Source organism: Cynocephalus volans, chromosome 16 (assembly GCF_027409185.1).
Source record: "Cynocephalus volans isolate mCynVol1 chromosome 16, mCynVol1.pri, whole genome shotgun sequence".
NCBI classification, from domain to species: domain Eukaryota; kingdom Metazoa; phylum Chordata; class Mammalia; order Dermoptera; family Cynocephalidae; genus Cynocephalus; species Cynocephalus volans.
Window position 1 is genome coordinate 14,012,154 of NC_084475.1, and position 69,305 is coordinate 14,081,458.

Genomic DNA, 69,305 nt, shown 5'->3' on the forward strand with positions numbered 1-69,305 from the left:
TCAGGTCACCATAAGGCTGTGTCCAGCAGACACACGGTCACCCTTGCGGTTTGATTCGACCGCCTCGTCTACCTCTAAGAAAACACCGCGCAGGGCCAGCGCCGCGCGCCGTCCACCCAACCCCTCGGCCCTGCTGCTGACGCCCGGAACAAACATGGCGCCCTGGGAGGCCGAAGCGCTTCCGCCCCCACCCAAGATGGTGGCGGGAGGGGCGGGGCTGGCGGGCGGAAGTGGCCGGCGCGCGGCTGACCGGTGCGCGATGGCGGCCGCGTCCACCTCCCCCGCGCTCAAGCGCCTAGATCTGCGCGACCCCGCGGCGCTTTTCGAGACGCACGGGACGGAGGAGATCCGCGAGCTGGAGCGCCAGGTCCGGGCCGAGATCGAGCAGAAGAAAGAGGAGCTGCGGCAGATGGTCGGCGAGCGGTACCGCGACCTGATCGAGGCGGCCGACACCATCGGCCAGATGCGCCGCTGCGCCGAGGGGCTGCTGGACGCCGTGAGGGCCACCGACCAGTACTGCGCCCGCCTCCGCCAGACCGGCTCGGCCGCGTCCCGGCCACCGCGTGCCCCGCAGGTCAGTCCCCGGCCCCGACCCCGCGATCCTCACCTTCCGTAGGGAGGAGCCTGCCCCTCACCCTCTGGGCTCCCCTCCTCAGGGGACAGCGCCGGCCGGCCTTGCACCGGCTGCTGATCCTTCTCGAAAAGTCATCCAGCTGTTTCTTCAGGAGTCTTCCTCGACTTCCGGGCCGTGATTCTCTCCCCTCACTCTTGGGTTCACCGAACGCTCCCTTCCAATTTTAACTGAAAACGGCAGGGGTCTCTCTCTCTCTCTAGACCGTTCACCTCTTCTCTGTATAACATTTCTTGACATTGTTTTCATTAGAACGGATTTTCCCCTTATGTTGACACTGTCCCTCCAGGTCATTCATTCCTCATCCCACCCTTCACCCCACCCCACCCCCCAAGAACACCTTCCACAGTCCTAAATAGCTGTCCCACCCTTGGGAGTTGTTGGAGAGTAGTAGCAGCTGTCAGGCCCTTACCTTTTAATAGCTGAACATTTTCATTTTAGGGCACTGATGCTCTTCTTATTCAGTTATCCTGTGTTCTTGCCCAAATACTAATGCTTAGACCCCTTGTGGAAGGAGGGGGGCTGCACACACATCCTGATATTGGAGCAGCATGTTGCCCTTCCTAAACATTGTTGACCTAGAGGTGGACGAAATGAAAGGGCATGGAGGTGAGAAAGGTAAACAGAGAATTTGTTCTTTGTAACCTGGGAGATGGAAGTTTGCATCTCCATGGGACTGAGCAAATGCGCACACGTGTGTAGGAAAAACCAGTGGGATTTTACAGCACTCTTGACTCCAGTATCTCTACTGCACCAGACTTCCATGACTTGCTGGGTGGCACCGAGTCTGGCTTAATGAAAGCTTCGTATCCAGAAATACCCTCAATTTCTTCCCAAGCTTGCAGAACACTGACCTTGCTTTTGTTTGCTCTTCTGATTTAGTTTTGTGCCCTTCCCTGCAGCCACAGCAGCCATCCCTGGAGAAGTTCTACAGCATGGCTGCCCAGATCAAGCTGCTATTAGAAATTCCTGAGAAGATCTGGAGCTCTATGGAAGCCTCTCAGTATCTCCATGCCACACAGCTCTACCTGCTTTGCTGCCACCTTCACAGCCTGCTCCAGCTGGATGCTTCTAGTTCCAGATACAGCCCTGTCCTCTCCCGATTTCCTATACTGATCCGGCAGGTGGCAGCAGCCAGCCACTTCCGGTAAGTGGATCTGGCATAAAACTTCACCGCTACAATTTTATAGTCTTCTTTCCTGATATGCCAAGGCTCTTTACCCGAGATGTTAAAAATTCCCTGCTGGCCTTTGTCATCATTCCTCTAGGTCGACTATTCTGCATGAAAGCAAGAAGTTGCTCAAATGCCAAGCTGTGTCTGACCAAGCTGTAGCCGAGGCCCTGTGCTCTATAATGCTCCTAGAAGAGAGTTCTCCTCGCCAAGCCCTCACAGACTTCCTGATGGCCAGAAAGGCAACTATTCAGAAACTTCTCAACCAGCCGCACCATGGTGGGTGTGGCTTCTCACCAAAATTTGGTCCTTAGACATGGGATGGAGAAGGGTGGGCTGAGGGAAACTGAAGCATCTAGAGTATTCTCTGTTTATAACTTTACTAAAGGAAATGACTTAAAAGAGGATGGTTTCTCGTAGGTGCTGGTGTCAAGGCTCAGATTTGCTCATTAGTGGAGTTGCTGGCCACCACTTTGAACCAAGCTCACGCCCTTTTCTACACTTTACCAGAAGGTCTGCTGCCAGATCCATCCCTGCCATGTGGCTTGCTCTTCTCTACTCTGGAGACCATCACAGGCCAGCATCCGACCGGTGAGCTCTTAGCTAAACTTTTTTTGCTGGTTCATTCAACTGACACTCAGACTTTACCATGTGCCAGCTACTGTTCTAGACTCTGGGGATAGAGCAGTGATTTGACAACTATGGATCCTTTCTTCGTACAGGTCCCATCTAGTGGTAGTGCAGATATTGAACTGACAAACTTACATATTTCTGTTTATTGTCAATATTGGTCATTACTATGAAGGCAAAATACAAGTTGCCTTGGAAACATTGGATGGAGGAAACTCACCAGGGTCAGAGAAGGCTTGCCTGGGGAAGTGACACTTAAACTGCAAGCTGAAGGTTGAGTAGGGGTTAGTCAAGGGGAAGAAGGCAAAGAAGGGAGTTCCAGGCAAAGAGAAGAGGGTTGCAAAGGTCCTGAGGCAGGGAGAATGTGGGTGTATTTGAGGAACTGAAGAAAGCCAGTGAGATTGAGGATATTGGCTAGGAGGTGAGTAGCATGAGAAGACTGGAGTCATGGCCAAGGCCAGCTAATGTCAAGTCTTGTGGGCCTTTGGACTTTATCCAAACAGCAGTGGATAGCCTTCTGGAACCTCCGATGCGTAGTGTGATCCCCCTGTTATATGTTCCCATGCATCCTGCTCTTTTATTTGCTAGCCTTTATCCCAAACTGGAAATAAATAGATGCAATTGACTTTTAGGTGGCCTTGGATCCCCGTGGGGCTAGAGTGGATGCTGAGAGCTCACTTAGGAGGCTGTCACCGTGATCCAGGGATCAAACGCTAGGGGCTTTGGTTAGGAGGGAGCAGTAGAGATGGAGCTAATAGGATAGCTTGGACAACTGTTTAGACAATTTGATGATGGATTGGCTGTACGGAGCGTGGGAAGAGAGATGTCCAAATTAACTAGAAAAGGAGCTGGTTTGAAGGGGCTGACAGTGGATTCACTTTTGAAAATATTGCATTGGAGACAATTGAGACCTTTCAATGGGACTATGGAGTGGGCAGGTGACTGGACCCTGAACACAGCAGTGAGAGGTCTGGTTGGAGACACACACCTGTGGTACATCTTTATATGGCTGTCATTTGAAGCTATGGGAATGGATGACATCATCAGTATGAAAAGAAGAGGACAGAGAACGGTTCCTTACCAGAACTGCAGAGCTCTGAAGTCAGATGGAGGTGTCACCAAAATGGTCCGAGCAGATACAGTTAAAAATAGAAAGGAAACAAGTAGAATCTGGTTTTAGCCAAGTGATCATTTCCAGAGAGAGGTATATCACACAGTCTCACCTTTGGCTTGCTTTATCTTTCAGCACAGGCGCCTCTCTGCCTTACCTTTGTTTTCCCTCTAGGTACTTTAATAGTGTGCCCCTTCCTCGGAAGGTGAGCACTGGCTAATCTGTCATGGCACTGCAAACTGAAGTACGAGGCACCTGGGAAGGGCCCCATGTTTCAAATTCCAGAGGGTGCCTTGTGCACAGAGTATGACGAACGGTGCCTCCCAGGGTTGCACCGCCGAGGCCTGTGCCCTTCTTGACAGGTGACTTTGAAGAGCAAGGAGTGACTCAGTAGACAGGCAGAGTGGTCATCGATTCTTTCCTTAGACCTTCAAGGGAGGTCGGAGGATGGTGAGGAAATGGAAACAGTAACTTCTACTTTTATGACAACTTAGTTCTACTTTTCAAATGTCAAGAATTGCACAGCATTCACTTCGTCTTTCTGCTCTTTACCCCATTCCTTCCCCCAACCTCTGCTGTTCTTTTCAAGCAGTAGGATGGCCAGAGTTGTAGGGTAGCTGCCAGATGAGGGGGGACCCATTTAACCTGCCCAAAGAAACACTAGATAGCTTTTGGAAATTCCTTCTAGGTCGGTGTTTTAATATGTTATTCAAGGGATGGCCTAGGTTGTGTCTCACTTGGCCTTCTCTGTAGAAAAGGGTATCAGTGTCCTGCAAGGAGACATGAAGCTCTGCAGCTGGTTCAAACACCTGCCGGCCTCCATCGTCGAGTTCCAGCCAGTGCTTCGAACCCTCGCACATCCCATCAGCCCGGAATACCTGAAAGACACGCTGCAGAAATGGATCCACATGTAGGTGGCTAGAAAGAGCCTCCCTGCGGCTGGTGGGAACCACCCAAGCAGCCTGTATGTGGGCACATGAGAGTCGGTGAGGCCTGATCCCCAGGGTAACATGCCACTTGCCAGCCACTCAGTGCCCGTCACTGCCTGCATGGACACTGAGCACCCCCTGTGGGAGAACCACAAAGGAATTTGTCTTTCGGGATATTGCACAGAGGATTTTAAATTTTCTTTATGTGAGAGTTCTCCAACTTCTAAGCTTTTATCTAATGCATTGATTTTTTAAGCCATTCCAAAATGGCTTCAAAATGGGGTTCCAGACTTCTGTATACCCTCAGGGAAGCAAGGGTGGGTCTGGGGAAAGGGCTACAGACTGCATGCCCCAGTCCAGCCAGAAATAGTGTTGGTCTGTATCTGTAAATACTCTGAGACCTATATATGGGGACCCAGGTAAGAGGTTTCCAAATGGGGTCCAACTGTTTTCTTAATGGAGGTATAAAAACCACAAATCTAATGGAGCCCAAAGAAAATGATTTTGTTGCAGGTGTAATGAAGACATCAAAAATGGAATCACCAACCTGCTTATGTACGTGAAGAGCATGAAGGGTCTCGCAGGGATCCGAGATGCCATGTGGGAGTTACTTAACAACGAGTCCACCAGTCACAGCTGGGATGTGGTATGTCAGCGGCTCCTGGAGAAGCCACTCTTGTTCTGGGAGGACATGATGCAGCAGCTGTTCCTTGACCGATTACAGGTGAGGTTTAAGATCACATGGTCTCCCTATTTCACAGCCAGTCCTAGTATGGTGCTTTGCCCGTCTTGGGAAACTCCTGTCAGTTTCTAAGTGTATTTTTTCCCTGCTTATCAGCAGAGATCTAGATTCTAAAACTGAAAAAGGCACCAGGCCTTTGTCAGTTGGTTGGGAACATGCCTATGTCCATCAGTAACGGCGTCTTTGTTCTCTACAACACCATGTCACGTTTCTGAACGTGGTGAAAAGCGTTCTGAATGCTAGGATAAATTGCCAGTAGGTACTGTTTTGAAATTTCTTTAAAAGGAATTGTAATTAGAACTCTTCTCTCATTCTCTTTTAGACTCTGACAAAAGAAGGCTTTGACTCCATCTCCACTAGCTCCAAAGAGCTCCTGGTTTCAGCTTTGCAGGAACTTGAAAGCAGCACCAGCAACTCCACTTCTAATAAGCACATCCACTTTGAGCAGAACATGTCTCTTTTCCTCTGGTCTGAGAGTCCTAATGACCTGCCTTCTGATGCTGCCTGGGTCAACGTGGCAAACCGGGATCAGTTTGCCAGTAGTGGCCTCTCCATGAAAGCTCTAGCTGTTAGCCCTTGTGTGCAGAATTTCTGTTCTGCCCTGGATTCTAAACTGAAAGTTAAACTGGATGACCTCCTGGCTTACCTTCCCACTGGTGACTCGTCACGGCCCAAGGACCTTTCCCCCATGCAGGCCAAGAACTCTGCCTTTGACCGGTACGCAGATGCTGGAACAGTGCAGGAAATGCTGCAGACTCAGTCCGTGGCGTGCATCAGGCACATTGTGGACTGCATACAGGCGGAGCTGCACAGCATCGAAGCAGTGGTGCAAGGACAACAGGATGTTCTTAGCAGTGTCAAGATGCACTCGGTCCTTTTCATGGCCAGGCTCTGCCAGTCCCTGGGAGAACTGTGCCCCCATCTGAAGCAGTGTATCATGGGCAAAGCAGGAAGCTCTGAGAAACCAGCCAGGGATTCTAAGGTTCTGAAAAAACAGGAAAAGGGGAAAACACAAGACATCATTCCTACACAGGCCAAGTGGCAGGAAGTAAAGGAAGTGCTCCTGCAGCAAAGTGTGATGGGCTACCAGGTTTGGAGCGCGGCAGTTGTGAAAGTGAGTGACATAACTTATTGTCCCCATTTTGTATCACGTTTATCGTACTCCAGTTTTTCCAACCTCAGAAAGGACCTTCAGTAGTCAGGGAATAACAGATCTTATTTCATACAGTTATTTTCACTTTGTCTCTGCCAGACAGCTCAAACATAAAAACTTTTCCATTCATTTTTTAACCTAGATGTTATAGACAGAAAACCTGCATTTTTTCTTTCCATCAGATGAGAATGAAAGACTCTCTGCCTGGACAAGGGCCTCCATTTCCTGCTTTTCAGCCTAAATACTATATTCCCTGTAGTCTCCACTGGTCTCTAAAGAGATGGTATTTGACATTTGTAGAGTAGTTAGCAACAAAATTCCCATTGCTGATATCGATAAGTAGCTAAAACAGGGTGATGTTGCCGCTCACCACCCCACACACGACCTAAGCAGTTTTAGCTGTTCTCAAGATTATGCTGGTAGTTTTAAACTCTACAAAGGATATGAATGACTTATGCAGATATTTGCTTTTTATTATCAGGTTTTGATTCATGGATTCACCCAGTCATTACTTTTAGATGATGCTGGCTCAGTCCTGGCCACGGCCACCAACTGGGATGAACTAGAAATTCAGGAGGAGACAGAGTCTGGCAGCAGCATCACATCCAAGATCCAACTCCCTGTACAGGTAAACAAGTCCCATTGTTACAGGGACCATGGCCTGAAAAAGGGAAAAAACTGCTCCATGGAAAGGAAAAAGATTTTAGAAAATCATTCTACATACAACCTCTGAGGAATAGCTGAGATTATTATCTGTAGCTTTCTATTGTTGGGGCATAGTGATATAGGGCCAGATAAATAGCAAGCTGTGTGAGAAGTCAGGGATTATTTCCTTTTGTAGCATGGGTGCTGTGCTAATTAGAGAACCACTTACCCTAAAGTGAAAACAGCAGCTTAAAACAGTGCCACCTGCCAGGTCAACCTTAGACCACAAGGGGATGGCAGCACATTGCATTGTAACAGGGGGCTTTGTTTCTGTTCAGTGGTCTTCCTGGAAGAGGGCTTGATTGGAGAAGTCAAGGTTCTGGTATAGGCCTTGTAAGGATGAACGGAGTTCCTTTTACTGTGTGTCATTTAATTGGTGCAAGCGGGTAATGCGACATTCCTCTGTTCTTTTAGCCATCCTGGTATGTACAGTCCTTCCTGTTTAGCTTATGCCAGGAAATTAACCGGGTTGGAGGCCATGCCTTACCAAAGGTGACACTGCAGGAGATGCTGAAAAGCTGTGTGGTTCAAGTAGTAGCTGCCTATGAGAAGCTTGCAGAAGAAAAACAGAATAAGGTAGGTGTTTGAATGTTTCCCCATTAAAAACAGACCAGTAAAATCCTTAGCTTTAAGGGACTGGGCAGTTAGCTCAGTTGGTTAGAGTGCAGTGTTGTAACACCAAGATCAAGGGTTTGTATCCCCTTACCAGCCAGCTGCCAAGAAAAAAAAAAATCCTTAGCTTTAAAACAAACAAAAAAATTGGGCTTGGCAGTTCACATCAAGGATTCAATGTCAAGGATCACCCAGCCCAGTCATCAGTTTCTATAAAAATGCTCTTTCTAGAAGTGGCTTCCAGCTCTGCAAGTTTGATTACCGTTCTTAAGGGCCAAACAGGTCTTCATTTAGAAGGCAGTTCAGTGCAGGTGGAAAGGAAAAAACTTGAGAATAAAAATGCCTGGCCTCTTACCTCGCCACTGCCACTTGCTCACTGCAGGCTTTGGGCAAGTCGTTAGCCTTTTGGTTTCCTCAGGATCAAACGTGATCCCATAGATATGATCCCGCAGCTGGTTTCTCACCTGTGCAGTGGAGACCCCTTCCCCCCACACACACACCTCCAGGGGGATCGGGAGGAAGGTGGACCCCTTGTAGAGCAGAGTGTGGCACTCAGAGGTGCTCATTTAAGGGATGCTCGTCTCACGGCCCTCCACTGCCCCTCACTTCTGTGAAGTACTCTGCCCTTGGCATATGTTCCCATTTCATCAGTAACTTTTAAGATGGGACCAGTCCTGATTGTGGAAGGAATTCAGTTGTCTTCAGTTCTGAGCTTCCTCAGAATACCTCTCCTTCATGTAGGAAGCTTTTTTTCCTTTAAAATGATCACCTACAGCACCTGAGGCCTTTTTTTTTTTTGGTAAGGACTGGGATTCTTCCCTACTGTTGTATTTTTGGTTTTGTTTAAGACCAAGTTTCTAAAGTAACCTGTTTTTTTCATTGTGAGATTAAACAGGCCATGAGTATAAAAAGCACCTGCTTCTGAGATACCAAGCTGTAGCTCAACCGAAACATGAAGCTGTTTGTCATGCTTGTGTAAGAAAGTCATCTTTCTTAACGGGTGGGGACTGGGGATTCATTTGCAGAAAGAAGGTGCATTTCCAATAACCCAGAATCGGGCACTACAGCTACTTTATGATCTGCGTTATCTCAACATTGTTCTGACCACCAAGGGGGAAGAGACGAAGAGTAGCCGAAGCAAACCCAACTCCAGGTGTCGTATCTCTGTCCAGCTCTCCCAAGGCAGTCTCTTCCAAATGCAAATAGCCCCTTTGCTGGGAAGCCACTGCAGAGAAGAGTCAGCCTTACTATACATTCATTGTGTTTCAACAGTAAGTGCTCGTATTACCAGCAAGTTAGATAATGGCCACCTGGTGGATAAATCCCATGGTCAAGTGAAATAGGTGGGATCTCGTTCCTCTTTCTTCTGAGCCTCCCCAGCAACTGTTGGGTAGAATTTGAGCCCTTGCTGCCCTCCCTAAAAACAGAACATGGGGAAGGAATGGACTCCACTTAGACATCATGTCAGGTTGAAATTCCTTGAGGATTACTTAGGCACCATCACCAGTGACAAGTGTACTAAACCGTTAAAGAGAATAAAATCCAGTTCCAGGATTTCTATAGCATTAACATATACGATTTTTATCCTTAAAATATATGGACAATGATTCTAATCTTCTCAGAATCGAGAAAGTGACAGACCACCTGGAAGCACTCATTGATCCATTTGACCTGGACGTTTTCACGCCACACCTCAACAGCAACCTAAACCGTCTGGTGCAGCGGACTTCTGTAAGTCAGGTCTCAAGCATACTCAGTGTGATAAGTGCCACAGGCTCAAATTACAAAATAAACCTGCTCCAGCACTCAATACCCCAGGATGCAGCATTGGGAGGGGGGTAAGACACAAATAGCTAAGTGTAGTTGTAAGGACTGAAAGAGGATTTGATGGAAATTTCACATGCTGAGGCAACCATGATCTGAACCACTTTGTTGTAGATAAGGATTATTAATGTTTTCGCCAGTCCTAAAAGAACTATGTGACTGAGATTCTGACTCATGTTGATAAAAAGTAATTTGGAAGCCTTAACACACTCAAAAGAACATTCCCCAAAATGATGGTTAGAAATAGTGATCGATTACTAACAGAGCAGTGACTTTCACCTGAATGATAAAACACCAGCATTTTATTGTGCACCATTTCTTGTCTGCCAGGTTCTGTTTGGACTGGTGACTGGTACAGATAATCAGTCCACCCCCCGAAGCAGTACATTCAACTCCCAAGAACCCCATAACATACTGCCACTGGCATCAAGTCAGATAAGGTAAATGATTCCAAGGCTTCCAGCTGGGCTCCGAAGTTGCCTGTTCATGCTACTGAAATTCTCTCCTCTTGTCTTGGAGGTTTGGACTTCTTCCACTGAGCATGACAAGCACTCGAAAGGCTAAACCAACGAGCAGAAACATCGAAACAAAAGTCCAGGTCAGTGCCAACATCAAGAGGTTCATCCCTTTTGATTCTGTCCCCGTCTCCCACCAAGCCACCCAGTCAGCTCCCTTTTAAGTAACCGATAAAGAACTGAATGACAGAGTGCACTAATGCTGCTTTTAATGGCGACGCGATAGAGAAGTACAAGGGTTCACTAGCTTGAGCTAACGTAGGTTTTAAAAGATGTCCACTGGGACGGCCCCCTGGCGCACTCGGGAGAGTGCAGCGCTTGGGAGTGCACCGGCGCTCCCGCCGCGGGTTCGGATCCTATATAGGAATGGCCGGTGCGCTCACTGGCTGAGCGCGGTGCGGGCAACACCAAGCCAAGGGTTGCGATCCCCTTACTGGTCACAAAAAGACAAAAAGACAAAAAAAAAGATGTCCACTGACCCTACCAAGTAGCCTTATAACAGAAATGCATCTCAGGCTGCCAGAGCTATAGAGAATATGCAGGACAGGATGGAGATTATTTCTTGTAATATAGTAGGGTAAAGAGTTAACTGCCAGCCCAGCACTATGATTGTTCTTATTTGGAGAAAAATTTGTTTTGGTGGTGGTTTCATCTTCCATCATCTTTTAGTTGGGTGGGAAAGAAATAAAAGAAAATTTTCTTCTTCAAGTTTTACATTTTCTTGTTAATACATGTTTTGTTTCAGTAGGATGCCATCCATTAAGCCTGCAGGAGTCCTCCTGGGTATTTCCAAATTGTGTCATGTGTGTTTGAGACTCATACAGCTTGTCTTCTTACAGTATTTGGTTGTTTGCTTTATTGTTAGATAAAATATCAGCAATGTATCCTTTCTATATTTCCTGCCACCAAACCCATTAAGATCCAAAATCCTTGTCAAACATCTGGTTTTAAAATTTGGGAGAGATGACAGTAGGAAAAAAAAAAAGCTTCGGCAAAAACCACATGCTCTGTAAGCATGGGCCTGTGCTGTAACTTTCTCCCATAACACTACATTTCCATTTCAAGTAACTGGCCTTTAAATTCTATCCATATAGAGGAATAGACCATGGAAAAGAAGTACATATGTTTATCCTTTTCCTAGAACAGTCCTCATTTTCAAATTTTAGTTCTGTCACATAATAAAATCTTATGCTGTTCCCTATGTCCTTTTCAAATCTTGACAAACAGCAAAGTCCTCTTACTAGAGTTCTCCGTGCTTCTCAGATCTGCTTGTGTGTGCTGTGCGGACTCGGAGTGGAGTGGAGTGGAGGGTGAGCAGGCAGGAGGATTTGGGTAGACTCTAAGGCACTTTCCTCTACATCCCTGGCAGGTTGTCAACCCAGCATTCTCCAGAACAGGTGACCCGATGCATCCTGGCTCCTTGTTCAGACACCTCGTCAGTGAGGAAGACGACACATCTGTGCCTTCATTATTCAAACTTGGCTGGCTCTCTAGTATGACTAAATAACATGGGAACGTATCCATCTTTCTCTAAATAAATACTACCACATTATTTCTTCTAAGGTGCCTCTGCTCATTTGTTTCTAAGCCACACCAGTCTTTCCAGTTTTAGTGATGGAATATGGTCCTCTAGTTACTGTTGGGGTTACTTTAAGCATGAAGTTTAAGCTACTTTGTCCAATAGTTTCACGATACTTGTTACTTTAGACATCAGCATTCATTACACCTTAATTATTGACACTATAAGGTGGAATTATCAATGAGTTCATGTAAGACAAAGTCATTACATACTTTTTGGACTTTTGGAACTGTGCAGTTTTCTCTACTAAAGTCTGGGGTGCAGACTCTGGAGGAATATTGATACAGAAGTTATCTGGGTATGCAAGAGTCTGAAAGACAGTCTCCCTGGAAATACAAATATATAACAAAGAAAGAGACTGTTGTTAGGGAGGGTGCTTCACTTGCACAGTCTAAACTGGATCTGATCGCTCTCCTACAAAGGGGAGAGGACCTTTTAAGAACATCTACATACTAAGAGGTAGTATGGCAGTTAACTTCAGTGCAAGACTGAATCAAGCTTTATATATTATGGAAAAAAACTTATGTTTTTCATGGAAACTAGATACTCTTTTCTAGTTTATTGAATTTAAAAAATTGAAGATCCCGCATTTTTAAAAGGCCCTTTTACATAAAGTAAAATTTCTTATTGACAGATTTGGAAATCAGTCTGAATTGGACATACTATGGATTCAACACACAGATGAGATTTCCTCACACCACTACCTTAACATGGATTGGATACCCTCCCTCAAAAGAATCCTATAAAAAATTGCTTCAAAGCCCCTTTGAAATTGCAATAGTGCAGCAAAACCACAAGTAAACAATCGCCTGTTAACCTGTTATTTCAAATATAGACTGAGAAGCCAACAGGCATTTTTTTTGTGCAATTCTTTAAAACAAACAGTAAGTTGAAATATCAAATCTGCACAGCACTGTCCCTTCATAGAAGGCAAGAAACTGCCGGCGCATCATGTGGGAGGCCGTCCTCGGTGCTGTAGGCTATGGAAATGGGCCTCCTTCAGGGTCTGGTTGATGTGGAAGTAAGGGCCTTGGCACAGTGCAGACTGCTCGGGCATGGGCTGAGGGGTGTTAGGGCTGGATCCAGCAATGATGTGGCTTAAGCAGCTTTCCGGCCCACTGGCCCTGTCTGGGCTGTTGATGCTGCTGCTGCTGCTGCTCCCTCCACTGTCACTGCTTGAAGACTAAGGAAAAAGAAAGAAACAGTCACGATCAGGCTGTTTTGTTTCTTGAGCACTTTACTATGGTTTAATATACAATACCCTATTAAGAGTATTTTTCCTACTCAGCTTGAGGAGGAAAATATATACTGACTGGCCTTTACAGTTTACAAGGTGCATTCACCTAAAACATTTGATTCTATCTTCACAACTATCCTGTCAGGATGAGTAGGGTTTATCAACCCCATTATACAGCCCTAAGTAGGAGGTGCTTGGGTCTGGATTCAAGCACAGGCCTTCCAACTCCAAATCCCTTCAACTGCATCTTAATTCCTTTATATACCTTCTCTACCTGCTTTTAACATTCATTCCAATAATTTCCAATAATCAAAGAACGAAGTTCTTAGCCTCCGAGGAAAAGTAGTAATCACTGGTGCAGGGTATGAAAAAGGTGTCCCCATAACAAATAAGATGGCTTCTGGGCACAAGTTAAGGTAAAAACTAAAAACCTATGCCAATTTTGTGGTCATCACGTCATCACGGACATGAAATGATATTCTGTAACTGCAGGACACATACCCTGAAAGGACTTTAATATACTTCTTATGAAGTTATCTTTTGTTGGCATTCTTGCAGTTCAATATGCATATGTGTGCAGGTGTATACACGAGCATGCCTAATTTTATCTTTAACTAATATGACTTGTTGTTTTAATCGTCTTGAAAAAGCTAGTCTCTGGTAAGACTCACTCAGAAATTCCTGCCTTCTGACACTAGGATTCTCAAAAGGGAAGGTAATGCTAAGGATCCATTTCAGAATTATTAAAATTAATACAGCATTTCTATCCACTTTTTTCTTTTAGGTTTCTAAAAAACATATTGCATTTCTAATAAATGACAACCCAATAACTTGATTAACAGTACTTTTCTCTATTCACAACTCAACACAATATTATAGTGGAAGGAGTCAATGCATAAGAAAGTTAAAACTCTAGTAATTAATGATCTGGTGTATAATTTTTCTAACTTGGTCCTTTGATCCATCCAAATTTATGTTCCCTTAGACAAAGACATTGGTTTTGAAATGTCTGCTTACAACTACATGAAGTCTACACATAAAAAAAAAAAGACTGGAAAGAAACAAACCATGGTAGTTATGTTAGAATGGAAGGATTGTGGTTGTTATAACTTTTTTGCAATGTGGTTATTATGTATTTTCATTATAAAAATAAATATATAAATAAAATGTTGTTTCCAGATACATACCTTTAAAGTGCTTTTTAAAAATCCTAGTTCTAAATAAATAAATAAATAAATAAAAATAAATAAAAATCCTAGTTCTATCCATATCTTGACCAAAAATTACATCTAACAATATGCATATTGATAACTTTTCTGAAACAATGAAAAAAGCAATGTTCATGAAGCATCCATCACTAATAAGACTGAAACCAAGACTCGTCATGGTCCATAGGTCATTTGGAGCTACTTAACGTAGATGGTAGGAGACAACCTATCTATCTTTCTACAATTAAAAAAAATTCATCAAAGGATTATAATGGACCGAATCAAGTCAGATGATAGGTTTAACAGCAGCAGCAATTAAACTTATTTAAAGATTAAGAAGTCAAAGCCAATTCAAAACCAAAAATTTTATTCTACAAAGGCCTCTCCTAACCTAGTATAAAAACCTAGAATGGCCAGGTACATCTTGTGAGGTCATGAATATTTAACAAGTCAGTCACTACACTGGATAAGAAACCCACCGCGCAGAACGCTTTGTTTCCTCTTAGTCTGTTTTCTTTACTGTTTTTCGTTACAGGTACTGTCTGAAAATTAAGGCAAGAACTAGGATCAGTTTCTAGTAAGTCAAGTTTTCATCTCAAATTACATCTATTTCACACTATAATAGCAAGCGTGACATCACTCTGAGAAAAGATAAAAGTTCTTTAAAATAAACAGGTTAGAAAAGATTTTTGTAAAGTAATTGTTAAAAAAAGGATATGTATACTTGCAATTTCTAGTTCATTTTTAAAATCTTGTAACTCATCTTTATAGAGACATATGAGAATGTTTAGTGTAGCCTTGTTTATAATGGCTATAAACTGGAAAAAAACCTAAACATCTAACAATAGGGAATTGGTTAAATTATAACACACCCATTGTGTACATACATACGATGAAATTCTATTCAGCCATTAACAGTGATGATAGAGATGTACACATACTAAAATAGAAAGAAGTCTTTAACATCCTTTTCCCACCATTTTTTAGATTATACTGAGCGGTATACTAAAATAGAAGTCTTTAACATCCTTTTCCCACCATTTTTTAGATTATACTGAGCGGTATGTATAGTATGTCAGCAGCTTTTATAAACATGTTTCTTTAATGTACACATATATGTACACCAAATATAGTCTGGAAGGATATATATAACAAAACATTTAGAATCTGGGTCTTTTATTTTTAATATTTTTATTTCCTAAAGCTTCTACAAAAACCTATTTTTTTGAGAAGAAAACTGGACATGAGGAAGTGAACTAAAGAACAAAACAGAGTAAGGTCTTCAGCTGCTTCTTACTTCAAGACTGAGACTTTTTTAAAAAGTACTGATACATCAAGATTTTATGAAGGCTGTTTTACCTCCCTGTATTTAAGAACTTCCATTTATTCACTTGCATTGAGCAGGCCAATAATACTTTGAAACTAATATGAGAGCCTACATAGAATCCAGGTGTATACGTTGTTATTTTAATACATATAAAACATTACACATGTCTTGTCATCAAAGGTAAGAACAACACACCTCTTTCAAAGACGCTTTGGTTCCTATTTTCTGCCGATTCAGACCAGTCTTCTCACTATCAGGGAGGCTTAGGGAGTATCTCACAATCTACAGATGGACCAGGATTTTACAAATTGAGAGTGAAACGCATTGGTGGGGGCAACCAGCATAAAAAAATAAAGGAGTACAACGTGGTAAGGATAATTACTCTATGCAGCTTTTTTCCAACTATTCACAAATACATTTGGTATGTACTGGGTCACAAAATAATATATATTTCTCTGAGACAGAGTCAAAAAAAAGTTTTAAAGTTAACTAATTGATCTTAACATTGTCAGCCATCAAAGTGGTCTGCTTTATGGGATAAAGAAAAGACCATTATTTACTTCTAACCCTAAAGGTATAAAACTGAATTTTAACTATCAGTGCCTTAAGATACATACAGAGGTAAAATCATTTCTGTCTTCTAAAACCAAAAACTTGAAATAGGAAAAAAAAAATCGTACTTCCTACACTTAGTGAAGTTTTTAATATCAGATTGCATGGGAGAAAAAGCCACTACTTGATGGTGCATGGTTTTGAAAATTAAATCTGTTATCCTAGTATGAAAGTATTTACCTTGTTACATCTGTTCTTGAAAAGACAGAATTCTTTTACCAAAAGAGAAACAAGGGTTCAAAAACTTTGGGACTGAGAAAGACCCATCAAAGAAGAACCCTATTCCCATGATCCTGATTCCTCACTCCTCATTAGACAACTTATCCAAATCGACAGTTACATTTCTTTTCTCTCAATTTTCTATATTGGCTTAGTGCTCACATCTGATCAGGGTATTTTCATGCCAAATTTGTTATTACCAATCCAAAAAGAATAAGGCCATGATCTGTGAATTAAAAACCCTTTGCAAATCCATGAACACAAGTAAAATAAAGTTAAATTTATGAAGACTCTGGCCAACAACCTATCTCAACAAAATACAAAGGCATCTAAGAGTCCTGTTTGAAGATGTGTGTGAAAAGGGAGGACTCCACATTAGTTTAGGTAACAATAAAATCTACCATAACATCCTTCTAACTGCAGACACCTGGGTAGGACCCAGAACTATCATGATACAGTCGATTCTGGAATCACCTGTGGGTTTTATAAAAGTGTACATGCCGGAGCCCCATCTCAGGACCACGTTTGGCAAACAGCAGGGCACAGGCTGTTCCCATGTCCACCCACATGGACATGACAAATATTTATGTGCCAAACATGTACAAGGAGGCATTTCACTAGGGCTGCTTAATCATTCAATAAATATTTACTGAGCTTAATCAAGAAGCAAGTGGTGGCAATACACCCATGGATGAGGGTAATACCCAGCTACTACAACAACAGGAATCCAGCAGTGGATGCTCAGAACTAGGAGAGGCTACTTAACATAAATGGTGTCTCAGCTGGGCCTAGAATGATGAGGAAAACTTTTAATAGATAGGGTAGGACAGACTAGGAGGACAACAAGAGCAAACTCAGAAAATAAAGGAGTGTTTTGGGGAAAAAAAAGCTAATAGTGTGGCATTGCTGGGCCCGTAGCAGGAGGAGCTAGTGAGAGACCAAACATACATGAGAGGCTGTGGCTAGATTACCAAGAGCAGTGAAGTCTGCAGGAACAGGTTCAGAGCATGTAAGACATGCTCAGGTCTACACTTAGGGATCTGTGTGAGATGAATGAGGTCGGGGACACTATGAGCAAAGCCCCATGGGGAGGCTTCCCAACATATGAAGCAGGAAGGCAGGCCTGGGAGGACTGTGGAAATGTGAAGGAGGGGGACATGTGCCACATCCTAGAGGGAGATGGAAGGACTCGGAAAGGAGATGGAGCTGACTAGGGGCACCCAGGACTGAGCCTGGCAAAGAGCAGGTGCTCAGTAAATGTTTGCTGAATGGAAAGACCATTGGTGAGCCTTGCAAAAAGTTTCAGCACAGTAAAGGAGGAAGTCACGATCCAGAGAGGAAAGCACGGCAGGTCGATGAGAAAGTACCTGTGGTGGCTACAGACAGTAAAGAGGTCTGGTGGTGGAAGGGAGAAAGGGAAGGCATACAGCAAGCTGAGGGAGAAATAAGACAAACAAATATGAGTTAGGAAGGGAAAAGAGCACATGAGCAGGCTAGTGAAAGAACACGGGGGTGAGAAAAATCTGAAGAGATGAACAGAAGGGAGAAATACTAGAAAAAGCTTTCAGGAGCCATGAGAGAATGTACAGCAGAAAGGTAGAGGGACACTCCATTCTCTTTGGCAGAAGAAAAATACGTATAAATTGTGGAACAGAGGACAGGGAAGTGGCAGGAGTTCGTTTCCTTAGCTCACATGGCTAAAATTATACACCAGACGTAAAGGACTCTGGTCCCTCAGCTAAGCCTACCCTTAATTTTCCAGGGTGTGAAGTCAGTTTAAGAGATAACCCATTTATACCCATGGCAGAAACTAAACAACTCTAAAGACTATTTTCTGCTAATAACCTTTAGAAACCCCCCAGGCAGGAATATTAATTACCGAGTCTCTCTGCTTAATTAAAAACAGAACCAGAATATATGTGTATATTTATTACCTAGAACTGTATGCTTTCTCCTCTTAATTAGAAAAGCAGATCAACATAGTATTTTATTTTCTTTCAAGCCCCAGCTTTCTCTCACCTCCATCTCCCCCATTCATTGGTGCTTTGAATTTACGTGAACCTCAAAAGAAAAAATATATATAACCAGTGTACACTCCATCCCTGGAGTCATAGTGAAGTTCACTTTCATTCTAAGGCTGCTGCAGAATCTGGATTAAATGCAAACGGTGATCCTAGCCAAGACTATCAGAGCATGACATAAAGTCTGTGCTTCCAAAGTGCCCAATAATTTAAGAGACCTTTAGGTCTGCTAATACTGGTGAGACTATAAATTCCAAATGAACTGAGTGGGTTAATTAAAACCACTTATAAGACAGGAAAGAAAATGCAGGTGGTAACTTTTCTGTGTCCATCAGGAACATATCCTTTCTGTACTTCCATTTCCCTTATCAAACAAAATTGAACACACAATGTGTTTTAAGTTCCTCCCTACTGAAACAGTCTCTTATCATTTCACTTTGTATAAATTTCAACAGGACAAAAAACAATTCCCACCTGTAGAAAAAGATAGGCACGTCTGTGTCTTCAGACTTTAACATTCAGTTGGGGTAGCTTGGTATGCCAGGAGTTCATACAATATACTACAAACATCACAAGGACTTAAACTTTGCAAGCAAAGTTTCTTGAAACATTCATTTTTGAAAGGACTCTTCCTTCATCTGAATAGACCTTTCAAGAAGTGAATTTCAGAGTTAATTCGCTACAGGGTTTTAAACACACAGTCCTAACAGTCTCACCCCAAACAGAGTCTGCCAAAACAGTTCTGTTTCTTAGGATGTACCTACTATTCTAAAACAGATTAAAGATGAAAATGGGCAAAAACTAAGAGCCTTAAGATACAGTTTTTAAAAAAATCTTGCTAAATCTTCCTAATGTCATCTAAACTCACAGTATTAAAAAAAAAAAAACAAAAAAAAACCTAGCACTCAGCTAATTCTTATCAGTTAAAGTAAATGGATTTACAGAATTTTCATTTTAAAAATACATGGATTCCCTGGTTCTATTATTTTTGTATTTATCATGCCTCTGTACTCCCACTAAGAATATCCTTGGGATTCTGGTATTGACATAAAAAAATCTCCCCTTCTAGCAGAGACAAGAGTCTTTATATTTTAAAAGGTATTATTTTTACCTACTCAGGGAGAAGCCCTTTTTAGAGGGCGTATACCTAGGTACCAGAAGTCAGACTTACACGGAAATTTATAGTGTAATTTGTGGATAAAAACATTAAAACTGAAAGCAAAGAGGATTACTCCTACTATACATAAAAATACAATTCAAACTAAAAAGGCCAGCTCCTAAAGAGAAAAAATATAACTATGTTAAATTTAGCTAGTGTTTGCCTGTCTAAATAACTGCCCAAGATAAAGAATGTCATTACTTTTATTAAGGACCCAAGAGGAAGACACAAACTGATAAATAATTTCATGTCTTGCTCACCAAAGAGAAAACCGATCCTGACCTAGATATTAACTAACATGATTAGTCTAGAATGGCTTTACAAAAAAAATTTTAATCCTATACTAGTAAATTACAGCTCACTTAAAAAATAGTATCTTAAGACTCACAAATTAAATACAAGTCATTGGAGTTAAAATTCAAAGTCTTCAATTCGAGCATCAATTAGAATATTGGGGGAAAAAACCAAACAAACCACTAGACCCCAATTTCTTCTTTGCTTTTTTCATACTAGAAATCTAAAATTGCTTTCTAGCTAATACCATATCATAGAATTTACTTGGAAAATATTTCTCAGCTAAAAGAGAGGAGTATGAAAATTCTTCTCTATTCCTATGATTCAAGAGAAGCCTTAAACCTAGCTGCTCCTGAGCATATTTAGCAAAGTGTCTCAGTACTTCTGTTCTACCTTCTGTGAGACAACACACACCACGGTCAGGAGCAAGCAGCCCAACGGTAAGGCTCTGGGGCTCAATTCTTCTGCCTCTTACTAGCTGTGTATCTTTGGGCAAGTGACTACTTTTCTGGGCCCCAATTTTTCCAACTAAAAAGTGGAGATAATACGTACTAAGATGGGGGGAAGAAAATGCACACAAATTAAAGCTTCTCTTTACATAACTAATCTGACAAATCAGTTCACATTCTTTAGCTTCATAGTATCTAGGAAAAAAGAGGCATTTACTATACTATCTCGATTTTACAGATAATTTTGATTTACTTGTGGCACAGTTTCATGGTTTAACATACATCAAATAGCTCACATCTTATTTCTCATATTTGCCAATATTATTACATTTAGGAGAGAAAGGCAACCTTTGGAAATTAATTATAAGTAACAATTTTAAATCTCTCTAGGAATTTAAATAAATTCCTTACAAATGAAAATTGAAGTTACAAGAAAAAGAATACTAAAATTAAGCATTTCAAGAGACACAGGAAATGGTTTCTCCTATCTGAGTTAGTCTCTGGGAAACTTACCTCATTGGCTCTACCTTAGAATTAAAAGATAAAACATTTTCATCAATAATGTTAATAAAATAATTATATAAATTATTAATAAAATTAGTAATTCATTAATAATGAATCATTTTATTTTCTCTTTTATACACGATTGTTAAAAAGCAGCCAAATGCCCCTAAATTTAGTTTTTTGTGCTACAAACATAATAACCTATTCCAGAAATGAAAATTCAATTATTCAGGGCTGGGCCAGCCAGTTAGCTCAGTTGTTTAGAGCATGGTACTGGTAACACCAAGGTCCAGGGTTCAATCCCTGTAGTGGCCAGCTACCCAAAAAAATGGAAAGAAAAAAGAAATTATTCAGGGCTTAACTTTCCATTTTAAAAGAGCTTCCCCTGTCTTTTGCTTCCCCAGCTTTCCCTTTGTTCATTCGTCCTCTTACTTGCTAATGCCACACTGGGGAAGCTCAACATAGCACGGCCCAGCACAGGAGGCTACTCTGGCAAATGTTCGGCATGCAAGGGTGAACCTAATGGTTACAACACCTCACTAGGCGATCCACCGGTGAGTTCAGATAAAATTACCTGTATGACTTAAATTATATGAAGACAATCTAGTCCATCCTTCAGTCTAAAGATTACAGAGTGGTTCAACAGCTGGATTTCTTTGGACTAGTAAGAACAAGATACATGATCCAAGAGGTTGAATAACAAGACACTGTTTTCTTCTGTGATACTAATGCGTAGATTTTAGAAAAAGAGTGGTCATTTTCTACAAAAACAATTAAAACAAAACCCTAACACTAATATGCCTGTCTTGCTTAAAATAAGAGATCAGAAATGCTTAATTTTAAAAAAAATAACAATTTCTATTCCTGTTCTCAGGTATCAAAACTGAAGATACGGGGGGGGGGTAAAGGCTAACACAAAGACTTAGATCTACTACCTCTGAATTAATGTGAACATCATATAGCAGGATTTACATACAGACAGAAGTAGAGAAATACTGATGCTGATACCATGAAAGTAATCTCTGCACACTCTTATAACTCAAAAGGATGATGGTAACTCAATTACCGTTACACCATTTTATCATCAGATGTTCACAGTAGCCTCTAATCTTTGGTTTTCTTTCATCCCTGAAATTCCCCAATTATGACATTAAATAAAAGCTCAATTACTTTTCTGTTACTCATAAAAAAAAAAAAAAAAAGCACAGAAAGGGGGATGTTAAAAGGGGGTAAAAAAGCTACAGAAATTCAAGTCTCCACATAGGATTCTAATCTGTACATGTTCATTAATTGTAACTGAATAAGTGTTACTACCTACATGGGAGTTACTGATTTCCACCCCCTTGGGGGAGTTGCTTTGGATTGCTGGTAAAGAAAGACTGGATATAGGTCAAATCATATTATTGGGAACTAATTAAAATACAAATTATTTTGATGTATAAGAATTCTGCTAGGGCTTAAGAATCTTTGTCACTAAGCCATTTCTCTGTTAATGTGACATCTGTTAAGAGTCAGAATCTTTATGTGCACAATTTTTTTTTTCTGGCAGCGGGCCAGTTCAGGGATCTGAACCCATGACCTTGGTGTTACCAGCACCACGCTCCCCAAGTGAGTTAACCAGCCAGCTTCAGATAAATAATTTAATAGTAGCACTACCTTAATGTTGACTTCCTTTCCGCACCACAGAACAGACTTCCAATTGCACAGAAAATTTCTCCCCAGTATACATACTGAAGCACTCTTTCAAAAAACCAAACTGCAGAAAACGCTAAGAGTTCTCCTGCTACCCAACTCCCTTCCTGTCCCCACTCCCACCCCACACATCACAGGAGCTCTTAGAACAACATGATGAAAAGTAAAAACACTCAAAAATGGGATTTGCATACACATACCTTATATATTCAGCATGCTTAAAAGTTTCTCTTAAAAGACGTGAATTAAAGCAACAAAACATGTTTATCTTAAGGACAATTAATGGTCTATAAACTTTCAAAAAATAAGGTGGTTTCTGAAATACAAAATAGGGACTTCCAATGGTCCATGAAACTTGTAACAAATACAAATTTGGGTTTGTGGGTGTGTAGGAGTATGTGCAGACATGTACTGTTTTGCTGAGGAGAGGGTACACAGCTTCCTCAAAGGGGCCATGACAAAAAAAAGGGGGGGGAGGAGGGGGTGTGAAACTACTACAGTCAAGTAAGATCATTTTTATTTTTTGAATAAATAAATTGTATTTAATTACAAGGCAGAGACTATGTGACTGTACTCCTACCTCTGTGTCCCAGGAATCCTGAAAGACAGGGTTTCTACTACTCCTTTTGGTCTGTGGGGGAAGATGGTATTCTTCTTCATTGCCGTTTCTTCTCCTTTTCCTGAAAGCACAAGGAGAAAAAAAAATTCAACAACTGATCTTTTCACTTAAACTGTAAACCATGACAACATATAAATTTGCCCTCTCACTTGAGAAAATGTAATTCACCAGACAGGTTAAAATTTTTAACCCCAATAGGTTAAAACTTGGAAGTACACCATCCCTGGGCACATAGAGCAAATATATGACAGTAGCAGTAAGGTCACGCCTTCATTAGTAAGACTAATTTCTAAAAAGAAGCTTGACAATTTTAAATGTCTGTTGGGAATAAAATAAGAACAGTAAGAGGTTAATGACTAAGCTTTCAAATTCTACCTAATTAAGGCTTTCTTCTTTCTACATTTCCTGAAATTACAATTCCAAGTTACCTAATTTTACTCCCTTCCATGACAACACTCAAGATAGGAGGGGCTGCCTTTGCCTATTTGTCCTGAAAATCCTTATAAAAATGGTGCCACACAGGAAGATCACAGGCTTGTGGTAGCCTTTAATCTTTAGTTTTCTTCATCCCTGATTTCCCCCCAACTACCACAATGAACAAAAGCTCTAGGCCCTACATAGTATTAAATTACTTTTCTGGACAGACACTGCAAAGCTGGCTCTTGGTCACATTAACTCAATTATTCTGGCTACACTACCTAGTATTATGATGTAATAGTTACATCACTAGATTGTTAGTTGGAGATTATAGCACAAACTACTTACAATTTCCAGGTTTAAAGAAAAATCACAGTAGTGCTAGACAACTATAATAAATAATTTATTGTATGTTCTCAAATGGCTAGAGATGACATCAAATGTTCTCATCACAAAGAAATGACAAAGTTCCCTGATGATGAATATGCTAATTACCCTGATATGACTGACCATCACACAATGTATGCATGTATTGAAATATAACTCTGTACCCCCAAAATATGTACAGTGTTTTAATTAAAAAATAAATCCCTTTTTTTTTTTTTTTTGTCTTTTTGTGACCGGTAAGGCGGCCATTCCTATATAGGATCCGAACCCGTGGTGGGAGCGCCGCTGCGCTCCCAAGCGCTGCACTCTCCCGAGTGCGCCACGTCGCTGGCCCAATAAATCCCTTTTTAAAATTTTTCTTAAGAAAGGAAAAAATCACTTTCTCAGGCAAGTTTTCTCAGATGTGCAAAAGACAAAATTTGTATGTACTCTATGCAAGAATTAAATGTTGTCAGAAGGATTTATACACCCCAATTAGAAAACAGAAATAAATTAAAGGAGGTATAATTTTAAGTCAAATTGCCTGGAACTGTATTGTCCAACATGGTAGCCACTAGCCACATGTGGTTATTTAAAATAACTAATATGACTAAAATTACAAATCCAATTCCGAGGTCACACTAGCCCCATTTCCAGTGCTCAATGGCCACACATAGCTATTGCAATGAACAGCACAGATAGTGGATGTTCCCATCATTGCAGAAAGTTCTACTGGGCAGCACTAGCTAGAGGTCCACAAGTATAAAGCAGCAGCATCTATCAAAATGAAAACTCTTAAAGGTTCAAATTTCTATAGTTAAGGGACAAAAGGCTAGTGGCACTGACAAACAGCTTTTTGGAAAGTAAATCTGAAGCATATATTATCTTCTATATACTTTCTATACGAGTAGGATAGCTTACTGTAGCAGACCCTTAATCCTAAGGTTTTGAGTTCAGGTCTGGATATTGGAGAAACTAAATTATCACCCTGAGCTCAATTCTGCACACTCTGCAACACTCTTAATACGTCTGACTTTATTAATGAGTATAGATCCCAGTTTAGGCTTGGAATGATAGTGAGTGTGAGGTTCTGATAAAGCTTTAAGCAACCCGCAGTGGGCTACACCATTTACCTCATCCTAAGACTCAGCTGCTTGTAAAATAAGATCATCATTTCTGTTCCCTATTTTTCATCCCAGGAGATTAGATCTTACCTGAACATTAGCTCATAACTGAACATTATTTGGAGGTTAAAAACTAGATGAATACCAAGTTTTAATAATCATTAAATGGATGTGCTATTATTATAAATTTGAACCGAGACTCTGCTACTTTCATCCTAACAGGATCAGAGCATTTGTGTGGGAGTGTGCTGCAGTAGCAAAGCAACCTCTGATGGGAGGCCAGCTGACACCCAAAGAGAAACTCATCAAATAGTATGTTGGTTCCCAAACTCTCATTTTATCAGTGTGCCAACAACTGACTGTGCTTTGGGCTGCTGAGTCACTCTGACCAAATTTATGAGCCTGACCAAAATTAGCCATTTTCTCGTTTGCAATGGTGGATATATCTTTCCAATGACAAAAATAAGAATGGCAAGGCGGATGCACGGAAGAAAGGGTGTAAGAACAAAGAAGACGGGCTGGTTTTGTGGATTTCAACTAAACTTACAGGGAAAGTCACAATACTAGCTGATTTCTCAAGATCCCAGAATTATCTCTTTGGCCTGCTGATGACCCTCTCTTTTGGACAGTACTGGATTAAGAATGAGCCCTACCTGTTCTTCATTCTTTTTCTAGGCTCTTAGCAGATTCCATCTTTGAAACATTCTTCTTTCAACAACATTGTTAATAATTGGCAAGATTACAGCTTCATGCTCAACCCTATCAGTACAATCAGTCAGATTATAGCTTTTGGCACTAATGCCATACACAAGGCTATAATTTTAGCAGACACCCAATAATTGATTATATTCTCCCCTAGCCATCTAGGTACAGATTATTCATTAGCATCTGGCACTTCTAAGGATGGCTGACTTCCATCATTTCATTTCTCTCCAACCTTCCTGTCATTTCTGTGCTTCCTGAGCATAGAAATAATCTTGAGTATGGAGACAAATGGTTTTCAAACTTTTTTAAAAAACAGTAATGGAACTTTTTCTTCTTATGGGGGAAAAAAACATATACAAGAGATAAAGGATCAGTTATAGTTAAAGTAGGCACTCCTTGCCAAATACCCACCTCTCTATGACCATCCTAGTCTACTGCGGAACAATCTGAAAAACCACCATCTTAGACCAACTCTTCCTTTTAAAATTGAGGATTAAATCCAGAGAAGTGAACTGACTTAGAGATAGTAAGATAGCTGGAACTAGCAGAGCTGATGCCTCATACTCCATGAAACACAGAGTAAAGAGAAAAGCAGGTAAGGAAAGCCTGTCCAAATCAAATAAGTTCTTTTAGAGCAAAAAAGTTACCATTAGAAACATGTTGAGATTATTTGTGTACCAGATAAAAGGAATCTGCTACCAGTATAAAAACATTCAGATTATATATTAAGATTAAATATATATTCAGATTAAAAACATTCAGTACCGGATAAAAGCAATCTCTTTATTTGTAAAAAATAGTTGGACTTTTTCAGATATGTGAGACACGCCAAGAGAATATCAGCAGTACAAACGGGTTGGCAAGGAAAAAAATGGCCGTCAGATCAGGCTTAACATACCTAAAGGTCTTGTTCCTAATTCCAATGACATCTGTAATTGGGCCCTAATTTCAAAGTTAGTCCACTCTTGTTTTCTATACAAGGAGAGGGTTTATGCCCCACTTGCTACATGACCCAAACCAGTAATCCAATGCAGTAGTCTGAGGAACCCTAGGTATTTACTACGGGACCAAATAACCTCAAGACGCTTTTCAAGAACCTCAACCCCATGAAATATGTTTCTGAGAAGGAACTTTGTGAAAAGACTCTCATTCAGAGCCAATGAAAACATGAAATTAGAAAAGATCCAGCATAACCTACCAAGGAAATCCTCTGATCGAGCTTATTCACTTAAGCCTGAAAGTGTTACGGAATAAAGGAAAGATCACTGAATCTGGAAAGGGCAAGGTTAATCAACCTATTTCTCTAAATCTGATTCATCAGAAAAATGAGAGTTGGACTTGGTGATCTATAGACTTTCACTCCAAGCTCTATGATGAGAGATTTTTCTAACTTGAAATAAAGCTGATTCTGTTCATTCCCATCCCAAATTTCTCCTCCCCACCTTCTTGCAGAGAAAAATAAGAGGAGAAAAATAAAACAGGAAACGCATTCCAGCTAGGTACAGACCCTACTCAGTACATGTCAAACCTAAAACTCCTAGGTTAAGAGCCGGGTCCTAAGGCTGGGCTGGGTGGGAAGGCACTGAGTGCAAATCCTTCCTCCCGCCTTCGCAGTCAAACGGCTCCACATCCAGTTTAGAATCCTGCCTGTTCTTAAAGCTGCGGTCGAGAGAAGATCCACAACCCACCTTGGTCATCTGCCCTTCTGTGCTCACAATCGTCCAGACCAGAAGTTCCTCGGTCTAACCTAACCTTTCCTGCTGCAGCGTTAAGCCCAACCCTTCCTTCTGACCTTGGGGAGCCGGCAGCTCCCCGCCTCGTGCCCTCACAGCCGCCTTAGGGGGTTCCCTCTCCAAGATCAGACATCCCTCCCCATCCCCCACCCTCAATTTAGGACAAGGAAGGTGTAGGGCCACCGTTCCTATTCCGGGACCGAGCAGCAGAAATTATTCCAAATAGGAAAAGACGGGGGCGGGTAAGGGAAGGGAGAGGGAGGTGGGGAAGACCTGGACCCTGGAGAGTCACCCCTCCAGCTACCCACAGGGACCAGGTATCCGATCAGTCGCGCATCCCTCTCTCCCGGACCGCAGAGCACCCCAGACGGAGCCCGGCAGGGTCCATACTTGCCCGGACCCCCTCTTCGCGCGCCCCCTCGGCTCCATCCCCCAGATCCTCAGGCGAGGGGCTGGAGAGGAAGGGGGTCTCTTCTCTCTCACCTGGGGCGGAGGCGCTCGCTCATGGCAGCTGGTGGAGGGGAGCGACGCGGCGCCGCTCCACGGGAAGAGGGAACGGAGGGGGCTGTGTTTCGGTGGCCGCCACGCCCACCCCCTCGGGCCTTAGCTCTCGCCGCCGCTCGGGTAGAGGCAGCCGGCGGTGAGTACCCCTCGGTGGGACCCGTACCACGGCTACTTCCGGCGTGCCCTCCGCGCCCCCCCATGAAGCAGCCGCTGTGGTACCTCCCTCCTGCGGCTGCGCAATGGCGCGATCCCTGCCGCGCCGACCGGTAACCCCGCCCACGGAAGAGGCGGGCTCGGGGTGAGGGGGAGGAGCGATTAGGAGCTTCGGCGAAGAGAGGACCTCCTTGGAGGTGTCCCGAGCTTTCGCCTGCTCACAGCCAGGAGGTGGGGGACATAGTATAAAAGTCAAGCCAGGCTTAAAAAAAAATTAAGCTATGTCATAATATGCATAAGTACTTAGGTTGAATCCCTGTGAGGTAAAAATTTTTAAAAAAAAATAGGCGAAACCCCTCAGGCAGTGGTGCAGACGGCCTGCGGCGGGCGCCGGCACCGGGGGTTGGGGAGGCGCTCGAGGGCTGCCCCGGGGGGCTCGTCGCTGGGGCTCCTGGACTTTCCCATCTTCTGAGGTGAGGACGCCGCTCTGCGGGGAGTCTCGGAGGGCGGGGCTGTTTCCCGTGGCTGACGTTCCGGGTCTGGGGCCGAGCGTCCTGAAGCGAGGGGGGAGAGGATCGGGTGCCGGGGCCCCTCGTCAGGCGCTCCAAGGCAGCTGCCCAGCGGTCCCCACCAGAAGCAGCAGGACGGGCTTCGGGAAAAGGAAGGGTGCGGGGAGGAGGGCAGGCCCGGCCAGGTGGCGCGGCCGGAGGAGGACGAGCGTGCTGACGGGCGAAGGGGAGCGTCCCCGGGGAGATCCGCCCTGCTTCCGGGAGGCTGGTGAAGTCTTAACTCTCTGCTTTCCGCAACCGCCGAGGGGAGCCGGCGAGCGGGTAACTCAGTTACCTGCGTGGGGGTCAGCCCCGTGCCACGTTCATTCACTGTGTGTGCTGCCGAGTGACCGCTCTGATGGTGTCTTACACAGGCTGACATTAAAGCTTCCGTCTGCCAGACTCGGAAACGGTGGTCGGGAAGCATGGGGATCCGGGAGAGACCACCGCAGGATTAGTGTCCTCGGACAGGAGCTCTGGTAAGGAAACAGGTGGGCACCCGCGCTAAGACGTTTCCGTGTAAATGCACAGAGATCTTTCCAGCAGGGTGAAGTGTGAGGTGCAGTACTGCACAGGCAGGATGTCTAACAGAGGTCTCGAGCCCTTCCTAAAGTGAGTAGCCTTAGCTCAGGGACTGGCTTCAGTTGTGTGTATTTTTGTAAAGAAAAGACCATAGCTTTCATCGTATTGGTAATGTGTACCTCTGAACAAAGTAAGCGTAATTACCGTAGTCCGTTGGGAGAAAACCGTTTTGTTTTGCATGACTTCATGTAGGGATAAGGTGTTTGTTTGGTAACTGGATTCGCCAAGATTATATGTATTTGCGTTGTTAATGGTTTCAGAGTCTCCCTTTTTGATCTATGTAGTCGTCAGAAGATATGCGCAGTCACAGTACTGTATAATGACAATATTTGCATGTTTATGTCTAGAGAGAAAATTCACCCAACACATATTATATGCCAGCCTCAGTGCTAGGTTTCGAGAATACAGCTGTGCACAGGATAGTTATGTTTCCTGCCCTCCGGAACTTTATAGGAAGAATAAGAAATGTAAAACAAGAAATAACTTTCAGCTGAGCTTCGGAATTGAACATTTTTTTCCCTGACTCTAGAAAGTAACAAGAGGTATACATGGTACATCATGTAAATTTTTTTTAAAAAGTGTTTACGTGGTATATATTTAATGATGATGTCAAACTAAACAAATTTGCAAATAATTCATTGCTACAAACCATAAAAAATTTGAGACAATGTCCCCTCCGTGTATATATTTATTTGTTCATTATACATAAATTTTATATATGTGTGTGTGTATATATATACATATTACTAATATGTTAAATGTTAGTAGAGCTTCATTTCTCATGCTTAGATAATGGGAAACCTGATATTTTCTTCCTGTACCCCCATGAATCTTCACTTTATCACTTTGGAAACCTCTGCTGTAATTAATAATCTTTGACTCCTAGCCTGCGTTTTTTATTTTCCCCATTTGGTCTTTGAAAGATGTGTTTAAGGGTTTTTAAACAATTTCTTTATACTCAGGTGGTATGCAGTTGACTTGCTGTAATCTTAAATAGGAAACATTTTATTCTGACTGGTATTTTGAACATCTTTTCCATTGACTAACCATGAATTTATTAGACATAAGTCTTTTGGCCTGGTTCACCTCTTTGTGAGAGATATAGAAGAATCTCTCTGATTGTCTTTTGTAATGACTGATTCCTAAAAGACTTTATTTTTTGGTGGCTGGCCAGTACAGCATCTGAACCTCTTGACATGGGTCTTATAACACCATGCTCTAACCAATTGAACTAACTGGCCAGTCCCCTACAAGACTTTAAGAAATGTAAAATACTAAGCATAAGTAGAACTAGGAACATTTATCTTAAAATCAAACTTTGTCTTCTGTTTTCTATTAAGAAAAAGAATGGATTAAAATAAATTTTTTAAAGTTTCTTTTAACTTAATTGTTCTGCATGAATTTAAGAAGTATGACCCATGAATAAAATATTGGTTTTTGTTCTATAAACTGTGTGCTCCTCATAATCTCAAATTTACCTTTTTCAGGAAGAGAATGAGTGATATTCCACCCAGAATGGAAGTGTGTCCTTATTGTAAGAAGCCATTTAAACGATTAAAATCCCACTTGCCCTACTGTAAGATGATAGGACCAACCATACCTGCTGATCAAAAAGTATATCGGTCCAAGCCAGCTACACTCCCACGTGCTAAAAAAATGAAGGAGCCAATGAAAGATGTAATTAAAGCTAAAGGGAGAGAGTTAGAGACAGAGAGTGATGAAAGAAATACTAAGTTGATAAGGGACAAACCAGAACAGACAAATAAATCCTTTCCACTACTGGCTGTTGGTTTAGAAACATCAAGTACTAAAAAGGCAGATAAAGACATCAAGAATCAAATTCAGCTCTCCTTCAAAATGTCAAAAATAATAGAACCAAAGATTACTTTCCATGGAGAAACTAAGTCTCAGTGTCATGCATCAGAGAACATTTCTCCTAAAAGAGAACTTGCCAAAAATTTGCCTAAATCAGAGGAAAGTAGATGTACTCCTTCAGAAACTGAAGCATCTTTACTGGTTGGCTCAATGGAACCTTCTTTGTCAAATCAAGATAGAAAAAATTCCTCAGCCATACTGAGTGATGTACAAACCACTTCTGTTAATCTGAAATTGGACAAAACTGATCCCCAAAGACAGGAACCTCTAGGAAAATTACTAGATTCACCTACTGGTGATTTCCATAGTTCTTCAAAGAACCTCAGGGATGAGGTTAAAAGAGTAAGCACACCAATGTCCAGCAATGAGAGCGGTTCCAAAGTTAGGGATCATCTCTCCGAAGTCCCTACTGATCTTAGAGTCACTGAGACTAAGGAAAAGAGCACAGAACAATTCATCTTAGGCCTTAAAATTAGCCCGTTAGGTAAAATCCAAGTCAAGGAGAACCAAGAAGAAGGACTTAGTCTTAGATTAGAGGCATGTGGGAGCAGCAGAAATGCACAGAAAATCGAGTCTGCAACAGAAATGCAAGAATGGACTTTCATGCATCATGTGCCCAAGAACTTGAGTACTGATGAGGCAACCACAGAGAAGAAATCTCAGGGTGAAGGTGCACATTTCAACTTGTTCACTCCAAGGGAGACAGCTTACAATAAATTTCTTCCTGTGTCGCAGTCAAGTAATCAAAGTCTTGCCTCTTTGGGTATAAAATTTCTCCAAGAAGAGAAAGCACAAGTTTGCAGTCATAATCCTATTCCTGATAAAAAAGCATTTATGGAGAGTAAGAGACAAGCTTCTGTGGAACCCAAATCTGGCTGTGAGTCCCAAGCATTGCATGCTGGGTGCCAGCGATCTTCACATTCAGCCCAGCATCACATATCTAAAAACCCCTTCGTCAGTCATGTTGCTGTTGCTGACAGGAAGATCCTTCCAAGCTCCATGGGGCTGGAGTGGTTTCCAGAGCTCTATCCTGGTTATCTTGCACTAGGGGTGTTGCCAGGGAAGCCTCTGTATTGGAACGCAGAGGCCCAGAAGCCTCAGCTCATCGGTTCCCAGGGGGGAAGACAAGGTAAACAAGCTCATTTTCAAGGGCCATCCAGCCCATCCACAGTCCTCTATGCCTTTTGAATTAATAAGGGTCAGAATACTAATATTTTCACTCAGTATATTACTTGTTGCTCAAGAGGTCACTAGTGGTTTATCACTCTCCCTTTCCCTCCACAAAGTGTTGGAGGTTGGACTTGGGAAGGCTGGTAATATTAACAGCAGTTCAATTTCTGTATTGGGAAGAGGCATGGCTGGTAGAAATTGCACGGGTATTCAAGCTGAATAGTCTCAAGAAAACCATAAAGACTTTAAAATTCACCTAAATAGAACAGGCTTTATTCAGAATTCAGTCGGGACCAGGTTGTACAGGAAACAGTTTCCAGGTTTATGACCAAATGCAACATTTAGGAACTTAGAGTAGCAACAAATGTATTTTTGTAGTTGAGGGTAGGATGGGGTTAAACTGGCCAGGTAAGAGTGGCAGATAGGTGGGGGTGGAGCTTAGGAGGTGATCCAGTGAAGATCAAGGACCAGGAACAGAGGAGGTTGCAAAAAAAACCGTGTAAAAGTCCATGTAATGGAAAAACCAGGCCAGAGAGATTAGGACTCGAGTAGACCCAGAGCTTGCGCCTTGAGACATGAGAGATTGGGTAAGAAGGTCTTGGGCAAAGAGACTGGATGTTGAAACTGATCCTGATTATCAATCAGTCTCTTCAGAAGCTTCCTAGATGCTCCTTGCTGGTGGCTAGAATAGGTTAACATAGGTAGACTGAGGCCCAAGTAGGAGCCAGGAAGTTCCTGACAGTCATTTCAGGTAGCCTTGCTCTTTTCTGCTGAATCCCTTCATTAGTTGTTGGACTACCCCTCAGTACATAGTTTCTTCATTTTTCTCACCAGAAAGCCTTGGTTTTTTTTTTTTTTTTAAAGATTTTCTAGGAGCATAATTAAAGTAGCATCCATCTGACTTGTGTTATGGTCCTTGGTACTTTCAACTTTATTTTGACAGGAGACCTATAACAACTCAGAATAGGTTTGCACCTGAAAAACTGATACTATCTTTCCCTAAAGTGAGAAACTCCCCCCTCCCATTTTTTTCCTCCTATTACATTTTGCACACAATCATATATTCACTAAAACCTTATTTGTCTGGTCTCAAAACATTTTCTTTTGTATTATAATTATCCTCTAATGGGTTTCATAATGGACATGTATTAAGTAAAGAGCATCTCTAGCTAATGCTACATTTCCTTCAACTACCTCAGTAAAAACAGGTTTTTCTACAAACAGGCCTAACTAACATCTAGACCTTTTTGTACCAAGTTGGAAACAAGCCCGTTCTCCATATTAAACACAGACTTAATGATGTTAACATTTGTGTTGCGTTGTGGTTTTCAGAGTGCCTCCATCTGTATTTTCTCGTTTTGACCACACAGCTGTAATTTTATCTCTATCTTGCAGATGATAAAACAGGCACAGAGAGGATAAGTAATTTGTCCAAGGTCATGCTGCCAGTAAATGGTGGAGTTGCAAGTAGAACCTATTCTCCTGAGGCTTAGTTTGATCCTTTCCCCTAAAACATGCCATAGAAAATGAGTGCACTGTAACTAGAAACAGGTGTTCGCGATAGCTCTGTATTTGCGTTTTCAGTCGCATGTGCATACCTTCACCCCATGGTAAATCTCTCTAGCAAGTGGAAGGACTTTTTTTCCTGAACTGTCTTTTACAGTGCTAAAGACTGTCCTTAATACATCCACTTTTCATTTTAGAGGAAAAAGGAAGGGAAGTAATGTTTATCAGTGGTGACTGTGTCATGCTAGGAACTTACGTATTATCTCATTTAATCCTAACAGTTCTGAGATGATATCACTGCCCCACCCTCTTATGTGAAGGTTTTTTTGGTTTTTTTTCGGTGGCTGGCCAGTATGGGAATCCAAATCCTTAACCTTGGTGTTATAACACTGCACTGTAACCAACTGAGCTAACTGGCCAGCCCTATGTGAGAAATCTGAGCCTCAAACATCTTAAGTGCTTACCCGTGTCTGTGTACCATGTGACAGAGTCCAGATTCAAATCCAGGTCCTTCTGACTCTCCTGTCTGTAGTCTTTAAACTCTACCTGAGGCCTATTGTTTGGGATAGTTAGTGGTCTTGCTTGATATGTTATTAGTTGATACATTTCACTTTAATGGGTCCCAAGAATGCAGTAATAATGAGAGATACAGTAACATTAAATCATCAGGCTTATGGGGTAGAATATTGGGAGGAGGAATATTTTTTCTTCAATCATAAATTCCTTCCGAATAGTGGTTAGAAACTACTTTGTTCTTTTCTTGCTTACAGTGTATAATATTGTGATTAGTTTGGTACTTCTATATCAGACAACAAGGTGTGGCCATCATAGGACCTATACTTCTGTTATAAACTGAAAAACCATTGAAGTTGGATGTGGGATTAATGCTCGTACTCTAATGCTGCAATCCAAATTAACAAAAGATCCTGAAGGAGAGAGAACCTAGGATTTCAGTTAAGGTCAAGACCTGAGTGATCCCTCAGTTAGCCAAGGACTTCATCAAGGGCACCTAAATCTATAAGGATTAAAAAGTAGTATCACTAGCTCCTCAGAAAGCTTTGTAATTTCACAGGCAATGGTTTCTTCCAATGACTGCACATCAAAGTTGAACTTTCATGGAATCTTCGCAGAAGAGAATAGGCTATACCTTCCCTTGCTCAGGCAAGGTTTTGATAGGTCATTTGCCCCTCCTCTCAGGCAGCCAACGCATTCTTTGACACTTAAAGGCACGGCCAGTGAGCTAACAATTACTGAGTTAACTATGTGTCAGGCATGATACATACATGTTTACATAGGTTTTCTCAGGTAACTTACACTAACCCTAGGAGATTGGTATCCTTTTTTACAGATGAAGAACCTGAGTTTCAGAGAGGAAAAATAATTTCCCAACATCCAATTTCAGTTAATGGTTAGCATGTAACTTTACCTGATGGCCTTCGCCAAGCTTTTCAGGGTAGCATTTCTTTTGTTGGACTGTGGGCTTCAGGATTAGGTCAGATATGTTTTCCTAATGTTGGGAAACCCATAACAACAGCTAGTCCTTGTACGTCAGAAAACTGAGTAAATTTGAGTGAAGTGATTCCATGAGATGGAAAGGTTTGCTGGGCCTTGAGAAGCATAAAAAACTATTTTGACATTTTGATCAAACAGGGTAGAGCCAAAAGCTCTCATGGCTGAAGAAAGATGTATATATTTTGGTAGCCTAAAATAGGAACTACCCCAAAGCAGACTGGTAGTTTCGAGGATGCCACCAAGTCAAGTTTTAGTAAATTAGGAATAAAAGAATTACGCTTATGGAATTCAGCATTAGGAATCATCTTTTCAGTTTCAGCAAGAAAGATTTTCATGGACTTAATACCAAAAGGAGTTTTCCTTGCCTGAGAGAAAATAGATCTCAGAAGTTCAAGATTTAAGTATCAAGAGACTCAACAAGTACAAATGTCTGAGACTCCTCAGCAATAGCAGTTGGCTTCCATTGTTCAAGGGAAAGCGTTCAGGGCTGAGAGTTCTTGGCTGATCTTTGCAGAATCCATCATGCCTTGGCTTTGGGGACTCAAATTTTGAGAGATCTACATTCTTGGTTCCCAGACTGGGACAATTAACAGTTACACATGGGGCATTTTTTTTATATTAAAGATTCCTAAGCATCATCCCCAGAGATTGATTCTGAAGGACCAAGGATTATATGTCTCCTAGGTGTTTCTGAAGAGCAGCCAAGTTTGGGACCACTGATGCAAGTGGTGGCATTGAAGCAGGTGCCTTAGACCCAGCAGCGGAATAGTCTCAGACCCGGGGGCGGGTGAGGACTGGAGGTTTTGGAAAAAACGTAGTTCATATAACTACAGAAAACAAAACTTGGTTGATGGGAAAGCCAGAAGATAAAGTAAAACTGTAAAGGGTCGTGGGTTTTTAAAGGCCAGGAAATAACTAAATAAAAGCTCTTCCTTTAATCCTCAAATAGGATTTCTATCAATAGAGTAGCTATCTATATGCAAGGTGTTTGAGATGGGGACATGGGGAAGGGACTCAGAATAGTCAGGATCAGAACTTGAGCAGGTGTATGACAAGCCCGGATTAGTTCTGCTGCTAGCCAGAAGGGACATGTGAGTAATGTACACCCAAAGACGGAAGGGGTGAGTCAGGTCAGACGTCTGGGATCCAGACCAGGCCAGAGGGATGGTAGAAAATTATAGAGCTACAGAGGCTGAATGAGGATTTTCAGCAGTTATATTCTGGAGTAGAACCATGTAAGTCGGGTTTGAGTTTTAAAGACATTAATACTGGCAGGTAAAAAAAAGACAGGGTCTAGGAGCTGAGGTGGCAGAGGGTGTGGCAAAGAGAATTGGTGGTCCCAGGCCCACTGTTGAACCGAGCAGGCTGTAAGGGATGTAGATCAGAACCCAGAGCACCTGGCAACAAGTGGGAAGACACTGAAGACAACTATCGCAGGATTTTGGTGCATCCTGGGCTGGCCTCTCCTCGACCACGGGCATCTTATATGATCCCAGCTCAGGGCCTGTACTGGTGTCATTCACATAAGCTTGGCTGAATCTATAGCTGGAAGTAAACAGGCTCGACTGACTAGAAAGGAAGAACAAGGTCAAGGAGCCGCACAGTTCCTGACACTCCTGAGAACATGGTTGTACAGTCCCAGTTTTCCTGACCTTGTTTCTCACCATCTTCCTCAGACTTTTTCCAAGGTCAGTGGGCTCCATCATGCTTTGTTTTTTAAGAGACTTTTCACCTTGCAAGAGAATTATTTTCTGTATAATCTCTTGGAAGCCAGCATGGTTCTTTTCATTAATACAGTGATCATTGGGATAGTATTTTTACATCCACAGCAACTTTTACCACACCTGCTAAACATGTCATCAGTATTTGCTTAATTTATCCTTTATCCTGACAACCAAATCAAAACCAGAGAACCATCAATAGTAGAGATTACCCATCTGTCATTAAACATGGAGAAAAACAGGTGCAGGGAAAATGTGAATTAGTAGCATAAGTGAACTCTTTTCTGGTTCTACTTAAGTTAGTGATGCATTGAACATAAATAGGAAATGTTTGCTGGCCAGTGAAAGGAATGGAGTAATAGAAGAGACATACTGACACAGATAGCAGTGACACGTAGTAGTCATTTATAAGTGAAAGCTATGCTTTTTGCTAAAATGTTTAACAGAAGATACAAATGATCATTTCATGAAGCGTGTACACGTGGATCATCTGGGCAGCATATTCATCATATCAAAAATAAGTATAGGTCCTGATCACCAGAGACTCCCTCAGCCTTTTGAAAAAACTTCTTTACCTGGAATAGGTTTGTCTTTCAACATTTAGCTGCAATTCAATGCAGAGATTATTAATCCATCTACTTAACGCATTCTTTTCCTGGAGTCTAGCCGTAGGAACCTTCAGCACTGAATGTTGGGGAAGGGATAAATCTAGATGAACTATCACAGTGACTTCTGTTTGGAACCGTAGTTCCTTTGTTGGAAAGAAGTTCGACTGATAAAAGGAGTTTGGAACCCCCGACCAGGCTTACAACCTCCAACTTTTCTCTAATGAGGCTCTTGGGAGCTGTACAAAAAGGTGAGATTGTTGGATTCTGTTGCTGATTGCTGGCATTTGGAGAAGTTTCTCTTACTTTAGGCTGTTATAGGAAGGCCAAGGAAAAGAGAAAGATGTTAGTCTTCTGTTTGTTTTCATTTTGGAGTTTGACATCAGAGCACCAAAGCTCGTGTGATATCAGCTGACATTTATTGAATAGCTTTCATTTCTTAATACCCACCCTTGCCTCTCTGTGCCACCAGTCCCCAACTCTCACTTGCCCACATTGATCATGCCAATTGATCTCCTAAAGCCAGAGAGACTCTAAACCTCGGGTTAACCAATTTTATAGTCTTCTCCCCACTAAAGATTGTAACCAAGGTCCCCCCCCCCACAAAACAAGAGTGACTAATTTGAATTTATTAAAGTTAAGGTCTTCTAAATTTTAGCCTTTTCATCTGTTTAATCTATAAATTTAAATTATCTGAATAACAGTTCCATTGCCTAAGCTAACTGGGATAATTTGAATAACTCAGATAATGATGCTGGTTTCAGGTCACAGTAACAGACCTGTTTCTCTTTGAACAGGCTGGATCAGGGGCAGCACCGCCATAAAGAAGAGTGGAGTTGGTGGCATCACAGTATTCTTGACGGGATCCTTCATCTTTTGTTGTAGCTGGAGTTTCAGGCATCTGAGTAAGCCTTTCTATATTCTTAGCTTAAATTACAGGCCACATCCCATTATACGGACCTCCAAGGGATTCTCTGAATTGCTTTTCATATTACAGTTTTGCATTATCTGACATGCAATAGTGAATGAGCTATTGTCTGGAGCTCTGGGGTTTTTTATTACAGGTTTTGGTTATAATGGCCTTCAGAAGAGTTGACTAGAATTTACATAATTGTTCTTGTCCTCCATTAGTGTTGTCACTGGAGAGCTGGGATCTTGTTTTTTTTCCCTTAAGTGGTTTCCCTGCTAGAAGAGAAGGTGCTTTCCTTAGTGCTTAAGAACTCCTTTTTAGCATCAGAACCAAACAGCTTTATACCACGAGGAGGAACAGAATACAGCTGTCCCCCATCAAGGTGTCTAATACTAAGGGGCTAGCCAGTTAGCTCAGTTGGTTAGAGTTGTGGTGTTACAACACCAAGGTCAAAGGCTCGGATCTCCTTACTGGCCAGCCACCAAAAAAACAAGCAAAAAAAAAGACAGGACTTATAGTTCATCTCCTTTTAACATTTAAGAAACAAACACCTTTCTAGTTATGAGTTTTGAATATTGTATTATAGAAATATATCCTTAGAGTTAAAAAAAAAAAAAAAAGACATAAGAGAATATTGAAAAATTTTGGTAATTGTCCACAATAGAAAAAAAGCGCATACACTTTCAGATGCAGACTTCACAGTGTAGAAGTACAAGATAACCATGAACACTAAAGGCCAACAGAATTCACAAACTAGATAATAAGACTTAAAAAGATTTGGCTTTGATTGGATTTTTTTTTTTTTTTTTTTTTTTTTTTTTTTTTTTTTTTTTTGCTAAATCAGTACCTAGCAAGCAGGAGGGCAGGGCAGGCAGCAGGAACAGGGCTGCAGCACACTCCTGTGCACTGGCTGGGACGGCACAGCTGCTGCCTCTGGCATGAGACAAATACCCGGCCATTGGTGAGAAGAGTTCCTTTCTGATCCTCCGGCATGAGTAGAGAGGCCCAAAACCAAGAGTCATTTCTCCCATGGAGAAAATGGCCTTCCTTATTAAAGGGATTATTTAGTTGATAACTTGATAGGTAGAGATTGAAGAAAGTGAAATAGAAACTTCTAATTGTGTCTAAGACTATTTCTAAATTTATAAAACAAATATAACAGAATGATCTGTAGAGGCAAGAGACAGAAACAGTCCATAGAAGTGGCCTCTTGGATCCTTACATTTATCTCTGTTTATCCAAAGAGCTTCAGCGCTGGCGTAAGTAATGTTGACCTGGACATCATTTAAGCAAGCTTTGGAATTGCGAGGGCAGGACGGTGGAGACAACTGCAATACGTATTTAATAATTTAAAGTTGTATCTGGGACAGGGAGTGAAAAGAATAAACTTTCTGGAATCTAAAACATAGCAAGTAAATTTTTTATTAATGTGGACAGATCTGGTTCTGTCTAGATGTTTCTTTGGCTTGCTCTCAAAAGTGACAGTTATTGAAAAAAACAGTTTTGTTTAATCATATAGTTATTCTGGGAGCTGTGAAGATGACAAAGTTCATCATTAAAATTGAAAAGCTATTTCTTCAATTCTCAAATTCAGTAAAAACCAGTATCTCAATTTTAAATTTTTCTCCCTAAAATTGTTCTCTAAACCTTGGTGTTTTACCATTCATCTAAATGAGATACTGGACTACGTATACACTGATACAGGATTGTATCTGAATAGGCAGAAAATGGGTATATATCAGGCCCTTCCTCTTTGGGAACACTTAGGCTCTTTGAGGCCTAGACCAGATCTTAACGGGTACGAGAAACACCAGTGCAAAGTGTGGGGATCTGAGCTTCAGGTAAGCCTATGAAAAACCCTTACAGATATTCCATACACAGGACCTGGCTGGTCTGCTCAGTTGGTTAGATCATAGCCTTGTAACACCAAGGTCATGGGTTTGGATCCCCATACTGGCCAGCTGCCAAAAAACACAGTGTTCCTTACACATATTTTTTTTTTTAATCTTTTTTATTTTTTTGCAGCTGACTGGCATGGGGAACCAAACCAAACCTTGGTGTTATAACACCACTCTCTAACCTACTGAGCTAAATGGCTAGCCCCTTACACATATTTTTTAAGCTGATTAAAATAAAATAGCATGCTAAATAGAAGTCAGATCCCCTTTTATACATCTTAAGTGAGTATAATAGTGAGCACATGGTTTCTGTTTATCATCTCTTCCTGGAAGCTTTGCAAAATCCCACCCCTGTCCCCTGTCAAGAATTTCCATGAATTACTGAGAGATTTCTCTCAATTTGTTAGTGTTGATTTTGGCTGGTGAGTTTTCTATATTTATCCCCCCTCCCCCCAACCAAAATAGTCAATGTCTAATTTTTTGACTTTTGCTTTGGCCCCTGGATAGTAACTTGGATACTGATAGGTAGAAAAAACTTTGAGGAAATTTAATCTAGGCAGCATAGGTGGATAACAGCAGTTTTTCCAACTGTCTTTCTAACACAGCATGTTGGTATAGGTATATCACATACACACACACCCTTCTTAGTTTTGCTTGTGATATCCTCATGCCAAAATACATGAAGTCAGCCCCTCTTAGGTCTTAGCCCCCTCAGAACTGCATAAAAGCAGGTGTGCTATTCTAAGGCAAGCGTGTATTCACCTGCACATTGTTTACTGTGTCTTCTAAAAACTTGAATTCTGGATCTACTGCTTTATTTTTCCTTTCCTATTCCCAGTCCCCTGCTCCTAATTATCCCTAGTGGGAGCAATTTAATTCTGCAACAAATTCTCATGGTTAAGGAAAAGGTATTCAGAAATACACCCTTGTTGGTAGAGCGTGGTGCTGACAACACCAAGTCAAGGGTTCAGATCCCCTTACCAGTCATCTTTTTAAAAAGAAAAAGAAAAGAAAAAAAGAAGTACATTCCTGAACAAAAAATCATGGTTGAGGGAAAGAATACTACATTTAGTTATATTAGTTTAATATTACTAAGAACTTCATTAGAATCCCCAAAATAGTCTCTTTCCTTCTGAAAGGGCTTCATGCCCATTCTCTACAAATGCCCTGTAAGAGAGACACTTGGAGATTCCTTCCACACTTCCTTGTCTGTCCTTCCATGGGGTCAGAAATTCACTGTGAGAAGGTAGATGAGAGAGACTCCAGTCCCCTCGAGCAAGGGTCAGCAGAATAAGAAAACAAAATATGTTTCTTGCAGTTCAGAGGCTGGGGAATCCAAAGTCCTGGGAACACATCCGGTGAGGGCCTCATTCTTGGTGGTAACTCCACAGCAACGCAGTGTGTCACATGACGGATGGCTGAGCAAGAGAGCTGAACTGCTCACTTGCTGTCCTTTTAAAGCCATTAGAACCATGCCCATGACCACCCATAAAACCATCAGTGGATCAATCCATTCACAAGGGTACAGTCCTCACAATCTAATCACCTCTTAAAGTCCCCATGTTTCAATTACCATAATAGGATTCCCCACCATCTTAACACTGTTACAGTGGGAATTAAGTTTTCAATATCGAAACCTTTTGGGAACACATTTAAACCACTGCATGTGCTATCTGTGGTTGTTTCACACTACAACAGCAAAGCTAAGTAGTTGCAACAGAAACCATATGCCCCAAAAAGATGAAAATGTTTACTATCTGGCTCTTTACAGAAAGTGTGCTGACCCCTGCCCTAGAGGAATACGACACCTCCGTGTATTGGAGTGACGAAAGAGACTGGGGGATCACTGCTCTAAAACATTTTGTGTTAGGAAACACAGTTAAGTAAGAGACTCTCTCAACTTATCTCTAATACTTAGTGCCCTGTGTTGCCCCTGAAATACCCATAAACCATAAGTACAGTAGTAGCTCAAAGAGGTCGCTCCTTGCCCTCCAAGATTTTTATCAAGAATGTTTATATCACCACTATAAATAAATTAGTATCACTTGTCATGATCAGAATGCTAAAACATAATTTAAAAGTTTCTTAATCACAATAAATATTTTACGTCCCTGAAAATAAGTTCATTAATGAGAATAGAACTACTGAATGATCCATCAGTCTTAAAGGGATATTTGCCTCATATTGTCAAGTTTAAGACAAAGGTGAGATCCTATATTAATAAGAGGGATTTTTTTTTTGACATTCTAACTCACATGTAGTAGGAAAGAAAAAAATCTTAACTGACTTCTCTGAATTAGTTACTGAGAATTGATTCTTAAATGATGTGGGTGACGTTTAAGAAGCTGTTAGAATGGAGTTATTTGTAATTGTCCACAAAGAAACAGAGGGAAAAACTTTCTTATCTATTCATTGCTGCCATCTGCGTTGAGAAAATAATTGAAGATCTTTTATCAAGACTTTAAGAATCTCTTCATAATGTTCAAAATAGTTGAAGAGGGCTGGCCAGTTAGCTCAGTTGGTTAGATCACGGTGTTGTAACCTCAAGGTCAAGGGTTCAGATGCCTTTACCAGGCAGCCACCAGAAAAGAAGATTAAAAAAAAAGAGAGAGAGTTGAGATAACTGATGTTAACTGATAACTGACTGATTCTTTTCCAAGATTTAGATCTAAACATACTCAGCATGATCAGGGAATGTACCTCATAGCTCCAGTTTACAATACTGATGTAAATTTGCCTAATGCAAATATTGCTACAAGATAAGTTCGTTTGCATAGCCAGTCCCAACCATGTATATGATCTGGCAGATTAAAAATTTCATCCAGAAAGACTAGAGATTCTTTCAAAACTGGAATTAGTAGTCGAATAAGACTGCTACCTGCAGAAGCCAGTGTACTTCAGGTGCGAGGCAGGGTAACTGCTCATCTCTTCACAAAGCTAAGGGGAAAAAGACTTCCATTAATATGATTTGCCATTTTAAACAGCCTTCTTGATCTTGTCTCTTAAAATCACACTCCACACCTTCCAGAGTACTGACAAAAGCTTCCTTAGGTAAGCAACAGTGCTTAGATTTTGCTTCCAGGGCAGCAGCTTGGATTTTCAAACAAGTCTTCCAGCAGCATGCATGGAAATTCAGCATGAGAATCCCAACAAGCAATCCTTACTCCCTTCCCATCCATCTGCAGAAGAGCTACGGGACGCCCAGGCTACTCTCCATCCTTGAGAAGATTTACAGTGAAGGTTCTGCTCCTGAAGGCTGGAAGTATTCACAGGCATGCCTGAACACCCTGGTTGTAACTCACACACGGCCTGTGTAAAACCATGGTGCTGCCCGCTTTAGTTTAATCCTGAATAATAATACCTGAAATACTGAGTTTACTGGGGAAAGTGTATTTTTTTCTACTACACACTAAAACAACTAGGCATGAAAAATAAAATTATTTTGTTGTAGGCTATTTTACACTTTATGGAAAACCTACATATTATTACTACCACTCTTCAGAATGAAAATTTTTTAAAAAATAAAAAATATTCTTCCGATCTGATCATTTGCCTCTTCTAGAACCCCACCTGTGAAATGGGTGGGTGTGTCCCTGGACAGCTTATCCAATTTACTGGAGGCTCCTTTGTCTGGACTGTAAAATGGGGATAATTATACATACTTTGCAGAGATTTGGTGAGATTCAAAGTCCTGCATTTGTTAATTCCAGCAACGTATGACAGTAGGAACTCATTAATAGCAGCTGTTCTAAAACCTCTCATTGCATACTACATACTGATTCCAAACCTGAGCCACGCAAGAAAGCCCCACTATAATCCACACTTAAGCCCAGCTAATGTTTGGGCTCTTGCTGCATGCAGTGCCATGCAGGATGCTTTACATGCATGTTGGGAAAATACAGGAAAACAGTCAGTACCCCTCAGATGTTCAGAATCTTGCCAAGCATTTGATGTAAATATGCACTTGTGCCCATGTGTTCCTTGGCTATTGACTAATGTAATTGCTCATGTGCACCCAGGTGTCCTGGGTTATGGACTTAAGTATAAAGGACGAGCGGCTCTGCTCCACGGGGCCCTCCTGCCCCCCGGGGGGGGGGGGCCACGGGGAGGCTGTTACTGCGGCTGGAGGCTGTTGCTGTCAGTGACCCGGGGATGCCCCGAAAGGCCACTGCCACTGCCGCTGCTACTGCTGAGGACTGCCAGTGGCTCCCGGGATCTTTCCCAATTACCTAGCGTGGACCTGCCTGTGAGGGGTCTGGTGACCCAGCCTGATGTGTGAGGGGTCTGTAACCCTAGAGTGCATCTTCTCATTTGGCCCTCACAACAGCCCTGTGACATAGGTGCTGTGCCCATTTTCCAGAATGAGGAGACTGAGGCTTGGGGTTAGGGCTATTTGTCACATAGCTCAGAGTGGTTTGAGCTGGCATTTAAACCCCTGCACTCTGACTCTTGGGCTGGCATTCTTTTAGACTGCCTTAGCCCCTGCCTTCCAGCTCCAGGCAAGCCAGGTAGCTGTCACTTCACCTACCAAAGATAGGGGCTGGTCCTACCTCATGCCTCATACTGAGGCTCTTCATTTCTCCAAAAAGCTTACTTGAGCCTCCACCCTCCTTTTCTAGTGAACTAAATTACATTGGTGTTTGATTTATATAATGGCATAGATAGTATATCATTAAGTGTTCCATGTCACTACCTTACCTCCCCGGGATAAGCCTTTTTTGTACCATTTACTGCCCCATAATACCCCACATAAGGCACAGAATATATTCTTAAATTTAAATAAGCCATACAGGGAAGCAGCTGTCATGCTAAAGAAAACCATTTGATTTAATTGCCAGTTTATAGCAGCAGCTGAGGCCATCTGCGCAAGAACTGCCACGTGCAGCCCCAAACTGCCTGCCAGAGCACAGGTGTGAGCCAAGTGTAATGACGGTGTGTTTCCCATACACTCGAGTACTTGGTTTTACATACATTTTGCTCTCCCGTTTTAAAGATAACTTGTTCCCGCCACAGCCAATCTGCCTCCAATCCTGTTGTATTTTAGTAGCTCGTTCACTTACAGGATAAAAGGAAATAAACATACATGCAGCAGATTACTTCTGCACCTCATATCCTGTTTAGGCTGACAGTGGGCTCACTCAGGGACGCTGGGAACAGAAGATCCCATGGTATGGCCATTGAGTGTCTTAACTAGAAGTTCCTCCAGTTCTCCAGGTCATGGGTTAGTTTTTGATAACTCCCACCAGTTGAGTCTTACTGCACTTACTGGCATAATGGCCTGTTTTTCGACACTAAAACAGAAAAAGTTAATGGCATGTTTGGTAAATTCAAATCTCAAGAGAAAAATCCTAAATTGTTAGGGAACCACAGGAAATAGCTGGCTTTCCAAGGCATTTGATGGATTCTGCTCATAAATGAAGTTACATTTCATGCCTAAAAGAGACCTTGAGGTTCAAGCTCAGCATCGTGGTCTTAGAAAACAAGGTCCTGGACTTTCAAAGGCCCTTAAAACCAAATGTACAAGAAGGTCAAGGGTTCTGCCTCTCTTACCTGTCATCCTGATATAACCATTCTCTCACAAAATGGAGAAATCAGAGCTCAGGACAATAGAACCTATTTCATGATGGGATGATAAATTGTTTCTGATAAACCAGAAGAGAGGAAAAAATTTTTAAAAAGGCACTACATTTCCTCCCTTACCAAACTCTGCCCACTTCCTCCAAATCTTGAGAACATTATGTGCAAATAATTAGAGAATTAGTAGGCAGCAAAGTAGGAAAATGAAACTTGTTTAACTTATTAGCCTTTTAAAGCGACAGACTTGTCTGACAGGAGATGCAAATAAGGTTAGGTTGTTGAGACTTTCCTTGTTGTAATACTGGGTTTACCAGTATCCCTGCCCCCCACCCCTCACCCCCCCTCAATCCACACCCCTAAACCCCAGTGCAGGTTTCTCGTCTGTTGCAGAAAAGGAATCACATTCTCCAGCTGACAGATCACCACCTCCCCTTCCAGCCCTCCACAGAGCAGAGCACTGGCCAAGCCCTGTCCGTTCCTTCACTCACTCTGTAGCAGGTGCCCAGCTCTTGACTCCTGAGCCCCAGGCAGGAGAACACGTGGTCCTGGGGTCTCACCTGCTGGTAGGAAAGCAGGCGCTCTGTCGGGGCAGGGGACTTGCGAGCTTCAGCAGCAGAAGCAGGAGGTGCTGAATCCCATGGCTGGCTGACCGACTGCAGATAAAGCAGAGTCGTGAGGGGACACCTAGTGCAGATACTCTTTCTGCAGACACTTTTACACTGAGGCCAGGGCCAAATCAGGTTTCCGTATGCTTTTATCGACAGTTTTTTGTTTTTGTGGCTGGCCAGTATAGGGATCCGAACCCTTGACCTTCTATAACACCACTCTCTAACCACCTGAGCTAACTGGCCAGCCTGTTTACCGTTTTAATGGCCAACAGCAGACCCTTTGATGACAGTAAGAAATGGGCTTGTGAGTTCCCCACAGTCCTGCAGATTGCTCCCACCTTCCAGCAAAGGCCCCGCTCAGAACCAGCAGGGGTTGCCTTCTTCCCACGCTGCCCTCCCAGCCTTGGTGCTGGGCTTCCCCAGAGAACTTAGCAGGTGGCACCTCTGTCTGGCCTCTGTCACACTTAAATGGTAATCCCACGTTCAGTGATCTAGACCATGGGCCACCACACTTTCTCAGTAGAAGACCAAATGGTAAATATCTTAGAATCTGCAGGCCATTGCGTCTCTGTGGCAACCGCTCAACTCCATAGTAATCATTTTCACGTGTAACAAAATACTCGATTTCCTCCCAACCTTTTAAAAACCATCCTTAGCTCCCTTTGGCCCACAGGCTGTAGATTGCTGACTCCTTATGTAGGCTTGTATCAGTGCTTGGTATCAATAGGAAGAGCATCCATATCCATGGGGACTGAGCACTTCTGTTCCCAAAAGACCAGGCCCATTTCTCACTCAGGGCTGGGCCCCATTTTCTTTAACAAAAACCATTCGCATGTTAGCAGGGCTGATAAACAGGAGTCTTACCTGAAACAGTGATTGCAAAGGTTGGAGGGGGGTCTGGGAGGAATAACCACATATATGTGCCCCACATGTATGATGACATGTGCCATTCACAGGTGAGCGAGGGTCCCTCGGGAGCAGTGCATGCTGGGGAGTGTTCCCTAGGGTGCGTCAGCAGCATGAAGTGAGGGGAGGGGGACACAAGGGCACCCTGCCTGCACTCACCTGTCTGTGACTCGGGTTGAATAAAAGATCCATCCTGGGACTAAAGGCAGAGAGAGACAATTACAGCCTGGCTCTCACCTCCCATCTCCTGCTCATTGACATGCTGTGCGCCAGCCTGCTGCAGCTTTCATATTTCAGAAGCCCGCAGCAAAGGAACCGTTGCCCTAGCCAGGAACTGAGGGAGAATTGCAGGGGACAGAGTTGGGGAGTGTGTATTAAGTGCTTCTCTTATTCCTAGAACAGTTTGTGAAGAGATCTTCACCATACCCAGCATGAGTGCATGTTAACAGGATGGGTTAGGGTTCAGAGTTCAGTGCAGCCACCAGCACACCAAGATCTCCAGGGCCGGGCAGCCATGCAAGGAAAACAATGGTCAGATGCCTGCCAGACATTTAATTTTCCACCGTGGGCCAGTGAAGGTACAGAAGGATCTAGAAGGCCAGGCCCAGCACTCCATTGGGAGTTGGTAATCCAGGGATCATACTTACTGGGCAAATTGGCACTTGGGTCCCTCAGGGCAGAAGCCAACTAAGTAGTTGAGACACATTATTCTGCGGACATGGTGGTATTTACACAGAGGTCCTGCTGGGCAAACAAAACGATCAGAAGCCTCTGCTTTAGCAAGAGGAGAAAACACCCATGAAAAGGCTCACTGGGAAGGGTGTGGCAGTGTGGGCAGTCATAGGCTCTCCACTTAATAGGTGTGTATAAATCTTCCCGTCCCTTCCATGCTGACCTGAAGCACCCACTTCAAAGCACGAGACTGAGATGGGGAAAGGAAACCTCAGAATGTGTTGGGGCAGGTGTCTGCTGGCAAGTCCTGAGATAAGCAGGGTCAGAAGCATCACTAACATGCTCTGTGTCTGGAAGGACTTCCATGGATGTGGACCATAATTTGCTGCTTTTTATTTATTTAGCTATAGAAGGCACGGCTGAGAAAAAGCTAACCCCATAATCTTACCAATCCTCCTTCAGGAGCCCTCCCCGCCACAAGCCCCTCCAAACCAGCAGTGCTAAGAACTCAGTGAAAACAACATAGCTGAAGATACAAGAAAAGGACAGACACGGGTGCTTGAGGCACAGGGATCTGACGAGGAACCAGCCTAAGTCTGGCTGGAAGCAATGGTAAAGGCATATCACGCTATGCGAAGCCCAGGACCCCTCAGGTGGGTGAAAGCAATGCAGAAGAGCCAAGTGTCTCCTATGGGCCAGACCCTAAACCAAGGGCTCCCGTGGTCAAGTAATAACTTGTTCAAGGTCACACAGCCTACATCAGGGGTCAGCAATCTACAACCTGTGGGCCAAAGGAGCTAAGGATGATTTTTAAAAGGCTGGGGGAAAATCAAAAGAGTACTTTGTGGATGGGATATGAACCCAAGTAAGCCTGCCCCGAGAAGCCCACCACGCCCCACACCAGGCCACGTTTCGTAGTGTCACAGCAGTTTTCTCCACTGCAGTGCAAACCTGGGGAGAACTATGGAAAGGCCTTCTGTTGGAATTTCAACCTAGCAGAGTCTCATCAACAATACGGCCCCTCCCCTGCAGAGAGCCCCCCATCCTGATCATCCACAGCTCCTAGTGCTCCCCATCTGTCAAGGCCTCACCATTCTTGCAGAAACCTTGGTCATACCAAGGACAGTCCCGGGACTTGAAAGCAAGCTTCACGTGGAGGAAGGGACACTCCTTGTTGTTGCAATCACCTGAAAATTCCAGCATTCTCTGTATGTAAGCAGGCTCGTTTTTATGGTCACTTCTACCTCCCCAAACTGGATTGACCTTGTTCCTCACATACATATAAGCCACTCGCCTTTCTTCGGGTTATCAGCAGCTCTTGAAGACAGCAATGTATTTCTAATCCTTCCTGCAATCTAACAAGGGTAGAGCCTGATAATATTTGCTGAGGGCATGGGTCTGAGTGTACTCAGCTGGAAGAGTTGGGGTGGGGCCAGATGTCCAGAAGGAAACACTGGAACTGAAAGTGTTTAGAGGCTACCAGGGAGGAAGGACCAAGGAGACCCAAGAAGACCTGCAACATACAGCGAGTGAAGTTGCCATATGCCGTGACTAAAGCCCTCTCCATCTCTGCTGTGAAACCTACGCTGTTTCTAGGGCCTGGGGGAGCAGTTCCTTTTGGTGGAAATGTCAAGAAGAGCAGAGTATTGCTTCACATTGGCACAGGGATGAAAATAGATGCTACACAGAGGGACACCTGTAATTATACTAAGCCCGTGCTGTCATCTGTCTGGATTAGACCAAGTCTTGCGTTTAGCTTGTCTCCTAAAAGGAGCCAGCCCTGCAGGCACAGGCTACCCAGGAGTCATGTTAAGAGCTCTCTTAGATTTCTCTTCGTTTGGAAGATGAGAAGGAAGCATGAAGGAAGATTCAGCCCACTCTCACCTCACTCATGTCGAGAATTTGTGAATGTTTCCAATTTCATCCTCCTGAAAAGTCTACAACTCAGTGCTTTTCAGAGCTGAAAGGAAATTCCTGGTGTCTACCTTCCGTTGGTTTTCAAACTGCTCCAAAGAGATCTATGTTGTGTGTCGGGCTTCTGCAAAGCAAGTTTCACCCAAGGAAGAGTAGTACCCCCATTCCTAAGTCTAAAACATCATTCTTTCCTAGCCCTCTCATTTCTCAAACGGGGACACCAGTACTCAGAGAAAGGAAATGTCACATCTGTTTTCTCTCAGCTTCCTCACATTGACAAAGCTTTTATTTGCTCAGCATACCAAGTGCTGACTCTGGGCTTGAGCCCTCTAAGGATCAGAAGTGACATGGGCCCCAGTGCTGGTCCGCAGTTGATAGATGAAGTTCATGGCAAGTCCTCTCTGCAGTGCTGCTGTTGCCTTTCTGCCCTGGCCTGCAGGCATTCCTCTCTTGGCCAGCAGGTGGCAGCAGCACCTCGGCCTCTAGCCTGCCTTTCAGCAGCCCATACACCTTTCTGATCAGGTGTCCTAGGAGCAGGGCTGAAGACCCTGGACATCCTAGTCCCTTTCAACTACCCCTTCCCACTCCCACACCTCCCCAGCAATATTTTTAAAAATAAAACAATTTACGTCCAATAATAAGGATAGTTACTTCAATACAATATTAGAAAGAGGTATCCACTCATTGACTAAGAACAAAACTGTAGGTTACATATTGTAATCCTGGGTTTACATGTCTGTCCCCTACTAATCGGAGCTATCTGAGGGCAGAAGGGGACCCGGTGGGCCAGCCCGTGGCTCACTTGGGAGAGTGTGGTGCTGATAACACCAAGGCCACAGGTTCGGATCCCTGTATAGGGATGGCTGGTCAGCTCACTTGGGAGAGCGTGGTGCTGACAACACCAAGTCAAGGGTTAAGATCCCCGTACTGGTCATCTTTAAAAAAAAAAAAAAGAAGAAGAAGAAGAAGGGAACCTGGCCCTATTTCTGTATCCATGCCCAGTACTGTCTGATCCCTAAATGAAAACCAACCAAGGGTTAGTGAGGGGATAAATAAATGGCATCTTAAAATGGAAGAGTAAGGCAATGACCAAGGGAGCCGAGCGCCAGATAAACTTTGTCCTTTCTTTCAAGGAAGACATGCAGGCAGCCCTCATGAACTGCCACCCCCTCACCTCCAAGGAGCAGGATACGGGATATTGGCCTGGGAAGAGCTTCAGTTGCCTGGGAGACATTTGCCTCCTTCCCACATACCCAGGACCCTCCCATCAGCTCTGAAGAGGAGCAGCTGCCCACAGGGGGGCCCTGAAGCTGGCCTCCTACGTCAGGGGTGTCCTGAGTGATTCTCCCCACTCTTGCAGGTTACTCTTTTTGGAACACAGTTTGAAAACCACTGGACTAGCTAATCCTTAAGGCTGCTTCCAGCTTGGAAAAGCACTGAGCTGCAGAATTTTATTGAGAAGGATGAGATCCAAAGTACATTCACAGGTGCCATTCTTCAATGGGTGGAAACTGACCAAGAGTTCCCCTAAATAGCCCCTGAGGTAAAAAAAGGAGGACTTAAGGTCAGAGGGAGGCAACACGCTGGTCCAGCCCCGACAACACAAGATTATTTTCGGGGCTGGACTTCTGAACCTCACGGTTCTATGTTTACAGTTACCTTTCATTTCCCACCAGTGATGCTAGTTTTCCATTTATGCAAGCAATGTGAAGTTTTCTTCTAAAATAAGAGTTAAAAACAGCAAGAGCGTTGAAGGAGCAGAGGAGGTACAGCACAGGTCTCTGAAGGGCATCCTGAGAGTGGCTCTCCAACGCCTGACCTTCGGGAAGCCCTGGCTGGACTCATCCCAGGACTGAGAGGTGGTGCACTGGATACTCTGTTCCTAACAGTCGGTCTGAGTGTGCGATTAGCCAGGACTTGGAAGGAAATAACCCCCCCCTTCCCTTTTGGGGGTAACTGATGTGCGCCTGAGCCTGGTGGGGCAGTGAAGGGCAGGGATCACAAGGCGCAGTTCCTCTTCTTTAGGGGTTTGGAGAAACAGGCACCTAGTTAACCTTCTGGGACATGTCGGCCCCCTTTGAGTGCCCCCTCCCTCGAAAACCTCCTCTCGTCTCACCGCCCACCGTCCGGTGCGAAAGTGGCTCATTACCGAACTTGGAGTAGAAGTAGCACTCAGGCATGCGGGTGACATCATACTGGTGCAGGAATTTGCAGTGGTCGCCCTTCGTGCACAGGCCCCGGAGCCAGTGCTTACACACCACCATCTTCTCCCCGCGGTCATGCCGCAATGGGCAGAGCTTCCCTGGGGACACCAGAGCTCGCTGGGTTCCCCACTCACCCGCAACCTGGGCCCAGCTCAGCCCCCAAAGAAATTTCCCAGGAGGGTGCTGGAGCTCAGTCCCCAGCTGCCCTCCCTTTATCCCCTCACCCGGACCCTGGAAGGAGTTAGAAGTGGGGGTGGAGGTACCATGAAGGGCAAACTGTTGACAGACAGCTGTGCCCACTGCCACCCCTTAGCCCAGACTCCCCTCTGCCTATTGTGTCTGGTCCCTTTTCTGAGTGGCAAACCTTGAGAGCAGGTCTGGGTTTTCTAGTCCTGAGTCCCCATACCTATCCCAGCCCCAGCACATAGTAAGTGCTCATTAAGGGCCTGGTGACTTTACGTATTAAAAAAAAAAAAAAGTCCCTATACCAACCAAGTGCCAAAAAAAAAAAAAAAAAAAAAATAGTTATGCTTCCTGATTCCAGAGACCTAACATGGTGACATAAAAGCCAACTTTGTAACGATTTACAAGGGATCTTCCATGGAAATGTTATGTTTAACTATTTTATCATCTTCATTCAAGCCACCATTGCCAGCAGCAGAAAAGACACCCAGTTTCTACGTTTCTAAGCAGGACCAGTCTCGTGTATGGTCAACTCTAATAGAATTTGGGGGCATGGAAGGTTTTGCCTTTAAATACCCCTCCCCTCCACTCCTGGCCATTGACTTGCTTCGTTCTGACCTTCCACAGCAAGTTTTATTTCTTTGCAAGGGGGTGTCACTGTTCTTGAGACTGGGTGGGCCATGCTGAAGAGACATCAGCCAGCCCATAATGGAGCTGGAGGCTCCAGGCTGCATGAAACCTTGGGTGGTCATCCAGCTCGTGTCCCCTCTCCTCCTCCCCATCATCCCAGGCTGGCCCAAAGAGAAACACGGCTGCATGTCCCCTGCCTGGGCCCTTCAGCCCACAGGTTTTGGGGACAGAATCATTTGGACCCCAAAAGCAGGTCCTAAACTTATTCACACTAGCAGGATTTCTTAACCTAGATCTGTAGTCAGGCTTCAAGGGGCTGAGAACCCCTAAAATTGGAGGCAGGTTTTGGGTAACTGTGTATTTCTATGGGACAAGCCTCTAAGTTGTACATGAGCCAGAAGAAAATTGAGAACTCCTGTGTTTGAGTCAGGCCTCCCCAGAATGGCTGCATTTGGGGAGAAGGGCTTTGGAAGAGGGCAATGCTTGATTCAAAGTTTGGGTGGGAGAGAAGTAAATGCTTTTTGGTAGCATTTCAAAGACTGTGGCCAGAACTACCTTAGGGCATAAGGAATGAATGGGACAACTGACCAGTTTCCACTGGGATTCAGAGGATAAGGCTGGGAAAAAGGATGCCACTCTCCTAGCTGGGAGGATATAGTGAGAGCAAAGAAAGAGGTTTGGAGCCCCCTGGGAATGCACAGGCCAAAGCCCATAGACATTCCACTCCCAGAAAGGCGGAAAGAAGGGAGCCCCTCCAGGCAATCCTGGTTACCTTAACACAGATGCTGCTGAGTCCGGGAAATCTTAGGGAAGGTGCGGGCTGATGGGTGGACCCACACACTCGTCCTTTGCCTACCTATAAGACTAAAATTCTGCCCCATCCCAATGTCCCCTCCCCAAGGGCAAATTCGACATCCTGTCCCAGGCCAGGCAGAGCCCCAGCTGAGCCCAGTATAGCTGAAACAGCCCCTGGCCTCCCTCCCCGGCCAGGCCCACCTGCTAACTCACCTTTCTCACAGAGCCCTTTAGTGAAGAAGTTGCACACACCTGATCCCGACTCTGGAAGGGGATGAGGGAAAGGACAAGGTTGCTCCCCCAGAGGCTGCGGCTGTCTGGAGGGCTTTCACCCCCATCCCCATCAGCAAGTCCCCCCATACCTCCCCCAAGCTTGGGCCTGTGGGCACCCAAGTCCCGACACTTTGGAGGACGCCCTCCAGACCCAGCCTCCAAAGCTCAACACTCACACCCCCAACTCTGAAACAGAGGAGATGGAGGGGCTCAAGGCCAGCTTGGAAGCTCGGAGGGGGCTGGTATGGCTCTTTCTCAGCCTAGAAAATAGGTTCCCCAGAAGCCACAGAAGAGAGCACCAGAGAGAAAGGGCCTTCCCATCAAGGAGCTGAGCAGAGAGGCTGCAGAGAAAGCTGGGGGAGGGACAGCTGGCACCTGTCCTCACTCACTGTCCATGCCCCGGAAAGGGAGGAACCCAGTGCCCTTCTGCATCTCGACATCCTTCTCAAAGGCAAAGGTGAACCGCTCCAGCCCCGCAATGACCTCTTGCATCTTCCTTCTCCTGCCTGGGCTGGTAAAAGCTGTTAGATAGAGCCCTGCAGGTGGGCCCTATACAGCTCATTTGAGGCCCTTAAGGGGCCAGTGTCTGATACCCCCTTTCCTCTCCAGGATGCCAGTCACCAGGTGGCTGCTGGCTACTCTAACCTCAGCTATAGGGCGTGTGGTCCAGCTGCCTCACTCCCCCACCCCCGACTGGATGCAGGTGCAGACGCCCCAGGGCCCAACACCCCCACATTGTGTACATAAGCCCCACTTGGGTGGGGAGGGATTAGCGAAGACCAACACGCTGCTTATCTCTGCATGTTACCAAATACAAACACAGCGAATGTGCAGACATTACCGAACCTGTGCTCATACTTTATACATGAAGACACAGCCACAGGTTTGCAAACAAGGAGTTGCACAAACCAGCCGCAGCAAGGCTGTTCGGATTCTGCCAGAGCCTGGGGGCCAGAGGGTGTGGGGGCAGGGTGAGGGGTGAGAGGGAGGGAGTCCTGCACCCCCGCTGCCCCCTTCCCCCATCAGGTTCCAGCCACCATCTCCCTCTGGGACCCCTGACACCCCTTTTCTGGCCTGAGTGACAAGCCCCAAGTGAACTCTTCATGGGAGAGAGGGAAAAAGGAATGAAGTCCAGAGGAATCGGAAATAGTTGGATGAATAGCGCTTTGTTATCTCGCACACAATCGCAAGCTCGGCTGGAGGGCGGAACCAACCCAGGGCCGGCGGCCTCCCAGCCGGGATTCCACTGGGCCACCCCAGCGCCTCCCCACCCCTGAGAAAGTGCTTTGTAAATGAAATCTCTATGCAAATGTTGTTTTATTATTATTACACCACCCCTGCCTGCAGAGCTGGAGACATCTGAAAAAGCTCTCAAAGGGGCATTTTAGGGCTCTAACTAGACCAGGCTTCCTCCTCCCCTTGCTCTGGCCCTGAACTGGCCTTGACTCTAACTGGAGCTGCTGTTTGCAGAATTGCATTGGCTTCTGATGCATTTAGAACCAGAACCCAATTGCCCTCCTTCCTGGGCGCCTGGACTCAGCAGGGGGAGGTGGGCAGTGCCCTGCAGGCCCGTGGCTGCGCCAACATGAAGGAGCCTGTTGGCTTTTGTTTCCCATGGCTGTTGCTCCTAGATTTGTTGTTCTTTTGAACTCCAGATCAGAAAAGAAAATAGCTGGAGAGATAGACACCTGGAGCCGAGGCGGGGCTGGGAGGGGCAGGGAAGGGATCCAAGAGTTTCCAGAAGGTTGGGCCTCCCTCCAATGACATTCTGGGAGAGGCGGAGGGGCTGAGCTCCGGGGCTGTTAGAGGGTGGGGACGAGGGGTCCCTGGGGTAGAAGCCCTTGCTTCCCTTGGCTTTATTTGTGTGCATGGATTAGTAGTCCCAAGAATGCATTCACCTTCAACACAGGCTCATTTAAGGCACACACCAGCCTGGCAGGGCAGACTGGACAGATAAGGGAATCAATGCCCAGAGAGGCCAAGGGCACACAGTTTGGAAGCAGATAAGGATGAAATTCAAATCAAGGTCTCTTGATGATTTCCTTTCATAAACGTCCACTGAGCAACTCTGTGCTAGAGACATGTCCCTGCCCTCAGAGACAGCCCAGTCCAGTGGGGGACACAGACACTGAACAGTACAACAATGTAGTACAGTGCCTAGAGACCTAAGCATGGGCAAGAAGGGTGGCAGGAGAGCTCTGGAAGGAGAGTCTGGTGACGAGGGGGGAGAATGTTCCAGAAGAGGGCCAGCAGCATGAAGGCCCAGGCCTGAAGCAACATTCAGGTTGACGGGACAGTCGAGGGTCTGGCTTAGCAGAAGCAGGTAGAGAAGGGGAGTGGAGGGTGACAGGCTGGAGAACTAAGTAGGCGCTGAACCTGGAGGGCCTCATAGGGCGTGCTCTGGGGGTTGTTTTTTATCATGGTGGCCGCAGAGCCACTGAAGGACTCTGAGGAGCAGAGAATGGATTGAGGGGGACAGATGGGGGTGGGGTGACTACTTAGGGGATGATGTAAAAAATAATAATAATTAGCACCCTGGGGCTATAGCCTAAGGTACTTTCTGGACCTCAGGTGCTCAAAGAGTTAATTAAGGAGGGATGAGCCTGATGGAGACACGCAGCTGAGGCTCCACCCTGCATCTGCCGCACCACCCTCTCTCCTTCTCCAGCCAAGGTCCCACCTTCCACTTGGGCTCCCATCCCACCGCTGCATGCCTGGCCTTCAGGTGTCCGGTGGATGTCACACAGATGGATGCCCTTCTCCCGATGGCTCCTCATCAGTTTGGCACAAGAATGACGACACCTTGCATTCATGCCTTTTGCTTATTCAAAATACTTTCTGTAATGGATTGAACTGTCTCCCCGCAAAAGTCCTAGTCCTGACCCCTGGTAACCCCTGGTGAGTGTGACCTTATTTGGAAATAGATTCTTTGCAAGTGTAATTAAGTTAAGGATCTTGAGATGAGATCATCCTGGAATTAGAGTGAGTCCTAAACCCAATAACTGGGGTCCTTACAAAAGAAAGGAGAGGGTGATTTGAGACACACAGACACAGAGAAAAAGGCCATGTGAAGACAGAGGTGGAGATTGGAGTTATACAGCTGCCTGCCGGCCACCACCAGAAGCTAGGAGAGAAGCATGGAACAGATTCTCCCTTAGGGCCGCCAGAAAGAACCAACCCTGCCTACACCTTGATCTCAAACTTGTGGCCTCCAGAATGTGAAAGAATTAATTTGTTGTTTTAAGCCAGCAAGTTTGTGGTAATTTGTTACAGCAGCCCTAGAAAACCAATGCACTTGGAAATTTAGTTTCAGAAGACCTCAAGCCTTTTACAGATGAGCAACTAGAACCACAGGGTGAGCTGCCCCCCCATCTATGGACGTGCACCCCCACTGTACAAAGAAAGCACCCTTGAGGAGGGGCTGGGGCCAAGAGCCAGGATGTCCCCTCTGGAACCCCACAATTTGCTCTTCTGTGCCCTGCAGCTTATCCCGAGCACTTGTATTTTCATTTATTAATTAATTCATGGGTGCAAAGTGGACACCCAAATCGCTATACAAATAGTGGCATTAATTTTTAATCACCATCATTATGAGGCTCTCATTTCACTCCCCCTGCAAATGTCCTGAATCATCATCATCCTGCTCCTTTATAAATGCATGGCTCTGAAAAGCAGGGAGCCAGGGGAGCTTTGGAATTCTTTGGCTGCAGGGCCTGGCAAAGGGACACAAAAATTGTGTCCCCTGGTCTTGACTGGGGCACAGTGTGGCCACACCCTCCTGCGTTTGATCTCAGGCATCTGCCTTTCTTCCCTCTCAGGCACCCTGGATTCGTGGAAAGGGTGCAGACTTTGGCACTGGGCAGGCTGAAGTTTGAATCCCATCTTTGTTAGTCACCAGCCTGTTGTCCAGTGCCAGGCATTTAATCCCCACTCTGAGTTCCAGATTTGACATCAATAAAATGAGACTGACAAGCATGACCTCCCTGAAGGGCTGAGGACAGGTGAGAATACATGTGGGTGCCTGACACAGAGAGTTGTTTGATGTGTGGTCCTTCCATGAGATGAGGGACGTGTTCGCTGGCGCATACTCCTCTGCCCCAGGTAAGGCCCTGGGAGTGCGTGTGGCTCCACATTTGTTCAGGTGCCACTGGAGGGGCTTCTGTGAAGTCCAGTGGAGATGGGTTTGGCAGCTGAGGAGCCACAGTGTTGGAAGGGGTGGAGGTCTGGAGGAGCCCCTGGTGATCCTGATGCTGCTGCTCAGTCCCAGGGACAATGAGCCAGTGTGTCCTGCTCTATCGCTCTTTGTGCCCCAAAGATGCCACTTGGAGGGGACAGCTGCTGTCCTCACAATAGGCACTTGAAATGCAGGGTAGGGAGGTCCAGCAGCCAGGAGGGCCCCGCTCTGTACTGACCAGGAGCTTGGTCTCTGGGAGTCAGTCGCTTCCAGGACCTACACCCAGGGAAAGGCATCTATCTCCCCTGGGGCTTAGGAATAGTAACAGGACTAATCACCTGCCCCACACTTCACAGTTGGGGCCTCCTCCAATCCTCGCTGCAACCTTCCCAGCTGCTCTGCCCATTTTACAGACAAAGAAACCGAGGCCCACAGGTGAACTGATGGCTGAAGCTTACACAGCCAACAGATATCAGAATGGGGGCCTAAAATCCCAATGTTTGCTACCAGTTACTAGGATTTAATCTGCTGAGGTTCGCTGTGTACACTGTCTTCTCTCTAATTCCCACAAAACCCCGGAAAGAGAGCTATTATTATCTCCCTTCTACAATGGAAAAAACTGAGGCTCAAAGGCTCAGAGGAACTTCCCAAAGACCACAAGCCCAGGTCTGCCTGACCCCAAAGCCAAGATCCTTCCAGCTGCAGTTTTGGAAAGGGCCGGGCCTCCCCTGGGCTGGTGAAACAACCGAACCCCTTCCCCCACCACTCCAGGCCCAAGACAGTGGTTGAGCCTTTGCTTGTCCCTAAGAGTGGCATGTGGATCATATTTTTGCTCTGAGAGTCAAGGAGACAGGACATTTTGGGCTCAGAGAGTCAGCCATGGCCCACAGGGGTGTCCCCAACGCTATTCCCCTCCAGGGCTGCCTGGTTAGCTCAGTTGGTTAGAATGCAGCCTTATAACACCAAGGTCATGGGTTCAGATCCCCATGCCAGCCAGCCACCAAAAAAAAAAAAAAATCCCTCCAAAGTTATTCCCCTCCACTGTTGCTGCCATGTGTCTTAGCTTGGTATCAGGCCATCCTTCCCCTCTCTTCTGGTTCTGTGCCCAGAGCCTCTCCAGGATGAGCAGAGGCCGCCCAAAGCCTCCTTGGGTTCAGAGGGAAACCTCCACAGGCCCTGGTGCCATCGACTGCCCCCACCCGCAGCTCAGGGAGGTAGCAGGACCAGTTGGCAAAACTAGCAGAAGCAGCAGATGGGACCGCTCAGGTTGCACTCTGGTCTCTTTCTACTGTTCATAGTCCTTCTGGCTTCTCTCATCTGGCTTCTGCCCCACTTCCCCTTTGGAGAGCTATTCATTCATTCATTCACTCACTCAAAAAATTATTTTTAACTTCTGCCAACTCTAAAAGATACAGAATGAACAAGACACAGTCACTTGCCTAGGAGAGTATGATTGGCAGAGTAATGGTCCCCCAAAGACGCACACATCCTAGTCTCCAGAACCTGTGAATTATGTCACCTTACATGGCAAAAGGGACTCTGTAGATACAAGTAAGCTGGGATCTTGAGATGGGGAGATTATCCTGGATCATCCAAATGGGCCCAATATTATCACAAGGATCCTTAGAAGAGGGAGGCAGGAGAGTCAAAGGAAAAGAGAGAGACACACAGAGAGAGGTGAAGGTGCTGCACTGCTGTCTCTGAAGACGCAGGAAGGGGCCATGAGCTAAGGAATGAAAGTATTCTCTAGAAGCTGGAAAAGGGGCTGGCTGGTTGCTCAGTTGGTTGTACAGTGCTGAGAACATCAAGGTCCAGGGTTTGGATCCCTGTACCAGCCAGCCACCAAAAAAACCCCAAACAAACAAAAAAACCCACAGCTTTACAAACACACACACACACACACACACACACACACACACACACACACACACACACACTATTCTTATATACATATTCAGATTCTCCCCTATAACTTGTAGAAGGAACACAGAATTGCCAACACTTTGATTGTAGTTCAATGACAGCCATTTGGGCTTTTGGACCTCCAGAACTATAAGATAATACATTTGTGTCGTCTTAAGCTGCTACATTTGTGGTGATTTGTTACAGCAGCAATAAGGAAACTAATGAGAGGGGAATGTAAGCAATAAGCAGTCAGTTAAGTCCTGCAAGGTGGGAAACAGAATGCACCACAGAGCTATTACCAGACCGCTTAGCTCTCAATGGGCATTAAGGGAAGGCTTTTGGGAGGAGGTGAAGCAAAGCTGTAGACAGGTGGAACAGAGTCAAGGGGGTAGGACGATGGTCCTAGCAGCGGCGGCACATCGGGAAACCACTTCTGGTTCTGTAGGGCCGGATTTTGCAAGCCAGCTGTTGAGAGAGGCTCGAGGTGCTGAGAGGCCCAGGCTTGGGAAGGGCCTCAACCTGAGGCCTGGGGAGTCACTGAAGGAGCTTGCCTTGCAGTGATGGGTCAGATTTGCATTTTAAAAAGAGCCCTCTGGCTGCAAAGTCCTGGGGCCACTCTCCAAAGAAGGCCCAAAAGAAGGGCATCCCATAGCCCACGTGCAGAATCTGGGAGTTGCTGAAAAGCAGCCCCAGGAGAGTTCTTCCCCCACCCCTAATGTATTCTGTAGTTTCTAAAATAGAAAAATGTGTGGTGCTGATAACACCAAGGTCCAGGGTTCAATCCTTGCACTGGCCAGATGAAAAAAAAAAAAAAAAAGAAAAATGTAGAAGGTCAAGATAAACCCTAATTATTAACAAAGTTCTAATATTTATTCCCACATCCCAGTGGATGGCCCCGTGCCCCTGCTGAGGATGTGTGATCCACACCCCCATGTGGAGGAGGGGAGAGGAAGGTTTCTATACAACAGAAACTGTCTGCTGACTGTGGACACTGTCATGGATTAATTCCCCCAGCCATGGCCTAGTGCGATCACTCTGATGGATCGTGGGTCCAAGGTCACAGGCTTGATCTGCCTTTGGGTCAATTGGCTCTGGAAGAAAAACTCCATTTTCATCACGACAGACTGCCCTCTGGTCTGTTATCTCTAAATAATTCCTGGGTCATGAGGCGGACAGACAGAGCACAGATGGAAAAATGCTTCAAGCCCTGACTATTGACAAGGAGTCGATTGTGCCCACTTTGTGTACAAAGCCCAGTGGGCGTGGGTGGCAGGAGTAGGAGGCACAGGGCAGTCCCCCTCACTCCCAGCCTGGATAAACCACCCTGACGGGGTGGGGGTTGTGCTGGAGGGAGACTCAGCAGAGTGCAGGGGGATCAAGCCCACTCGTCCTGACCCACCCGTCCTGCCCTTCCCTCCTGTTGGGTGTTCATCAAACTCAAAGCCGCCCCCACTCTCTCTTCTTGCCTAGGCTTTGAATTCTACCACTCAGCGTGGAATCCCACCTCTAGACATGTTTCTCCAGACAAGGAGGTAGTTGCCCGCTATCTAACTCGGGCTGCTAGCACAGAATACCATACACCAGGTAATCAAACAACAGACATTTATTTCTCATGGTTCTGGGAAGTCCAAGATCAAGGTGCTGGCAGATTTGCTTCCTGGCGAGGACTCTTCTTGGTTTGCAGACAGCAGCCTTCTCACTGCATCCTCAATGGTAGAGAGAGAAAGAGGTCGAGCTCTGGTCTCTTCCTCTGCTCATATGAACACTAATCCGTGAGGGCCCCACCCTCATGACCTAATCACCTCCCAGAGGCCCCCCAATACTATCCCATTGAAGGTTAACACTTCAACATATAAATTTGGGGGGAAACAGATATTCAGTCCAAAGCATGCACTTCACAACAGGTGTCTTCTTGGCCATTTCTACTTGAAACAGCTTCCATACAATGATACTTCAAAAAGTTCACAGAAAGATTTTTATCTCCTAATTCTATTTTTCCAAAAATGTCTTTACCCTTATAGAGCTGAGAACAAACTCTGACTTCCCCCACGTCAGTGCCCCTCAGTCTTCCCCTCTCAGAAATGTCCCCACCACCCAGACACTTGCGCCAAAGCTAGGCGTGACCTTGACTCTTCAAATGTGCTTGTCCCTGCTCTTCACATCGCCGGCTCCTCCTCATCCTTTGGGGCTGGTTTAAATGCCACATCCTCAGGAAGTTGCCATCCCCATCACCTTCTCTAAGTGAGACCCTGGGTTATTCTCCACTCCGGCACCCAGTCGTGGGTTCCCTCCGATGCCCCTAACCCCTCAGACAGCACGCACACTTATCGTCCTGCTTGCTGGCTGTCTGGCATGTCTCCACCCTCTCGCCAAGCCCTGAGACCAGGGCCCATGCACAAGACTCCACCAGGCTCAGTGGACACAGTGCCAGGGTCCTACATGGTTTTAGAGGCCCACAAAAATGTTTTAGTTTCTTTTGAGATCAGAAGAAAATATGTGAACCTGTAGTTGGAAGAAAAGGTTTTAATATGTACTATGAATACATTCAACTTTATACCAACGGAGTCGTAAATATAATTTTAACAACTTTTATGGAGGAAGGGGTCCACAAAAGTCATAGTGCCACCCTGGGGCCAGGTCTGTCTTGTTTTCTGTTATTCCCCGCTCCCCCCCAGCACATCTTGGGGTGCTTGGCACATAGTAGATACTCAACCAACATCTGATGAATAAATGAATCTGTAAAATGGATTTTTCTTTTTTTTTTTTTTTCGGAGAATACAACCTCAAACTCTCTGCAGTCAACCCTGATTTGGCTGGGGGTAAGAGAGGAGCTGTGGCTGTAAGAAGTGATTGATTCAGGATCATCTTCCAAGTTGGACGGGAGATGATACACACAGTCCGCTTGCAGCCCTAGAACTGCGGAGCACAGCCCACGGGGCCGGGGCCACCTTCTCGACTCATCCTTCAATCTGACTGCAGAAAGAAATATTAGAAAGCTGCCTCTGCGCAGCCATTTCTCAAGCATACCCACACGGAAACACTTCACTGGCCAAAAAGAAGCACCAGCTTTCTCAATCAACTGGGTAATTTAAAATGTGAGTATATACATTTCCCCTTACGGAACTCCACCGATCTTTTTGTTGTTGTTGTGAATAAAAACCATGTGCCCTGAAAACATTTTTATTTGTCTTAACTTGTTATGTTAAAAAAAAAAAAAAGACAAGGTGTCTCACTCCTCCTCTAAGAGCAGTGGTTTTTAGCCCCTAAGGGGACATTTGGCAATGTCTGGGGACACTTTTGACTGTCACAGTTTGAGGGAGTGCTCTGGCATCTAGTGGGCAGAGGCCAAGGTTGCTGCTAAATATCCTATGATGCACAGGTCAGTGTCCAATAGCAAAAAATGATCCAGCCCCACATGTCAATAGTGCTGAGGTTGAGAAACCCTTCTCTGGAAGAATCTGAACTATATCTCCTGGATGAATGAGGTGGACCACCTGGGTCTGGCCCTCCATAGACTTGGTTTTATTGCTCAGACCTTGGCATCAAAGCCCTCAGTTTATACATACTGAGCAACCCTACAGGAAGCGGCCTGATGGTGTTTGTGTGACTGCGTCTGTGTCTTAGTCCATTCAGGCTGCTATAACAAAATACCACAAACTGGGTTGCCTATAAACAACAGAAATTTATATCGGACAGTTCTAGAGGCTGGGAAGTCCAAGACCAAGGTGCCAGCAGACTCGGTATCTGGTAATGGGATGCTTCCTGGTTCACAGACAGCTCCTTCTTGCTTTGTCCTTACATGGAAGAAGGGGCGAGGGGTCTCTCTTGGACCTTTTTTATACGGGCACTAATCCCACTCATGAGAGCTCTGTCCTCATGACCTAATCGCCTCCAAAGGCCCCACCTCCTAATAGCGTCACTTTGGGGGTCAGGATTTCAACATGTCAATTTGGGGGGGACACAAACATTCCAACCATAGCAATCTGTTATAAAACTGTTATTGAAGGGGCCGAGCCCGTGGCGCACTTGGTAGAGTGCTGCGCTGGGAGCGCAGCGACGCTCCCGCCGTGGGTTCGGATCCTATATAGGACTGACCGGTGCACTCACTGGCTGAGTGCCGGTCACGAAAAAACGACAAAAAAAAAAAAAAAAAAAGAAACTGTTATTGAAGGTGTTGCCTGGGACAACACCCCTCACCCCTTCAGAGGTCCCACAATAATTTCTTTCAGACTTTAGTGTCAGAAAAAGCTGAGCTGCTTCTGGGTATATTTTAACCTTGTGGACCTTTTAAGTCTCAAAACAGGCAGGTTTCCCTCTTCACTTTGGCTGATAGGAAGCTCACGTCTAGTTAGCAGCCTACCTTTGAGAATTATGGAAGGCTTTGGGCTGGCTAGTTAGCTCAGTTGGTTAGAGCACAGTGTCATAACACCAAGGTCAAGGGTTTGGATCCCCTTATCAGCCAGTCACAAAACAAAAAAAAAAGAATTATGGAGGCCTACCTAGAGAACATTTCTGTAAACTACTTTCTTTGTTCATAGTACTATTTATTCCAGCCCTGTTTTCTCTCTGATATTTTTATCCTATTGTATTTTATGTATGTTTGTAAGCTGCCACCAGTCCTGTTTGGAACAAAGCAGGGCATAAAAAGAAAACAATATTCAGCAGAGCCCTGTGGCCTTGACAGGTATTTTTTAACATTCTAAGTGTCATTTCAGGGTTGGATTCCTGCTGGGGACAGCAACGACCCTTGTCTCCTCCTGTCCCCTCCTGGGAGTCTCTCTTTTGGAGAACAGAGGCTCAGTGGGTTAGAGCAACAGGTTTTAGAGGCAAAGCCATCAATATCCATCTGCCTGCAAACACCACTCCCTCCCCCAAAATGTTCTTTCCAGTCTCCCATCTGTGTGTTGGCAGGAAGCCACAGGGCCTCGAGGAGATTGCAAAAGGGAAGTAGATAGATAAGCACTCTCAGTTTTATTCCTAACTTTCTTTTCCTACATCTTAAATCAGGGCCTTCAGGGCCCAGGGATGGATTGTGCACAGGTTACCCTGTAGGTGAGGGGTGTGCCAGGGAGGGCACCTGCCTAAGTGTGGAGAGAGTGGCACTTTGGAGGCTGGTGAGTGAGGGTCGAGTGAGCCAGGGAAGGGTGGGGGTGTCATGCACACCTGAAAAGGTCAACCCCGCCACATGCCCTGAGTTCCGGTCTCTTCCAGCCACCTCTACAGTTATACCACTCCCAGTTGCACAAGCTCTGGGATGCACACGGTCCACCCCTCAGCCTGTCCCCCTTAGCCTGTCCCTCACCTGCCAGGCCACAGAGCTACAGCAAGCCCAGTGGACTCTGTCTCTGCTCTGCTCCACTCATGGGACTTTGGCCAGTCCCTCTTTCTCCCATCCTCAGTATTCCCATCTCTAAAATGGGGTAGGGGAGACACCAGATCCTAAACTTTGAGGATTCTGAGAATCCCCTGCTACCATCACGTGTTCTGACATCCTCTATTCCTTTTGTTTGTTTTTGGCAACTGGCCAGAACAGGGAGACGAACACTTAACCATGGTGTTAAAACACTGTGTCTAACCAACTGAGCTAACTGGCCAATCCCCTCGATTCCTTTTGTCCGCTTTCTTCTGGGAATGTGGTACAGCCTTGGGGAGGAGAGGAGAGGGTGGGTGCATGTGACTATTGGGTGGAAGGTGGACACCATGCAGGACCAGCCTGGAGAGCGGCAGAAGCCCAGGCTACAGGCTTGAGAGCCAAAGGTCCCAAACTGGAGCCCTGGTCCTGCCCAGCAGGGACCGGAGGCCAGCCAGTGACCCTGGTAAGGCAGGACCTTTGCACTACCAGGGGGCGGGCCTGGCAGTCCTTTGGACCAGCAGAATCAGCAGCTGCTGATGAAGGGGCCTGGAGTTGCCAGCACCTCACCCAACAGCACAGCATCCCCTTTCCCTTGGGCATGCAGCTCCCCGTGCAGCATGAGGTGGGTATACCTTGAGTGGGGTGCTGCTTTGCTCAGCCAGGCCACTGGCTCCACCTGGTCATTCCGGATCCCAAAGTGTAAATAAGCAGGTTGGAGAGCCTAGTGGTTGTGAAGAAGGGCCTGGGCATATGTCCCAGCCCTCCACTTACCAGCCCTGTGCGGTGGGCCAGTTCTTCCACCTCTAGCTGCCCCAGCTGTGGATGGGGTGATATGAATGAGCAGTCTTGACCTCACAGAGTTGCTATGAGAAATAAACAAGGTCACTACAAAGAACAGTGCCTGGCACCTGGCCGGGGCTGCTGGGGGCCTGGCACTAACTTATCACTGGACCAGAGGCTTTGGGTCCCATCACATTTTGAGAAATTAAAGTCACTAAATTATCACTCAGAAGTAGTTCCTGGGCCCTGCTTCAAGTTGTCGGGGGTAGAAGGGGCCCTACAGAAAATCTTAAAGTTGAGATGTGCTCTGCAGGGGCCCTAAGTTTCTCAGTTGAACCTGAGACCAAGCGGAGAGAGTAACGCCCCTCACAACCCCAACCCAACTCCACCCAAGGAACCTCTGGCTCTGACTAAACAGGGTTTGACATATGATCTCATCACAAACAAAGCTTCCAGCAAAAAGTTGAAAACAACTGAGCTATTTTAAAGATGGAGAAACTGAGGCCACTCAAAGAGGGAAAATAACTGGCCCAGTGCATCTCGGCAGAACCAAGAAAAGAGGTCTGTGCCAGGATCGTTTGGCCTGTTCATCCCACATGTGCCTCAAGGGTCCATTGAGTCCCCAACCAGAGCACATGCTCCTTAAGGCTGTGGATCAAGCCAGGTCCCTCTGCAGGCCCATGTCTTCCTCAATAGCTACAGCTTTTCCATCAGTGATCAAAAAACAGATCCCAGGGCTGTGGGTGGTTGGCTTCTCCTAGATTTCAAGAATCCTTGGTTAGTTAGTGTGAGTGACTTTTCCCTTGTGCGAGGTTTACACCATGTCTGGGAGGGACAGCCATCACTCATCTGCCTGAGACCCCCTCTGAACAGTGCCTTCCTCTCCCCAGTCACCCCTGAGCTACACTGCAGCCCCCAAAGACTGTGTCCCCTGCACCCCCCCACCCGCCTGCTGGGCTGCCCTTGTATGCCCCAGTCCCGCTCTCTCCACACTGCTCTGCTGATAATTCCATCTCAGCCACGTCCCTCATTAGCTCTAATGAGCCCTGCTAGGGGCAGAGGGACCTGGGTGACCTTTTAATTATGCCTGTAATTGCTTCCCAGTGAAAGGATGTGTGGGAAACCTAAATTCCTCTGTAGACGCTCAGGGGAGAGGGGCATTTTCCACCAGGAACAGCCATGTTGGGATCCCTAGGTAGAATGTGGGCGTGGGAAGGGTAGGGGGTGAGCAAGGGGTGGGGGCAGTGGGTGGGTGGGTCATCAGGTCCCACACCCAGGGCAGACACACCCCCGACCTCATTTCCGAGGTACTGAAGCTTCCACGTGCCCAGGAGAGGCGGTGGTAAGAAGGGCAAGGGCTTTGAATTAATGATGTTCTGACTCTAATACTGATTAATTCTGCAGCCTTCCTGAGCACATTTCTTCACCTGGAGAACGGGAATACCAGGAGTCTACCTCACAGAGCAGCGAGGCTGGACCAAGAACATGGGGCTATAAGCTGATTCTCCAGGTCAAATGGTAAAAGGGGAGAAGAGGAGGAAAGGGGGTCCCTTTTCCCAGCCCCACCTGAGTGAGCCCAGTGCAGAGGCCTGTGGTGACAGCTCCGGTGCACGTGGGCCCTTTGTGAGAACACAGCCTCCCTCATCCTAACCCCACATCCCCGAGTCCTGCAGGAGCGGCAGGGCTCTCATTCTACAGAAGAGGAAGAGGTACAAAGCAGCTAAGTGACTAGGTGCCCAAGGGCCCCAATTGATAAGTGGCAGTTGGGACACCTGGGTCCCAGAGCCCCAAAGGCCCTGCCCAGCACAGGGGTACAGGGGCCTCGTCCTTCCCTGAGTCTGGAGAGCAGAGCAGGAGGGGAGTCACGGGGCACGGGCAGCCCCAGACTCTCCCCACCCCGCACCTCCCCCATCCTGAAATAACCCTCCCCAAAGCAGAGACAGACGCCAGGCGTGCTACAGCGCTTTTTTAATGTTTCCTCGCTGTTTTAACAATATCATGAAAAAAACCCCACAGTTTAGAATCTGGAACTGATGGGCATGGATTTCAAGGGCAGCTGGTGGGGGCTGCACAGCCCCTCGATTCCTCCCCCACCGTGGGAGCTAAGCTACTGGAAACAAAGCACCAAGGGGGTACTGACTGAATCAGGAACTAAGTTAGTGTCTCAGAGTCAGGATCTGGCAAGACGTGGAAGGCCAGAGCAGCTACGCCCGCCAGGCCCACCGGTTGGCTGAAGCCCGGGTTGCGCTTAGTTCTGTCTGTCCCTCCCTCTACTGGCTATGTGGAGACCAGGGAGGTGGGTCAGCCTGTTCCCAGGACAGAAAAATGATCAGCAGTCAACCCTGGGGCTCACACCCAAGCTTGTACTCACTTCCCTTGGGTAGAGTTACAGGGTGCAGTGAAACTTGAATTTCAGAAAAACAACAAATAATTTCTCGTGTATGTTTCAGGTATTGCATGGGACATATTAACACTAAAACATTGTCTTTTGTGTACCTGAAATTCAAATTTAACCCAGCATTCTGTTTTTGTTTTGTTTGCTAAATCTGGCTACCCTACCCTTAGGGACTTTGTCCCACCCTACCCTGGGGGAGGGAGCCTGAGACAGGAAGGGGAAACAGTCAGTACAGAGGGTGTTTGGGGAGGGGAAGGGGTAGTCCAGTCAAAAACCAGCTTTCCAGGGCTGGTTGGTTGCTTGGATGTTTAGAGCTTGGTGTTGATAACATCAAGGTCAAGGCTTTGGATCCCTATTCAGGCCAGCCGCCAAACAAAACAAAACACAACAAAACAAAAAACACCAGCTTTCCCCCTCCCCTCAGAATTGATATACTATTTTTAAAAAGTCGTTTTCCAGAAATTTTCTACATTGGTCTTCAGCTGTTAATAGCTACGGGAGTGGGGTGGGGCAAACACACACAACACCCACCCCATATAGTGCTAAATAAAATCTGGAAGCACTAGTTAAAGTTGAGCTGGTTTCTTTGCCACAGGACGTCCCAGACTTAAGTATGCTAATATTCACTGTGACTTTTCAAGAGGAGACTTAGCATAAAATTTTT

General features: G+C 44.9%; 5 protein-coding genes across 13 annotated transcripts in view; 2 read left to right on the forward strand and 3 right to left on the reverse strand.

Moving 5' to 3' along the window:
- Nucleotides 1–216: 216 nt before the first annotated feature.
- On the forward strand, nt 217–11,575 carry COG1 (component of oligomeric golgi complex 1). Of its 4 annotated transcripts, XM_063080203.1 has the most exons (15): nt 217–574; nt 1,534–1,778; nt 1,900–2,081; nt 2,223–2,393; nt 4,297–4,453; nt 4,986–5,196; nt 5,537–6,328; nt 6,849–6,995; nt 7,487–7,648; nt 8,710–8,837; nt 9,307–9,415; nt 9,839–9,948; nt 10,028–10,106; nt 10,772–10,806; nt 11,393–11,479. In XM_063080203.1, the coding sequence occupies exons 1-14, from the start codon at nt 260–262 to the stop codon at nt 10,784–10,786; spliced, it is 2,823 nt and encodes a 940-aa protein (XP_062936273.1). In that variant the 5' UTR covers nt 217–259; the 3' UTR covers nt 10,787–10,806; nt 11,393–11,479. The 4 variants fall into 4 exon arrangements, with proteins under 4 accessions (XP_062936273.1, XP_062936274.1, XP_062936272.1 ...); XM_063080204.1 differs by having other exon boundaries at nt 10,769–11,575; XM_063080202.1 differs by having other exon boundaries at nt 10,772–11,575.
- VCF1 (VCP nuclear cofactor family member 1) lies at nt 9,807–28,610 on the reverse strand. 3 transcript variants are annotated; one of them, XM_063080208.1, is made up of 5 exons: nt 27,772–28,610; nt 22,905–23,004; nt 15,570–15,656; nt 14,527–14,589; nt 9,807–12,785 (listed from the first exon to the last, which is right to left on the reverse strand). In XM_063080208.1, the coding sequence occupies exons 1-5, from the start codon at nt 27,990–27,992 to the stop codon at nt 12,552–12,554; spliced, it is 705 nt and encodes a 234-aa protein (XP_062936278.1). In that variant the 5' UTR covers nt 27,993–28,610; the 3' UTR covers nt 9,807–12,551. The 3 variants fall into 3 exon arrangements, with proteins under 3 accessions (XP_062936278.1, XP_062936279.1, XP_062936280.1); XM_063080209.1 differs by lacking the exon at nt 15,570–15,656 and having other exon boundaries at nt 27,772–28,086; XM_063080210.1 differs by lacking the exons at nt 14,527–14,589; nt 15,570–15,656 and having other exon boundaries at nt 27,772–28,089.
- On the forward strand, nt 28,101–43,755 carry MTNAP1 (mitochondrial nucleoid associated protein 1). 3 transcript variants are annotated; one of them, XM_063080205.1, is made up of 6 exons: nt 28,103–28,418; nt 28,868–28,972; nt 30,563–32,079; nt 37,608–37,715; nt 38,262–38,369; nt 43,458–43,755. In XM_063080205.1, exons 3-6 carry the CDS (start codon nt 30,570–30,572, stop codon nt 43,493–43,495), a joined length of 1,764 nt encoding a protein of 587 aa, XP_062936275.1. In that variant the 5' UTR covers nt 28,103–28,418; nt 28,868–28,972; nt 30,563–30,569; the 3' UTR covers nt 43,496–43,755. The 3 variants fall into 3 exon arrangements, with proteins under 3 accessions (XP_062936277.1, XP_062936275.1, XP_062936276.1); XM_063080206.1 differs by lacking the exon at nt 43,458–43,755 and adding an exon at nt 39,619–39,748; XM_063080207.1 differs by lacking the exons at nt 37,608–37,715; nt 43,458–43,755 and adding an exon at nt 39,619–39,748 and having other exon boundaries at nt 28,101–28,418.
- Nucleotides 43,756–44,787: 1,032 nt separating this feature from the next.
- On the reverse strand, nt 44,788–54,526 carry CPSF4L (cleavage and polyadenylation specific factor 4 like). Its single transcript, XM_063080366.1, has 8 exons — nt 54,424–54,526; nt 53,975–54,025; nt 52,099–52,251; nt 49,127–49,222; nt 48,011–48,104; nt 47,523–47,562; nt 46,338–46,502; nt 44,788–44,796 (listed from the first exon to the last, which is right to left on the reverse strand). Exons 1-8 carry the CDS (start codon nt 54,524–54,526, stop codon nt 44,788–44,790), a joined length of 711 nt encoding a protein of 236 aa, XP_062936436.1.
- Nucleotides 54,527–68,228: 13,702 nt separating this feature from the next.
- The window catches only part of CDC42EP4 (CDC42 effector protein 4), a 22,555-nt gene continuing 21,478 nt past the window's right edge, over nt 68,229–69,305 (reverse strand). For both annotated transcript variants that reach the window (XM_063080968.1, XM_063080969.1), the window contains exon 2: nt 68,229–69,305. This exon is cut by the window's right edge and continues 1,995 nt beyond it. The gene's annotated coding sequence lies outside the window, so the exon portion shown is untranslated.

Coding starts and splice junctions, on each gene's coding strand:
- COG1 (XM_063080200.1), top strand. CDS start 260: ATGGCGGCCGCGTCCACCTCCCCCGCGCTCAAGCGCCTAGATCTGCGC. Junction 6,329..6,848: donor GGAGCGCGGCAGTTGTGAAA/GTGAGTGACATA, acceptor TTTTATTATCAG/GTTTTGATTCATGGATTCAC. Junction 10,107..11,392: donor ACATCGAAACAAAAGTCCAG/GTCAGTGCCAAC, acceptor CATCCCTGGCAG/GTTGTCAACCCAGCATTCTC.
- VCF1 (XM_063080208.1), bottom strand. CDS start 27,992: ATGGGGGGGCGCGGAGGGCACGCCGGAAGTAGCCGTGGTACGGGTCCC. Junction 23,005..27,771: donor AGCGAGCGCCTCCGCCCCAG/GTGAGAGAGAAG, acceptor TTGTGCTTTCAG/GAAAAGGAGAAGAAACGGCA. Junction 15,657..22,904: donor AGGATTCCTGGGACACAGAG/GTAGGAGTACAG, acceptor GTCCATCTGTAG/ATTGTGAGATACTCCCTAAG.
- MTNAP1 (XM_063080205.1), top strand. CDS start 30,570: ATGAGTGATATTCCACCCAGAATGGAAGTGTGTCCTTATTGTAAGAAG. Junction 32,080..37,607: donor TTCCCAGGGGGGAAGACAAG/GTAAACAAGCTC, acceptor TTGGAACCGTAG/TTCCTTTGTTGGAAAGAAGT. Junction 37,716..38,261: donor CTTGGGAGCTGTACAAAAAG/GTGAGATTGTTG, acceptor CTCTTTGAACAG/GCTGGATCAGGGGCAGCACC.
- CPSF4L (XM_063080366.1), bottom strand. CDS start 54,526: ATGCAAGAGGTCATTGCGGGGCTGGAGCGGTTCACCTTTGCCTTTGAG. Junction 49,223..52,098: donor CTACTTCTACTCCAAGTTCG/GTAATGAGCCAC, acceptor TGGAATTTTCAG/GTGATTGCAACAACAAGGAG. Junction 46,503..47,522: donor TCAACCCGAGTCACAGACAG/GTGAGTGCAGGC, acceptor CTTTATCTGCAG/TCGGTCAGCCAGCCATGGGA.